At 36.7% G+C, this 72,089-nt stretch overlaps 2 long non-coding RNA genes across 2 annotated transcripts; both read right to left on the bottom strand.

Annotated features, from left to right (window-relative positions):
* Positions 1-36,307: 36,307 nt before the first annotated feature.
* LOC131423115 (uncharacterized) lies at positions 36,308-38,535 on the bottom strand. The gene is made up of 2 exons (XR_009224245.1): positions 38,276-38,535; positions 36,308-37,871 (listed from the first exon to the last, which is right to left on the bottom strand). It is a non-coding gene; the product is annotated as an uncharacterized LOC131423115 (long non-coding RNA).
* Positions 38,536-49,063: 10,528 nt separating this feature from the next.
* Positions 49,064-64,227, bottom strand: LOC131423114 (uncharacterized). The gene is made up of 3 exons (XR_009224244.1): positions 63,962-64,227; positions 52,580-52,652; positions 49,064-51,452 (listed from the first exon to the last, which is right to left on the bottom strand). It is a non-coding gene; the product is annotated as an uncharacterized LOC131423114 (long non-coding RNA).
* Between the last annotated feature and the right edge of the window lie 7,862 nt (positions 64,228-72,089).

Below are 72,089 nucleotides of genomic sequence, written 5' to 3'. Positions count from 1 at the left end.
CTAAACTTATAAAGACCAGACAGTGTCTTAAGATTTCCCTTTACAACAAATAGTAATTTATTTCATAATATTCTGAGCATGGTTGTTCAAGAAAAGTATGCAGTGAAATTTTGAATTTTGCATCACTCTAGCTTTCAGACTAACAAGCTATTGGAATGTGGGCTAGTCACTAAACTTTTTCAAACTTTGGTTTTCTCATAGGTAATGATGGAATGTTTAACTGTAGGATTTCCTAAGGTTATTTTTGTTTATTAAATCCATGAGACAATCTTCCTTTCCACAAATGCCTTAAATTCTACTGAATTAAATAAGGATACAATGTTTTTCAGTCTCCATATATTCAAAACTGTCATTGCTACAAGAGAATTATACACATGAGGATGTACTCAAACTTACTGTAAATGAATAAGATAATCAGGATTTCTTTAAAAAGACCTTAGTAACTCCTTTCCTTTAAAGCTACAGGTATATGTGATATATTTCAGATGCACATCCTGGAATACATTATAGTAGTTTTAAGACCAAAATTGATTCTGGGCCACAAAATTAGTTTTTAGCCAATACCTTCCTGAAAGCAATTCCTGGAAGTTCTTCTGATAGTATAACCAAGAAAGCATAATATCTGTTTTTCCTTATACATTGTAAGAAGTTCACAGAATAAAAATCATACAAAGGAATAATCCTCTTTCACTTCATTCTCCAACCTCATGCTTGTCAAATGAGTTAGGAAGCAGATAAATCTCCCCAGACATGAAATAGAGAGATGCCTGCCTGGTTTTCTGGTTGATACAGACTGCAAATGTCTGATGTAGAAGTTAGCTAAGGGAGAAAGGATGCATCATTTTTGTATTTTCTCCTGTACTGCTGGAGAACTGTAGTTTTACTAATGATTGCTTTGCTCAGTTTAGTTCCATCTTCACAATTGTTAGTGAAATTTCTCTAGAATTTAGACGATTCAATACTCTCGTAAGCCTTTATCCTTCTCCTAGAAATTAGGGAGAGATACTTATTGACAGATAGTATTTTAGCCAGAAATCAACTATATTTGAATTTCGTGTTGCAATTCACCAGAATTGATGAATAGATTTGAAGATTATTTAGTTAAGGCACTTAAGAGTTCAGTTTTACTCTATTCTGAATAAAAGTTGTGAAGATCTAGTAAGATAAATAGAGGTAAAAATTATTGACACTTTAATGACAGTAAGGATATCCTTGTCAACTAAGTCCTTAGTTTTATTCTATAAAATCAACTGTTCTTTCATTCAACACATTAAGTGCATGATCTGCATGCCAACTAGGAATGGATATTGCTTCTGCTTAGTAAGTAATTGTTATCTCACTGTCATCTGGATTTTCTTTCTCTCAGTCTCTCTCCCTCTTTATATATATATACCTATATCTATAGATATAGATATATAGATATATATATACTCCAAATCTGAGTTGGTTACTAACCTACTAGCAGATGCTCAGATGACAACAACTTATTGTGATTCTGAAAAGTAAACTTTTGGACAATAAGTCAAATTATTTGAGATCACTTTGGTCACTAGCCCTCACTCTTCCTTCAGTAAAATAGTCCGCTGTCATTCGTATTTGGATTTGAATTGTGTATATCTCATATTAATTTGGGAGAGAGCGAATATTCTCTGTATTTATAGATGTTGGAACTAGTTATCCACTCTTCCCACACTCTTATTTTTGTAAATTCTATAACTTCTTACTGGTTGAAGTTCATACCTTTAATGTGTTTGTTGGGTACCGATTAAGGAAGAAATAAGATGAAATAGATCTAGCTTCTTCCCAAATTTGAACACATTCAATAGAGCCAATGCTTGCCTGTTTTTCAATTGCACAAATCCTATGAATCTTATTTTGCAAAAATATTATATGAGGGCTGAATCCTCCACAAATCTTCTTTCCTAGTGGCCATGCTTTACCATCTTAATATTCAGGCAATTAGTAGCAAATCATCACAAATTTTGAAATGTTTTCTTGTCTTTATTATTTTAAATTTTCAGATATCCGGCAAGTGTGCATATGCCTTTGTGAAGATTTTAAGGCAAATTAGGAGATGGTATATCAAAGATAACTAGCATGCCATTTACTTTGCCCATCTTCTTGGAAGATTTTCAATACCTACTTAGTGTGCAGACTGAACTTTGCTAAACAGACTCACTGAACATAGGAATGACAAGAAATTTAGTTTTAAAAGTCCAGTCTGCCTATTCAGAATAAACAAAATCTGTTAAAGCCCTTGGTATAAATATTTTTAAAAAAGAATTGTTTCTGAAACCTTGCTTTGTACAGGAAAACCCTAGTAGATTAGGGATAGAGGGGGAAAAATTTCTTTCTTCTCATAAACATTTAGAAATGATTTTGGCACTAACAAGCAAGTCATATTTTGTGTACGGTATAAATAATAATGCAATATTATATCTACATAGAACTTTCGTCTAGGGGATGGCAAAGCAATCTAAGGCTTGGATGTATAAATCTGAAACACTGGGGAGGGGAGCTGCCCACTTTTCTTCCATTAGCATTTATATTGAGAACCCAGCAGAGGTTGGTGAACACAAGGGTTGAACACCAATTACAAGTTTGTTGGTTTCCACAGTCACATGAGTGCATATCATGTTGTCTTGGAAACTAAAGCCTATAAACACAATTGTCCCTCATTTAGATTGTGAGAGCAGCTATGGACACTTTCGGGGATTCCAAACTTGCAAATTGTGTGTTCATATTTATATTACCATGGTAACAAGAACAGATGTCCAATAAATAAGATGAAAAATATAAAGAATTTGATTCTTTGAAAGTAGACTCATACCTAACTGTAAATATGTTTCCTGTTTCTGTTCTTTCTACGGCCATGACATCAATATAAATAACATAAATGTCCATAGAGTACATATTCCATATATTTCACTTATTTTCAGGGCACTTCATGAAATTTTCAGATATTTGGTGATTCAGTAAATTACCTGTAAATTCATTGATTAATATTTACTCGATCATGATTCTGGCTTAATTTAATTGTCTCTGTACTATTAAGATTCATTAAAATAAACTAGCAAAAACAGAAAGATAAATTACATGAACTAGTTGATGATACTCCTCTTTGAATTGAAGTTGATATAAACTTAGTGGCATTTTACCTGTATATTTCTTTCACTCCCCTCCCTGCATTTATTATAGTTAAATCCAAATTATTAGTGTTTTTGTTAAGATAAATGAGTTTTCTTGTTAAAGAAACTTGGTTTTCATAATGGTTGTATTAAAAGTAATAAGTTGTTAAAAACTGAAAAATTTAGATTTGTATGTCCTTTGTACATAGTTAACAGTTTATATGTTTTTTTCTATAGCAAACAAATTTTAAAAATCACGCATGCTGCCTCTAAAAATATTACATGTAACAAAGTCAATTAGTAGACAATTTCAAACAATATATTTTAGAAAAATAAGTAATCTTATTATGCTCTTTCTTTATTGATTCTTTCCCTTAATATAAGAAGATGCATATAAGTATATGCACATATGAACATATCTGTTTTTTTAAACATTTGTATATTTTGTTGTTTCTATATATCATCATTCATGTAGCTAATCCCCTATTAATGGAAATTTAGGTTGTTTACAATTATCCTATTACTAATTATATACAATGAGTATCTTTACATATGTTTTTTGCTTACATCTGTATATTTTTCTGTAGGATGGATTCCACGAAAAGATTTTGTTTCTCATATAAAAACTTGATAGGGACAACATTGTAAATTATCTTTGACAATATTCACTGATAATAATTATGTAAATAGTATATATTTTTCTCCTACTTTTGCCAAAATGCAATATGCTTGTATAAAATTTTATCATATATGTTCTAATGCATACCGAAGTGGGATACATTTTAAAAATTAAGTATCTTACCTATGTATTACACACACAAAGGTGGTTTTATTTATATATGTCTCTCAGAAAATTGGCAGTCATTTTTTAATTGTTCAATTCAAAGAACTTAAACTTGGAATTAACCATAAAAATTCCAACAATAAATGCAATAAATATATTAGTCTTTACAAAAAAGAAACATAAAACCATCAACAATGATGAAATCCATGAGTTCAAGAGACAAACATTAAGCAGAGTCTGAATGTTGGATCACCACTGTCACTGAGTACAGGGTTGAGACCCACTTCAGATTACAGAGTGTGGTGGAGAGGTGCTAATGTTATTCAGGAAGCACAAAGTAGAGGTTAGAGAGCCTTTGGCGATAGAGGGATAATTGCAGGGGATTATAAAGAAGTACTTTACATTACTTAATATTGAACGATAGCTCAGATAAATAAATCTGAGTTATCTTGCATGTATATGAGTAATCTCAAAATTTCATGTCAAGCCTTCCTTCCACCGTATTGCAGTTGAGATGAATTCAGGTTTCCCCACGACACTTTCTCTTTCCTGTATTGCGGTGCTCTTCCTCTCTCAGTGGTCAGGTTCACTGAAAGCAATCCTCCTCGTGCTTCATGTTACTTTGGATTAGGTGATGTCAACTCACAGAGTAGTGAAAAGCTGGTTCTTTCATGCTCTGACCACTGTCCCCTGTCCAGTATGGGGACTTCCATGAGTGCTGCTCAGTCTATGACTATCTCAGGCACATACTGGACCCTCATCCCTGAGTAAAGCTCTGTAGTATCTTCAGTGTCTGGTTAGGATAATGCTGTCAGGCACAGTTGTCCTCAACTCTATTCCATAATGGAAGTGTCAAAATGTCTAAATGAATACTTGATTTTTTGATTTATTGTTATTATTGCTGCTGCTGTTACAATTATCATTATTTGTTAGTGGACCATTTTAAACAGTTTACTGGTGAGTTCCATGTATCATTTTTTTGCAAGGCAAAACGGGAAACAGGTGTTTCAAGATTATACAATTTTACCTGACTATTGAGGATTTTAAAAAATTATTTTAAAACTCGAGGGGCATGACTGGGGAAAAAATGACATTAACTCCAACTTCCCGTTCATCTCAATTTGTGTGATGCTGTGAAAACAACTGTTGCCATACATATTTATACACTCTAGGGACCCTACCAATACCAGGGCACCCTACAGAATCAAGAAAAACAGCAACAAACAACAACAAAACCCACTAGGATTCAATTGCCTCCAAAATATGCAGTTTATGATCATTAAGGTTTTCTGCCACTGCTGACTCCCTGTTCCTATGCATATTTTTTTCTGAGAATAATCAGCCACTTAGAACCTCTATATAAAAAGTGTCATAAAGTCTTGGCAGATTTCCAGATTTCTAGGTTATAACAATTTCTTTTGCTATTAGAATACATTAAAAAATGGAAGACTGGGATATGTTCTCCAATTTGTGAAAGACAAAAATAAAGACAAGTGGACGATGAATATTTGATGTAAAAGAAACACCTGAATGTGTAAGATATGTAGAGATTTAAAAGGTAAACTCTTGTTATTTAGTCTGGTAAAGATTCAGATTATGTAGGTTAACAATCTGGAAAAGAAATGAATTCATTTCTTTTAGGTTTATAATGGTTAGGTACCTCTCCACAAATGCAAGATTCACTGTGACTTTGCCAACTCAAATAAATCTTAAAAGATGGTATGAGAGCAATTTTAAATTTAAAAATCTATTGTAATTTAAGAATTGTATGAATTGTAACTATTTTACGCTAATTACAAGGTACTTTGGAGGAAACTGATCCATTATTTATTATATTATGGATCAATTAAATATACAAAAATTGACACATAAATTATGTCCCTCCTTCATCAACTCGGAAACAGTAAACCGAATGAATTATTTGATATTTTTTATTTTTAAAGATATTTCTAGTATAGAATGGAACTCTTGAAAATTTTCTAATGTTCTCCCTAAATAGCTTATTTTAACAAACTGCACAAACATTATAGAAGTATTACACATATATATTATTTGTGTATGAGAGAGAGGGAGCAGAGGAGGGGGAAGAAAGACAAAGGGAGGGAGAGAGACAGAGAGAGAGAGAGAGAGAGCTACACGCTTCTTTCTTCATTTGCTTTAGGAGTCCATGTTCTCAGCACCGGCATGTCCTTCTGTGTCTACAGGCTTAACTCTTTTTATTTTTTTATTTTTTTATTTTATGATTTTGCCTTTTTTTGTGTGTGTATGAGGAGATCAGCCCTGTGCTAACATCCGCCAATCCTCCTCTTTTTTTGCTGAGGAAGACGGCCCTGGGCTAACATCTGTGCCCATCTTCCTCCACTTTATATGGGATGCCGCCACAGCATGGCTTGCCAAGCAGTGCATCGGTGCACGCCCGGGATCCGAACCAGCGAACCCCGGGCCGCCGCAGCGGAGCGTGCGCACTTAACCGCTTGCGCCACCGGGCCGGCCCCCAGGCTTAACTCTTGAATCAAAAAATTTAGTTCTAAATCCATCTGTATTAATTACCAGCTGTTTCTTTTTGTAAAAAATTAACCTTTTTGTTTGTACCCATTTGAAGTGTGAAGTTCAATAGTCTTGGCAAATGTATATACCAATGCAACTACGATCTTCATAGTCATTCTACCCATTCCCCACCCCCCCTGGGTCCAGGAACATCTGTTTATGTCACTAAAGATTACATTTGCTTTTCCTAGAATTTCACGTAAGCTAAATCACACAATATGTGCTCTTTCATGTTTACTATTTTTTTATTTAGGAAAATGCTTTTGAGATTAATCCTTGTTTTGGGGTATATGAGTGGTGTGTACCTTTTCATTGCTGAGTAGTATTCCTTTGCATGGACATAGTATAATTTGTTTATTCATTCACATGTTAAGGAATATTTGAATTGTTTCTGGTTTTGGAGTTGTTTCCAAGTTTTTAGCTTGATTCACAGCTTGGAGTGGTTTCCAGTTTTAAATAAAGCTGGTATAAACATTCACACACAAATTATTTGTGTGGATGTGTATGTTTATTTCCCTTGCATAAATACCTGGGGGTGGAATTGTTGGGTTATAGGAGAAAGGTATGTGTAGCTCTATAAGAAAATATCAAATCAATTCCCAATATTATCTTGTTTGTACCGTTTTACATTCCCACAAGAATATGTGAGAGTTACAATTGTTCCACATCCTCAGCAATCAATTTGTGTTTACAATTAGCAATTTTAGTGACTCTGTAAGGGTATGTCACTATGGTTTTATTTGCATTTCACTGATAACTTTTGATGTTGATCATCAGCTGATATATTCATTGTCACATGTTTATGTAATTTGGTGAAGTATCTATTAAAATGTTTTGTCCATTGATTATTTGTCTTTTATAATTGAGTTGTAATATTTGTATACATATGCTGGACAAAAGTCATTCTTATACATGGGTTTTGTGAATATTCTAGTCCAGTATAGAGTTTTTTTATTGTAATCATGTGTATTGAAGAGTAGAAGTTTTTAATTTGATGAAGTACAATTTAGCATTTTTTTCTTTTATATTGTGTTTTTGTTTTTCACTAAGAAAATGTTGCCTATTCCAAGGTTTGCAAAGATTATGTCTATGTTTTCTTCTACATCTTTTATAATTTACTTATTACATTTAGTATGTGATGCATTTCAAGTAAAATTGTGTTGGTATGAGGTAAAGTCAAAGTTATTTGCCATATTTATATGTAATTTTTCTAGCACCACTTGTTTAAAAGACATTTACTTTATTGATGAAAAGATCATATATGTGTGAACCTATTTCTTGCCTCTATTGTCTTCCACTGAGCTATGTGATCATCCTTGTGCTGATACCACACTGTCTTTATTACTGTAGCTTTATTATAAGTCTTGATGTCATATAGTGAAATCCTCCAAATGTGCACTTCTCGTTCCATATGGCTTTTCAACTTCCTCTGTGTTTCAGCTTGGCAATTTCTACACCAAAATTTACAAAAATAAAGCCTTCTGGAAGCCAGCCCTGATGGCCTTGCAGTTAAAGTTTGGCGTGCTCTGCTTTGGTGGCCTGAGTTCGGTTCCCAGGCACAGAACCACACCACTTGCCTGCCAGTAGCCACGCTGTGGTAGCAGCTCACATAGAAGCAGCAGAAGAACTTACAACTATACACAGCTATGAACTGGGGCCGTGTGTGTGTGGGGTGGGAGAGGTGGAAGAAAGAAAAAATGAGGAAGATTGACAACAGATGTTAGTTTAGGGTGAATCTTCTCCAGGAAAAAATAAAAAAGCCTTCTGGGATTTCGATTTGGATTTCATAAATCTGGAAATCAATTTGCGTAGAATTGCAATCTTAACAATACTGTTTTTTCTTATCTAAGAATATGGTATATCTCTTCATTTATTTAGATATTCTATAATTTTCTCACCCATGATGTGAAGTTTTCAAGGGAAAAGGCTTTCACATGTCTTATTTAATTTATTCCTAGTATTTTATTTTTGTTTGCCATTTGTATTGCATGTTTAAATTATATTTTCTAATTTATCATTGCTAGTTATGTAGAAATTCAGTTTACTTTTGTGTGTTGAGCTTTGTCATTTGCCATGTATACTCATTAGTTCTAGGAGCTTGTTTTGTAGATTTTAAAGTATTTTCTATGAGTGCAATCAGGGCTTCTGTGATTAAAGGCATTTTTACTCCTTCATAAATCATATGCCTTATATTTGTTTTTATTGCTTCATTGCATTGACTAGGTTTTCCAGCACAATGGGGAACAGAAGTGGTAAGAGCAAACATCCGTGATCAGTTTTCCAACTGAGGGATAAATCATTCAGTCTTTCATCATTTAGTCATGATGCTAGATTTAGGTTTTATGTTGATTATTCTTATTAAGTTGAAGAAGTTCTCTAATTCCTAGTGTGCTTCAAATATTTATCAACAATGGGTGTTGAATTTTGTTTTTTCTGCATCTAATGAGATGATCCTGTGTTTTATTCCATTTTCAAATGGAATTCCACTTTCAAATGTGAAGGTCAAACCTGTATTACTGGAAGAATCCCCACCTGATCGTGATGTCTTATCAGTTATGCATATTACTGGATTTAATTTACCAAAATTTTGTTGGATCTTTCCATCTATGTTCATAGGGGATATTGGGTTTTAAGGGTTTTTTTTGGGGGGGAGTAATTTTCCTGTAATGTCCTTTGCTGATGATGATATTAGGTTAATGCTGGCCTCAGAAAATGAGGTAGAAAGTGTTTTCCCTTCTTTTATTTAGTGGAAGATTTTATGTACAATTGGTTATTTCTTCTTTAAATGTTTTGGAGAATGACATTTTGAAGTCATTTGATCCTGGGTTTTCTTGTGGAAGGTTTTTAGCTATGATTTCAATTTTTAGGAGATAAAGGACTATACAGATTACTTGGTTCTTCATGAGTAGGCTTTGATATTTATGTCTTTATCTTTAAAGACATTTTAATTATATTTCTTAATTATCCTTTTCATATCTCTAGGTTCTATAATTATGTCCACTATTTAATATTTGATAAATTTCATTTGATAACCTATTTACCTATCACATCTCCTGGATGTCTAATAGGCATTTCAAATATAATATGATTCAAATAGAGTTCTTAATACACAACCCTCTTTCAAAAACTATTTCATTCCTTGAATATTTGTAACATTATCTAACTAGTTTCTCAAACCAGTTTGATGTGCCATGTTTTATTTTTCCCTTTCTCATTATTATCCAATTATTCAATAGATATTACTATTTTTCAATCAATAAATATTTCTAACATCTTCTCTCCAACATTATTGTCACCACATAAATTTTTCCATTCTCGCTGGAGAAACAAGAACTATTCACAGACTCTAGTTCTTTTTCTTCTTTTGGTTTATAGGTTTTTCAATAATTTTCCCCTGGCTTAACTGACTGTACACTATGCACACATGGATCGGTGTTCAGCCAATATTCAACCAAATATTCTATTGGACTCATCTGCAGATGTCTGGTGTGTTCTGTCTGTCTCTCCAGCTCCCTCTTTGGTTCTAGGCTGTGCTACTTCTAGCCACTTCAATCTCCTGTACTCCTATCTCTGTCCGCCCAATTCAGTGGATTCCTAGACTCTGTTTGAGCTCTCCCTCCCTGTGCTACAGACTAACAACTATTTCTGAGCAGTTAGCTGAGCAATTATAGAGCTCACCTCTATTAGTTCTAGTTTCCTAGAGATTGCAAACTTGTGCTGCCTTGGTCCAATGCTTGAGAAGAGTGGTTTTATATATTTTGTCCAATTTTCTAGTTGTTTATGGCAAGAGAACAATTGCCATAGAAATTAATTCTTCATGGGTAGAAGCAAACATCTCACATTATTTTTGAAATATATTTTTACTGGCTATAGAAGTCTGGATAGGCAGCCCTTCCCCCCAATGCTTTACAGATCCTTCTACTTTCTTCTGGCTTGAATTTTCTCTGATGATAAGACTACAGTTCTTCTTCTTCTTGTTCTTTTGTCCATAATGTGTCTTTTTTCTCTTGTTCCTTTTGAGGTTTCTACATATCCCTGGTTTTCAGCAATTTAATTATTATATGCCTTGGTGTGATTTTCTTGGTTTCATCCTGTTCAAGGTTTATTGAGCTTCTTAAATCTGTGTGCTTATAGTTTTCATATAATTTGGAAAATGTTCATGATTATTTCTTTAGATTTATTTTCTATCTTCTCCTTTCCCCTTCCTCTCTCCATTTTTTGGACTTGACAAACATATCTTAGATCTTTTCATGTTACTCCATAGGTTTCTTTGATTCTTCTTTTTTTTTGAGCCTCTGCTGTGCTTGTGTGTGTGTTTGTCATTTTGATTACTGTCCATTCCGGTTCACTTACCTATGCTTCTGAAGTTTCTTCTGTCCTATTAATCTGACCCAGTGAAATTTTTATGTCACACATTTTCATTTCATTACTAAATGTTCCACTTGATTCTAATTTTTATCCTCTGTTTCTCTCCTCCTTGTTTGCGTTCTCTTTTAAATTCTTGAGAATATTTATTGTATTTATAACAACTGTTTTTAAGTCCTCGTTAGCCTATTTTATCATTGCTCTCTTTTTAGAGTCTCTCTATCTTGACTAATTGTTCTACTATTTATTGACTATATTTTACTGGTTTTTTTACAGTGAGTCTTAATTGGTTTGCTGCATATTTCATATTGTTAAATACTGGATTTATTGTATTTCTTTAAAAAATGGAGGTCTTGGTTAGGCTCGCAGAGCAGATATATACCAATAATCTAGAGCTTCTCATATGTAGTTTTAAGTAAGTTGTTTAAATTCTGTAGCCATTATTGTATTGCCGCTATAACCCACTAGTAAGATACGACTTCTATGGGGGTCGCCACTGAAGCACAGTAGGTTCAACAAGGTCTCACCATTACACGGGTCAGTACTCAAGCATCTCCTAACCCTGTGTGAGCTCTGGGAACTTTTCATTTTACTGCATTAGGGTCAGATTTTGCCCAGCCTCCTGGGATTTCATGTTATACATATGTAGAATAGTTGTCAATCACAAACTCTAGGAAAGTTGTCAGTCACAAACTCAAAGAAAGCTTCATCACATTCCTGGAGCTGTTTCTCAATGCAACACTCTCTTCTCTAAATCTCTGCACAAGTTCCAGACACCTCAGCCCTTTTGAACCCTGATATATGTCTTCTCAACTCAGCGTGAAAGCTGTGCTCTGTTTGGGTTCCATCTCAAGGGAATATAATCTGGAGAGTGTTTTCGGGCAGAGGGCCTGGGCAATTGAAGAGGTCACCTGCTGTGTGTTTGTTTTCTCAGGGATCACAGTCCTGTGCTGCCTATTCTCCCATGTCCAAAGACAGCTTCCTCTTACGTTTTTTCCAGGCTTCTAATTGTTTTTGAGAGAGCGATCTTCCAGTCCCAGCTACTGTAACATGCCCAGAGCATAAACGCTACTAGCTATTTTTCATTGAAGAAAGCATTTAACCTCACTGTGATTTAGTTTCCTTATCTTTAGAGTTTAGGTAATAATATATACTGTACAAAGGGTTATTGCCTTTATCTCAAGCTACACTACAAATAAGATACTCTGAACTTTTATTGTTTTGTCTTCCCATAAAAGTGCTCTTTTCTCCACACCCGTTGGAAGACAGTCACGTAAGGCCATCTCAATCGTACCATGAAGCTAAGGGTACGGGTTTGTTTGAATCATCTGCCAACACTCGTTCATTAGACTATCAGATGTAATCACATCATGTCTGACACGCCGGTTTACCTGTGTCACCACAGTAGCCACCTCATCCATCATTACCAAGGCTTTTACTCTCATATTGGCTTGTACATTTCCATCAATCCCAATCCTCTTTTTGCTTGTCCTCTTAAGTCCTTTCATTGGAACCATAAACCTGCATTTACCAAATTTTCAGTTTTTCTCAATCTCTTCTCTGAAAAATCTCTTCTACCTTCTAGTGTTAACTGACCCTTAGATATATTCTGAGATTTCTCCCTAACCTGCAGACTCCTCAGTTGGAAGATGCTTTTTTTCATCATCTCTACTTGCCTTAGTTGTGAAGAGTGTGATAAGTATCCTTCCTGTTTTCCATCTCTGCTAGCCAACCTTTTTTTCCCTTCTTCTTAACATACCCCACTACTCTCTTTTAAAATCATGGTATCTATTTAGGTCATCCACAACATTTCTTCCTGCTATCACCTACCTAAATCTTGGGTACTACTCATAATTACATAAAATTTTAGTCCAAGCCTGCTCTAGCCCACTGACTTTGCCCAAATTTCATAAAATTTGGATTATTAATATGACCCCCCCCTTCAATGTGACGGATTATCTCCCTAGAGCTAACAACACCTCCATTCATGCTGAATCCAATTGCCTTCCCCCTTCCTGTTATTATATTCATAGTTTTAGTGACATTACACTTTTATGGTTTTCCCTAATAATCTCCTTTCTGGTTCATACTTCTCTTCTATAAAATTAAATATGCCCCAGAGTTCTCTTTATTTTCTTCACTCTCTGTTGAGTTCACTCAGTCCCCTGACTTTACATACCACCTATAAGCTTATTCCCACTTACCTCTCCAGTCTCATTATCTCTCCTGAGCTTAAATTTTATATGATAAGCTACTGGATAAAGACTAGATGTCTAATAGGCATCTCATATTCAATATGACAAAAATAGAATTCTTTATATTCAATATTCTATCAAAAATTGTCCTCTCCAGTCTTTCTCACCCTTAATTTATTTGTAACATTATCTGCCCAGTTGTTAAAACCAAAGATCCAAGTGCCATTCTCATTATCCCTTTTCTCCTTATTATCCACATCCAATTACTCAACAAACACTGTCAGTTTCCCGTAAATTTACATTTCTATCTTTTCCTTCTATCACTAATGCCACCACATACACTGTAGTAATCTGAACTACTGAAACTATTTCTCCAGTTACTTTCTTTGTTTCTCATTTTCCTTCCCCACAATTCAATCTCCATTGTATAACCAGAAGGACTTTCATTACCCTCCATGGTGAACATTTTCCTATAGACACATTCTCTTTTAGAACATCTAAGTTCTTTCCCATTTCTGAATTTCTGTGCTTGCTTTCCCTCGGCCTGCAGCACACTTTTCTTGACTCTAAGTATAATAAACCACAGTTGTCTGAGGCATAATGACATTGTGGTCAACAACGGATCGCATAGACGACAGTGGTCCCATAAGATTAGTACCATACAGCCTAAGTGTGTAGTAGGCTATACCTACTGTCTAGGTTTGTGTAAGTATACTCTGTGATGTTCACACAATGATGAAATCTTCTAATGATGCATTTCTCAGAAAGTATCCCTGTTGTTAGGTGATGTATAACTATATTTTCATATTCTTTTTAATTTTCACCTCTCAACTGAAATTTCAGACACTCTGAGAAGTCTTCCTTTACTAGTCCATGAAATAACAATCACTTCTCCAACATTTTTTAACATATTTTCTGTATTTGATTCAAAATACTTATCATAATCTGATTTTATGTAATTTATTTATTTCACTTTTTTTCTTTCTCATATTGCTTGTAAGCTTCTCCTAGAAATGGTACTTTGTCTCTCATTCTTACCAAAGTGTTCCCAGCACTAGAAGATTGCCTATAAACAAATACTTAATACTTGTTGAATAAATGAGTAATAAGACATCAATATTGAAGAGGACAACACGTTTCTAAATTACCTGGTAGAATGTCTCGATAATTGATATTATATCTGCTCTGGAACATTTCGAAATACCTGTGTAGCTTCAAATTACCAGCTTTGCTAGTTCTATCAGAAAAGTCTGCATTTTAGATTTGATTTTTCTTTAGGTAGACTCTCCAAATACTTCCCTAGACTCATCTAAAATCTGAGATTAGAGCTCTTCTCTGAACCCCCACTAATGGCTGTATTGCAGCATCCAACTCTCAGCAGGCTTCCTTCTCCAGTTCCATGTAGGTATTGCTATTCATGCTCCATCTTTACCATCTGGACACCTCTCTCCCTGGATAAATCTTCCATTATTGATCACTTCTTCAACTTCTGAATTAATCATTTGGCATAGCCTTCCTAAATTAGAACATCTAGTATGATCACCAAAATCAGGGACTTGCCTATGTTTGGGGTACTTGGCCTATGAATTTCTCACTACCTTTGTTGAGTCTATGAATATATACGTGGATTAGTTTTCTGTGCCCATCTTGATACCTTTTCCTTCATCTGCCCTCCAGTCACGTGTTCCCAAGTCTTAGTTCACTTTTTGTGCTTAAGCCCACCAGAATTATGAGTCAACACATATATATTCACTCTGTTGGTTTATTAAAATGTCTTTTAATACTAATATCTTTTTCACACACAGGAGACCTAGTTAGGGGTTGTTTTTAGTTTAAATTGAATAAGCAGCCACCTACACCGTATAGTTTCAGGGGTATGGAAAAGTGCTTCTACTTCAAAGGCGTTTTTCTGTAATGTTCAAAATACTCGTGAGGCACTGTTTTTGATAAAGGTGCAGAAGGAGTGATATGATAAAATATAAAAATGCTACCTGAGAGGGTAAAGTGATAAACCACCTCCAGCCATTAATCCCAAATGCTTGGGGGCCAAATGAGACCTAAAGCCCTCTCACAAGTATTTAGCATTCCTAATAAGTGGAACCAAAGACTTACCCTAATTCTAGTTCCAATTAACCTAAAATTCTTTTTCATTCACTTTTATGAACAGCAAAATATGAGCAATGGACCATCATCTACATTACATATCTAGTATCTACATTAAATATCTGTTTTATTGTTCTAGTTTAAATTAAATCCTTCTTGTAGCAGAAATTTAGCAAATTATGCTTTCTTGTTTTCTTAATTTTTAATAAAACACTAATAATTATAAAACTTGAATTAATGAAGAGATATACATTTATACCTTTTTTTCAAAAAAAAAAAAAACAACATAGTTTCCCCTGTGCATTTCAGATTCCAAAATACCAGCTGGTGCTGCCATGTGTTAAGAGAGTCTGGCTATAGGCCTCAGACAAAACAGTTTTTTCATGACTTTTTTTTGTTAGTCACAACAAAGTGAACTTGTAACAGTGCACTGGCATGGCGAGACACTAAAGGAGAAGAAACACTTGGAACCAAACCAACCAATTAAAATTAAGTAAAGAGCTTTTAGTTTCAAAAAATCTACTCAAGGGAAAACTATAGTGTGCGCTAAAAGCACAAAGTGAAATCACATGCCTCTCTCTCTCAAACTCACATAGCAAAGATGTTGTTATTGTGTTAGATTGTCATAATATGAGGTATACTTGTGTGTGTGTATGATTTCAAAAATAATTGCTTATTAAAAATTCATACTGACTCCATAATCTGTAGATGGAGAGCAAGTATCTGTAGGGACCCATAAATTAGCCATTTTCCCTTGTGTAGATCAAATCCTCTATTCATTTCTTTTTGATGTTATAATTGGAATACATTAAAATAAAAGCAATTTGATAATTTTTAGCCATTTGCCATTGCTTCTTTTGTTGCCTATCAATATAGACAAATGGATAACTGGTTATATAATTTTATTTTTCTAATTTTTCTGAATTCCTAGATACTCGAGGATTTTAAAATAGTGGAAAATCTCGAAAAGTAGAATTCTCTAGGAGGTTTTCCTAACTTGCATTCAAACAATTAAAAATACCATGTTCCCAAATTAATAATCAAGTTATTATAAGTTTGAGACTGCCTTCAACTGGAGTTTAACTGAAAGATAAAACATCATGAGAAGGATTTGGCAAAACTGAATTCGACTTAGATATCATCCCAAGAGATTTCTGGAAAAAAATGTTTGCTCGAAAATCTCTGTTTGAATCTTTTATTAGTTACGCCATTCTATTTGTTAATTTTATGTTTTTTTAGAAGCAATTGACTAGTTGTGATCAGGGTTGTTCTAGTAAATAAAGGCAACAAGATAAATCTTATGCTCAATTTTTGATTCAGTTTTTCATTCTGATATAGATTGGTTCCTAGTGTAAGTTTTTAATTTGTGCAAATATTGTAATTTTTGTGTATTTCACGTGACATTATTTCAATGACTTAATAATCTTAGGAGTGCCATAAAAAAGATGAAATCTTGCCATTTTTGACAACATGGAAGGACCTCGAGGGTATTATGCTAAGTGAAATAAGTAAGATGAAGAAAGTCAAATACCATATGACTTCACTCATATGTGGAAGATAAAAACAATAAAAACAACAACAAACAAACACATAGATATAGGAATTAGATTGGTGGTTACCAGAGGGGAAGGGGGAGGGTTGGAGGAGGGCAAAAGGAGTAAAGGTGTGTATGCCTATGGTGAGAGATGACAATTAGGCTTTGGGTGGTGAACATGATGTAATCTACACAGAAATTGAAATATAATGATATATAATGATATACACTTGAAACATATAATATTATAAACCACTGTTACCTCAGTAATATAATAAAAATAATAAATAAATAAAAATAAACTCCCTCTCTCCAAAAAAGACTGTGTGTATGTGTATATTCCTTGCAATATACCAGTTCTATATTTCCCACTTTTGTCTTCATGGATTAATCAAAATTCCTACTCCTTCCATTACTTTTTGGAAATCTTATATATCTTTAAATACTATGGTAAGTTTAGTCCGTGATTAACAACACACTCTTATCAAGTATATAGGGCATACTGCATAACGTGCATTTTCTTATTTTGACTATTTCCTTCTTCAGTAAGGAACTGTAGATATTTTGGGGGGGGAGTTGATTTTTTTTTTTTTTTTTTTTGTGAGGAGATCAGCCCTGAGCTAACATCCGCCAATCCTCCTCCTTTTTTGCTGAGGAAGACGGCCCTGGGCTAACATCGGTGCCCATCCTCCTCCACTTTATATGGGACGCCGCCACAGCGTGGCTTACCAAGCAGTGCGTCGGTGCGCGCCCGGGATCCGAACCAGCAAACCCCGGGCCGCCGCAGCGGAGCGCGTGCACCCAACCGCTTGCGCCACCGGGCCGGCCCCGGGGGGGGGGGGGGAGTTGATCTTTTTTAGTTGTTATTTATTTAATTTTAAATTAGCTGCAGAAATCTTTGGGATGCAAGTAGCAAGGGTCAGGCTCAAACTAGATTAGAGAAAGGGGATATTATTGCATGTTTTATATCGAAATCCACGTATTTCAGAAAAGGATAAATCCATCAGCTCAGAAGTTAATACTGGGCTCTTTATCTGCTTTCTCTAGTGTCCTCTGTCTGTTTGTATCTTTCTTTCTCATACAAGGATTGGTTTACTTCGGGCCACCAAGAAAAGCTTACTACCAGTACTCCCAGATTCACATTATCCCAACTTGTAAACCAAGAAAGGAAAACAACTTCTTTCTTTATTTCCTTCTCCTTCTACCCATTTATCAACTCCAGGGTAGTTTCTTTGTTATTTTTTTCATATGGTCTTGAGGGTATGCCCACTTCTGGAGCAGGAAAATAATAATTAAAAAAAAAAATCAGCAAGTTTGTAACCTATTCCTTCTCTTAACTTGGACATGTGAAGAAAGAATGGCCTGGTCAAACTTCCATGTCTATGTCTGATCTTAAAAAACATCAATTTGCTTTCAACCTCATTTACTTTTTTTTTTTTTTTTTGGTGAGGAAGATTAGCCCTGAGCTAACATCTATGGCCAATCTTCCTCTTCTCACTGAGGAAGATTGGCCCTGTGCTGACATCAGTGCCCATTTTCTTCTGCTTTATATGTAGGATGCCTGCCACAGCATGGCTTGATAAGCTGTGCTAAGGTCTTCACCCGGGATCCGAACCTGTGAACCCTGGACCGCCAAAGCGGAGCGCGCAAACTTGACCACTATGCCACCAGGCCGACCCCTCAACCTCATTTACTTTTAATGAAATAATTCAAGTACTACACCAAGAATAATAACAGCTAACATTTATTGAGTGCCCGCTACATTCCAGAGAATGCTAATGATGTTTATGTGCACTGCTTTATGGAACTCTTGTGACACATTTGTGTGTGTGTGTCTGTGTAGACTATTTATTTAAGTTTAAATAAGTATAAAATATCCTATTTGTCCTGATAATAATTTTAGAACAAAATGCATTTATTATATGACAATTATTTATTTTGTGATGGAACTTTTAATCTTCAATAATCTTTAAGGATTAAACACTAAAATATGTGTGTAAAGTTATACTTTTAAAAACAAATCTGGGGCGGAGTCAAGATGGCGGCGTGGGCAGACTCTGAACTCACCTCCTCCCGTGGACACAGCCAATTTACAACTACTCGTGGAAAAATTACCCCTGAGACAGAACTGAAAACTGGATAAGAGGAAATCCTGCAACAACGGACAATCCTCACTGAGGTGGAAGAGGCAGAGACACCCTTCTGGAGAGAAAAATGCCGCCTTCACAAGCCACCAGCGTCACGGCCGCCGGGAGCAGCACACAGGTACGCAGCCCTCCCTGGAGGCGCGGGGCCCTGAGCCGGGAGCGCCCCCTCTGGGGGCATTTTGTGGACCCAGCACAATCGAGACAAGTGGCATAATATCTGACTGTGCCTGCTACTAAAACACTGGGGAGCACCCCCAGAAAACCCGGTTCACAAAGAAACTAAAACTGGCTCTTAAAGGGCCCGCGCACAAACTCACCCGTTCCAGAAAGCATCCTAAAATCACCAGAAAGAAAGGTGCACAGTGCTTCGGTGACAAGAGACTCACCTAATAGGCCCTGAGTGCATCTCGGTGAGGGGTGAGACCTCTCCAGGGACTGGGACATTGGCGGCGGCCATTGTTGTGGCCTGGTGTGGGCGTGCTGACACAGACAGACACCATTGGAGTTCTCCCTGAGGCCTGCTAGCCCAGGGTCTGCTCCACCCGCTAGAGCACCGATTTAATCCAGCTCAGCCAGGGCAGGCAGCCCACCCTAGAGACTGGCCCCACCCAACAACAAGCCCTCAGGCAACGTGTGGGCCTGCATAGATTGGTGACTGGATTCTCTGCAGCCTGGCAACTGAGCTGACTTGAGCGGGGCAGGGTGTGCACAAGGAGCCGGTGGAGAGTGTGGGGTGGTGGCAGAGTGTGTGGGGCTCCCGCCGTGGAGAGACTGGGTCCGCTTGGGGAGGTCGGGGTGCTCACACGGGGCAGGACTGTGTTGACTGTGTGTGTGGACCTGTGGGCAACAGGGCTTGTCAGCTGCAGAAGACTTGTGCTTCTCAAAGACCCACATAGGAGGTTTGCCCCACCTTCCAAAGCCTGAAACAATTGGGTGCTCCTGTGCCTGAGGCCAGCCCCACCCAGCTGCAATCCTCAGAGAGCTGACAAGAGACCTAATAGGCTAGAGGTTTACAGCAATTGTAAGGCCCTGAGCCTAACAACCTGCCACACTGGGGGCCTACTCACTTAAAAGAAATACTGCAACACAAATGTGGTATTAGAACTTGCAGCCAACTGTGCTGGGGCTCCCCACACCTGATAAAGAGACTGAAGGGCCCACAACAACTACAAGCAGCTGAGCATTACAACAGCTGGCCAGGAGCATAACTCAGCCTCCCTGGGTGCCTATAGGGAGAGCTAACAGGCCACAATAGAAGGACACACGTAGCCCACATAGTGGCCACCCCTGGAACATTGAGAACTGAGGGAAGCACACTGGAAGCCTCCTAAGGCATCACTTACATAAGGTCACCTATCCAAGAGCAGGAGACGTAGCTGACCTACCTAATACATAGACACAAGCACAGGGAAAGAGGCAAAATGAGGAGGCAAAAGAATACATTCCAAGTAAGGGAACAGGACAAAACCCCAGAAAAGGAACTAAGTGAAACAGAAATGAGCAACCTACCTGACAGAGAGTTCAAACTAAGAGTGTTAAGGATGCTCACTGATCTGGGGAGAAGAATAGATGAACTCAGTGAGAATGTCAACAAAGAAATGGAAGATATAAAAAAGAACCAATCAGAAATGAAGAATACAATACTGGAAATGAAAAATTCATTAGAGGGACTCAAAAGCAGAGTAGAGGATACAGAAGAACGGATCTGTGAGCTGGAAGAAAGACTAGAAGAAATTACCCAAGGTGAACAGGTAAAAGAGAAAAGAATTAAAAAGAGTGAGGACAGTCTAAGGGACCTCTGGGACAACATCAAGCACACTAACATCCGTGTTATAGGTGTCCTGGAAGGAGAAGAGCGAGACAAGGGGGCAGAGAATCTATTTCAAGAAATAATAGATGAAAACTTCCCTAACCTAAGGAAGGAAACAGACATCCAGGTACAGGAAGCACAGAGAGCCCCAAACAAGATAAACCCAAAGAGGCCCACACCAAGACACATCATAATCAAAATGTCCAGAATTAAAGATAAAGAGAGAATCCTAAAAGCCGCAAGAGAATGTCAAGTTACATACAAAGGAAACCCCATAAGGCTATCAGCTGACTTCTCAGCAGAAACCTTACAGGCTAGAAGAGACTGGCACGATATATTTAAAGTGCTAAAAAGAAAAAACTTACAGCCAAGAATACTCTACCCAGCAAGGTTATCATTCAAAATGGAAGGAGAGATCAAAATTTTCCCAGATAAGCAAAAATTAAAGGAGTTTGTCACCAAGAAACCAGTGCTACAAGAAATGTTAAAGGGACTGATTTAAGGGGAAAACAGAAGACCACAAATAGGAAAAATTATCTATTTCCACGATTAGAACGTAATGGATACAAATGCACAAAAAAGAGGTTGGATATGATATCAAAAACATAAAAGGAGGGAGGAGGGTAGTTAAAGAGTACAGCTTTCAGACAGAGGTCAAACTAAAGTGACCATCAATTCTGTATAGAAGAAGTAAGGAACAGAGAAGGACTACTAAAACACTGAGGAAAAAAAAAAAAAGTTAAAAAATGGCAGTAAGTACATACTTATCAATAGCTACTTTAAACGTCAATGGACTAAATGCTCCAATTAAAAGGCATAGGGTGGCTGACTGGATAAAAAAACAAGACCCATATATATGCTGCATACAAGAGACACACTTCAGACCTAAAGACACTCACAAACTGAAAGTGAAGGGATGGAAAAAGATACTCCACGCAAATGGCAATGAAAAGAAAGCTGGGGTAGCAGTACTCATATCAGACAAAATAGACTTTAAAACAAAAACTGTAAAACGAGACAAAGATGGGCATTACATAATGATCAAGGGAACAATCCAACAAGAGGATATACAACTTGTAAATATCTACGCACCCAATGTAGGTGCACCTAAATATATAAAGCAATTATTAACAGACATAAAAACAGAAATAGATAGTAACACAATAATAGTAGGGGACTTGAACACTCCACTTACACCAACGGATAGATCATCTAAACAGAAGATCAATAAGGAAACATTGGCCTTAAACGACACACTAGAACAGATGGACCTAGTAGATATATACAGAGCATTCCATCCAAAAACCGAAGAATACACGTTCTTTTCAAATGCACATGGAACATTCTCCAGGATTGATCACATATTAGGCCACAAAACAAGTCTCCATAAATTTAAGAAGATTGAAATAATACCAAGCATCTTTTCTGACCACAACGGTATGAAACTAGAAATCAACTATAGGAAGAAAATCAGAAAAGCCACAAATACATGGAGATTAAACAAAATGCTACTGAACAACGATTGGGTTAATGAAGAAATCAAAGAAGAAATCAAAAAATACCTGGAGACAAATGAAAATAAAAACAAATCTGATTTTAAAAATCTAAAATAATGATCCTTCCACAAGAGTATGTGCTTGTATTAGCTTTGGAGGAAAGCAGTCAAAAGTCAGAAAAGAAAAGGAAGAAGAAGCAAAATAAGGAAGAGAAAAGACAGGTTAAAGAAATAATTATATCAGAAAATGCTTGAATGCACATGTAATATATCAAAATTCTTAAACAATGTGTTACATCACGTGCAGATTTCATTCTACTGAAAGAAAATCAGCAGTTTAAAAAAACATATAAAAATGATGTTCTTGGAGAGCTCTCAGAATAAACAAGAAGCAATAAAAAACTTACAGTTTTTCGTTAAAATATGGAGATGCTCCTAATTTAATAAGTATTTGATTGAGTTATGATAAGGGCAATTTAAATGTCTGGTTTAGTATTTCAAATAATATATCCATAGTGTTAATTAAACCAGAAAGAAAAGACTAAATACAGCAATCTTTTCTAGTTAACTTAGTGACTTTTTTGCAGAAACGTTCATTTTCTCATGATCAAATATCAAGTGCATACATCAGATTAGAGCTGTGTTATTTACCACGTAAAAGTCAAAGCCTGGCCTAAAAGGATATGTAAAATTAAGGGTGACATATAGATTGCATTTACAGCAGGGATGAGAATATAATGCTTCAGATGTTGCATTAGGGAGAGAAAAAGGAATCCTTCTGAAGACTTCTGTGGTTCCAGGTAGCCAAATAAAACAGGATTGTGTGTTTACTAAACTGAATTGTATACATATCATGGAATAAATTTGGAATGTCAGCTACGGTAACGAGTGTACCCAAACAACACCAGCATTTCAACTACTAACAGTAATGGATAGCGCAAGACAGGTCGTAACGAGTTTGCAGAAGCATTCAGGCAAGGAATTCAGTCATGTAGTCTTATTTTGCAGAGCAGAGTACACTGATTATGCTCTGAGATTGTGTATCATCTCTGTTTGAGCCTATAAATCTATATAGAAAAATTGCAGGCCGGATTTTGATAATTATTGGAATTAATAGAGGTTCAAAATATATAGCCTACATACATTCCTTGGAAAATAAAATCTATTTTTCCCCACCTAAAAGGGAAGTGATCTTTTCTTTAGTATGTTGTGGGTCTTATTTTAAAAACATCATTTTAAATAATATGAAATATATTTTTAAAATCAATATGCCTTTAGGAAATTTATGAAAAAGATATTTTAAATAAAACTCATTTATTTAGAAATTATACCACATAATGAGTTAGGTTATTCTTAATGTGACGGTAGATATTCCTCTCCCCATTTTGGAAATTGGGGCTAACAAAGTGGTACACCTCACTCAACATGATAGAGGTATGAATGTTCAAGAAACAGAATTTTCATCAATTCTGCAGAAACAGAATTAGGTTCGATAACTGTAAGACTAGTGAATTTCATTCTGTGGCATATCTTATCTTCCTTTAATGCTAGGTGTCAGCATACTATTTGACATTATAAAATTAAGCTAGGGTAGCCCAACCTTAAGCAGTGCATTCTTTATCTCATTTGAAAAATAAAGATGTTGGAATAAGTCATCTTCAAGTTTTTTACAGTTATAAATGCTATGACTTTGTTAACGCAGCTGTGGGAAAACTGGCTCTCACATGTTTCTGGTGCAAATTTCAATCAGTTGAACCCTTAGGGAGAAGAGTTTGATAATATCTAACACAACAACATATGTGTTTATGTTATGACTTAAAAATTACCCTTGTAAGAGTTTATGCTGAAGATACACCTCCAATAATATGAAAATACATATACATAAAGTTATTAATTGCAACAGTGTTTGTATTTACAAGATACTGGAAAGCGTCTAAATTCCCATGCACAGAAGAGTGGTTAATAAACTGACATAGCCACAAAATGGTCATGCAGCTGTGACATAAAATGAAAAAGATGTATAAGAACTGATATAGAATGATTTTCAAGAAAATGGAAAATAGTATCTATCTGTAGCCAGCCCTGGTGGTCTAGTGGTTAAGGTTCAGCGTTCTCATCTCTGCGACCCAGTTTCCTTTTCTGGTCAGGGACCCGCACCACTCATCTGTCAGTTGTCATACCATGACAACTGTGTGATGCCATGATGCTATGCCACTGGTGTTTCAAATACCAGAGGGTCACCCATAGTGGACAGGTTTCAGTGGAGCTTCCAGACTAAGACAGACTAGGAAGAAGGACCTGGCCACCTACTTCCAAAAAAATTGTCCATGAAAACCCTATGAATAGCAGCAGAGCATTGTGTGATACAGCACCTGAAGGTGAGAGGATGGGGCAAAAAGACGGGGCAGGGTTCCGCTCTGCTGTACACAGGGTCTATAGGAGTTGGAACTGATTCAACAGCACTAACAACAAATCTGTACATACCAAGAAATAAAGTGGAAAAAAAAGAAGAGGAAATAAAATACATATGTACTTACTTATTTATGCATAAAGAGGTAAAGAAATACAGGCAGGGTAAACTAGAAATCAATGATATTGATTACTTACATTGGGATGAATGCATACAAGACAGAAAGAATAGAAACAATAGAGATCGAGAATGACACTACTGTGAATATACCTTTTTACACAATTCTTTCGAAATTATGTTAATGCTTCACATACTCAAAAAATAATAAATTCAGAAATCAAAAGGGATAGAGAAAACAGTAGTATAAAAATGAACAGAAACACGTGAATTCAAGTGGATTTCAAAATAATAGTATATTTATAGTAGAGGAGAAAAAACCTAACAGTATTTGGACTACATGCTCTTAGGTTAAACACAAATACTGTACTTTAGTTGCTGCTTCAATTTCCTATCTTTATGTGTTAGTAATTCTGAAAGTACTTTCTGTGTATTGTGTGAGTGAGTAGTAGGCTGATAGGCTAATAGCTTGTGGATAATGAGATCCAGATTTGTCACTGTCAGAGGAAGGAGTGAAAAATACAGAAATAGGGAAGACTAGAATGAACTGTGTTCATGTGTGGTGTTGAAGTGGAATAGGCATATAGATGACAGAGAGACAATGAGATAGAGATACAGACGGATATTGAAATAGAAGAGATGTTTATAGCTATGTGTGAATGTATGCATGTACATTCCTTTATTTCCTAGCTCTGTCTTCTGATATATCCAAGAAGTCATGACCTTCAGTAGCACTGAGGAAAATTAGTGTCCAGATTTTGGCTGCTATGCACAAGTCCCTTCTAAAAGGAACTAGACATCCTTCATAAAATGGTTGATGCCAGGACTGGATAAACAGATTCTAGATGAACCTAGAACACCTCACCGTTTGGTGCCAACAAGTCGGGAAGTGCTTCAAGAATGATGGAGATATTTCAAAAGGACTTACGGGTCAACATGAAAGAGTCCCTATGGGGAAATTTGGGACAATTTGAGTACCAAACAAATAAGTTAATAATTATAATACAGTGAACACAATAACATTCCATGAACACATATTGATATAAATAAATTTAAAAATGCAAACAAATAAATTAGAAGGGAAAGTTCTTCCTTACAGTAGAAAGACAACTAAAATATGTAGAAGGAATAACAGAATTATAAAAATTGACATTTAACAACTGTAAAAATAATAATAATTGACATAGGCAAGGATTGTCAATGAATTCTATGATTAGCATTTGAAAGTTTTATGACTAATAGCTTATTTGCAATAATCTCGCAGTATATCACCACAGATACTTACTGATTACGATGGTGAAAATAATAATTTTACAGTGCAGAAATCTGGCAGTCATTACTTTAACTGAGTGATTAAAATTAAGATCTACAATAGTGGGACAAATAGGCCTCATGAGTCCCTTGGTTAAGATGCACTGAGAGAAACATCACACCTCTTCCGGGCTATTCAATCCATAAATGCAATCCTTGACTCTAATCATGAAGGATAATCAAACAAACCAAGATTGAGGGATGTTTTATGAAATATCTGACCCAAAATGTCAATGTCATAAAAGACAAAGAGAGATCAAGGAACTGCTTAAGATTAAGGACAAGTAAAGAGCAATGACGGGTGAATAGAACACCTGATTTGGATTTCTTTTTTATATAGGGGAAATATGGGGGACACTTCTAAAATCAGAATAAGGTCTGCAGATTAAAGTATCACCTCAATGTTAATTTCCTGGTTTTGATAATTTTATGGTTATACACGTGAATGTCCTGATTTTCTAGAAAGTGCAAACTAGTAACATGTTAACGTTTTGGAAGTCTACCCTTTACATAGATTAGTAGAACAGTACTATTCTTGTAGCTTTTTATTAAATCTGAGATTATTTTAAGTAAAACATTAAAAACACATTTTCCATTGCAACATTTTCAACTCTGCCTATCAGAGTTCTTTCATTTTTAACTGAGTCAACTCATCCTATTTTACGTGTTGAATAACTTTACCAAGTCACTTCTTAATAGAAAATGCATATTCTTATAAATGTATGTAGCACTGCATTTTCCATCTGCTGGTTCCACAGTAACAACTGGTTAATAGTTAAATAGGTAATTGCTTGATATCACAGAAGCTAATGGTTTGAGTCTAGGTTCAGAGAACTGAGTTCAAATCCCTACTATACCACTTCCTACCTGTGTATCCATAGACAAATTATTAAACCTATTACATTTCATTCTTAATTTTTAAAATGTGGATCTTAATATTATCTAACTCATTGAACCCCATAACATCATAACCATTACAAATTAAAAAGGGACACTCTACAAAGTGAACATAGCCTTAAGACTGGCACAGTAAGCAGTAAATACATGTGTGGCAGGCAGAATTTTAAGATGGCCCTAAGTTTCTCACTCTCTGGTATACAAGTCTTCTATAATCCCCTCCCATTGAGTGTTCAGAGGACCTGTGAATGTGATCAGATGTCACTCCCATGATTGGGTTACAGTGTATGGCAAGAATAATGAGATTTTACAAATGTAATTAAGGTCACATATCAATGGATCTTGAGTTAATCTAAAAAATAGATTACCCTGAGTGGGCCTGGTTTAGTCAGATGAACTCTTAAAGAGAGACTGAGCCATTCACGAAGAGAAAAATTCTTCTAATGGCTTTGAAGAAGTAAGATGCCACATTGTACAATAATTTGTGAGACGGCCAAGTGGCAAGAAACGCAGGGCCTCTAGGAGCTGAAAGAGGCCCCCTGCAGACAGTCAACAAGAAAATGCGGAACTCACTCCTACAACTGCAAAGAAGTAAATTCTTCTGGCAACCACATGAGCTTGGAAGAGGAGCCCAAGTCCCAGAAAGAAACAAGCCTAGCCAATAACGTGACTGCATCATTGGGAGGTACTGAGCAGAGGCCTCTGCCCAGGCTTCTGACCCTCAGAAGCTGTGAGATAATAAATGTATTATCTTTCAAACTGCAAAGTTTGTAATAATTTGTTACACAGCATGGACAATTAAAGCATGCATGTTATTATCATAATTATATCAGCTTTACATCAGGATACTCAAACATTTGACCAACACTATAATGTTGTTCTCGATCATACTGAAAGGATATCTGGCGTTTAGTTTAAATGTTTTACACAGTGTAAAAATATATTCTTTTTACATATTTAAATTTTTGATTTCCAAGTTCTTCCATTCTACTATTAATTAGATTTTTTTTACAACTGTTAAATATAAAACCTACCATAGAGACAAATTTTAGCTGTCAACGATTTACTACTGAGAATGGTTAAAAAAGTATATTTTTCCTGGAACAATATCATATATGACACTGTCTAAATAGCTAATAACTCTTCTTTCTTTATTTACTTGTTATCATGTGCCACAATTGAATTATTGATATCTGTATGTGTAAACATACTCTGAAGCATATTAAAAATCCTTTAAAAAAATCTTTTTATCAAACTTTACTTTTTAGAACAGTTTAGATTTACTAAAAAAATGGAGAAGAAAATGCAGAGTTCCCAGTTTCCCCTATTACTAACATCTTACATTAGTATTATGCATTTGTTACAATAAATGACCCAATATTGATACATTATAATTAAAGTCCACAGTTTGTTTAGATTTCAATAGTTTTAATATCACTTTCTGGTTGCAGGATCCCATCCAGAGGACCACCTTACACTTAGTGGTCACACCTCTTTAGGCTCCTCTTGGTTACGGCACTTTCTCACTTCCCTTGCTTTGTCATAACTTTGAATGCTTTGAACAGTACTCAGGTACTTTGTAGAAGGTTCCTCAACTGGGGTTTGTCTGATGTTTTTTCGTGATAACACTAGTGCTATGGGTTACTGCATGGAAGACCACAGAGGTAAAATGCCATTGTCATTACATCACATCAAGTGTACATATTAGCAACATGATTTATGCCTCTTGATGTTGCTATACATATATACATACAATAAGTAAATAGATGACAGATGGTGGAAGCCAGGTTTCCCACTGGTGGAGTGGGAGTTTACAGACAAACAAGAGGAAAAATCTAGAATTATGTATATGGCAATGGATTGGAGACAAAATAAACTCGTTTAGTTTAATATAGGTACAGATGGTTACATATAGAAATATTTATAGGTATGTGTATATATGCAGGTTTGTATAAACATGTATAATTTTGCTCTGTTAGCTGAGAAGGCAAAAAAACCCACAAAGAAACAAAAACAAAACAAAAAAACCAAAACACCACAGTAGCCAGGAGCCCATCTAGCGCCCAGATCTTGCTTTCTGATACCATTCTCTGGTAAAAGGAACCAGGCTCCCTGTAGAAATGGCTGACTCTAGGACAAGGGCAGGATATACACAAGATGAGCCTTTAGCACCTTATAATTCCAGAAAGTAAGAAAGTGCCCAAACACACACATACACATCTACAGTGATAGGGAGGTACGTCAAAGGAATATAGGAATCGAGTGAACACATCCCCACTGTTCAGCCAAAGCTGAAACACTTTGAGCGATCCTAAAATACTATAACATAACATACAAAATAAAGATCCATAAAGGCATAAGAATATGTTATTGAATAAGTTGATAAATCAGTTAATAAATGGGGAAGAAGAGAGAAATCTCTCATGCAGAAGTATTCCAAATAATTTATATAGATACTCTGCCCTCAAGGTGGGAGGGTATAAGTCCCCACTCTCTAGACGCAGACTGGGCACAGTGCCTTCCAAGGTGTACAGTGTGGATAGGTGGGGAGAGAGTAAGGTGGCCGAGCGTAACTTCACACTGGAGAAATTTCCCTAAGTGATTAAGGCCAACAAGTCACAAATCCTTTGTTATTTTGAATTGCTTACTCCACAAACCCATAACAGTATTTGAAATTTATTCTGAGTGTGGTGTCAAACTTGTTGGCATGCTCAGTCACAGGACAAACCAGGGCATTGGAACTGAGAACTGAGAATGGGTGCCTAAAAAGGACTTAGAAACTGAGACTATATTTTAAGATTCTATCTTGCTGGACACATTGCCCCATTTTTTTTGAAAAATAAAACAAAATTTATGGATTTAGAAATATGTAATTTGAAAATAGTAATGTAGACTTACTTAAATTTATACAAATTTCTAAAAATAATTCTGAACTTGTTTTCTAGTATTGTGTACATTTACCTTATCATTTTAATGCTATTTAAGTTCAGTGGTTAATAAATTGCCTTACATCTATAGATGTTTAATAAATAATTTTTATTTGATTTGATTATGAGTTCATAGAACAGAAAGAGTGATTCTTCATTTTGGCATATTATTTTCTGCCCTTTAAAAATGGAGATTAATGTATATGACAATTGTATAATTTTAAACGATACTTCTGTTGATGAAAACCCACTTGGTATTTCAGAAAAAAAATGGAAAAACTATCTTCTTTACCAATTAAAAATCAAGAGAATAAGGATTTTAATAAGCCTCCTGGGAGACTTGTCTTTTGTATCTTTGATAAATACATGATTATAAGGACAAATTATATGAGTAGCAATAATTTCCCAGTAATGTGATCATTAAAAGACCTTCCAACTGCAATATATCAGTATTAATTGGGGACAGATGATCATTTTAATGACATGCTCAAGTCATTATCCATATTTCAATACTTCATGAATACCTGAATATTCTTAATGAAGTGATTATTTTTTAAAAAATTTTCATTGCAATGATCTTAATAAGGTTGTTTATTTTAAAACTAGGAAAAAGTAAAAAAAAAAAAAATAGAATTAAGCATTGTTAATTGAGACAATTTGGGGAAAGTGAACCAAATATTAACTTGTAGTTATTTGTGGATGTAGAAAGGCTTTAGCATTCACTATAATTATGCTGTGCAATATCAGTTTTTTTATGTAAGTAAAATCAAACAACATTGATGTGTGTGTTCTGAATCATTGATCCAAATTATATTCAAAATACCAATTAATGTATGCCCCAAAATCCCTGCAAAAGTTCTGTATTTCCTAGTGATTATTACGTTTTCTGGTATAACTTAATACCTGTGTGTTTCCGTCTCCACCTATGAAATGCAAGCTACAATGTCTCTAGTATTTGAAGGAATTCCAAAGCAAATCAAGTTTGTTCACATCTTCTTTCTTACTATAAGTGATTGTATGTTTCCTAATTTTGAATATATCACCATCATGTCCTGTTGTTAAACTTACCAATATGTATCAAAAGAAGTTTTTACTACAGACTTAGTTCCCAAGTTTCAGCTTGTGCTCTTTTTACTAATACATTATTCAATATTGCACATTTTTAGTATAAATCCAAATTTTTGACACAAGGTATTATGCTCCTTTCCTCTCACAAAACCAATTTTTTTCTGCATTTTCCAAGGTCCATCTCCTCTCCATTGGCTTCTTTTGCACCTCTCTATTCTGGTTCTCTTTCTCCTTCTCTGACTACCTTTTCTTTGCTAATTTGATATATTTTTCTTCCTTATTTGAAATTCTTAAATATCAAGATTCTACAAGTTGTTATTCATTTCTCTTCTAATTTCCCATCCTACTACTAGTAATCTTATTTCCACATTCATTAATTCATGAATCTCAAAAGGATATTTCCCCTGTCTTGAGCTTCTGTCACTGTTTTAAATGTTACAAATCTATTATCTCATTTAATCTTTACAAAAACTTTGACTAGCACTATTATTACTCTCTAATTTCAGATGAGCAGAGACACAGGTGGTTATATAACTTGCTCAAGACCACAAAAGAAGCTGATGGAGCCAGAGTTTAACCAAAGCAGTAGGACTCCAGTTACTATTTCCTGAATATTTTCTTCCTGCTAAATTGAACAAATCTGTTATTTTCCAAGAAAATATGTTTTTTACTAGTCACTACCCATTCCCTCAAACTAGAAGGATTGTTATTCTCTTCTTTCATAATCCAAATTCATTAAATTCTATCACTTCTCATTCACACATGACTTTCATATCTAAAATATTCTCCATTCTCATTTCCACTGCTGTAATTTTGGACGTTCATCCTTTATTTGGGCAATTACAAGAGTATCCCATCCCCGTTGTCAATCTCTTTCCCTAGTCCATTTCCAATTAAGAGATCATCATACTACCTGCATTGTCTTCCCAAAAGATAAAAATTGGCCATGTCACTATGTCCCTAACTGTTCAAACCATGTTGTATTTAACTGATAGCATTTTTTTTTGTAAGGAAGATTAGCCCTGAGCTAACATCTGTTGCCAATCCTCTTCTTTTTGCTGAGGAAGATTGGCCCTGGGCTAACATCCATGCCCACCTTCCTCTACTTTATGCGTGGGACACCTGCCACAGGATGGCTTGATAAGCAGTGCGTAGGTCCACGCCTGTGATCCGAACTCATGAACCCTGGGCCCCTGAAGCAGAGCATGTGAACTTTACCACTACGCCACCAGGCCGGCCCCTAACTGATAGCATTTTAAATAATATTTGTATGCCTTAAATTGACATCATGGCCAGTGGGAGAGTATGGCCAGGCCTACCATATAAATCCCAATGATACATTAAGAAGCAAAACTAAAACAAATTTAACTGCAGTCTGATGAGCAAAATTTCCTATGGTAATTGGATAGACCCTTTATTGCTGACAGGGCCAAACCTCCAACTTAATAGTGTTCTGGGTTCCTTTAACAGGACGTATTTCTCATTCTCTCTAGACTTCATTGGTCATTTCCATTGGTAGCCTTCTTGAGAAACGAAGGAGAGCATAACAGCTGCCTTAACAACTCACTTGCACCCTTGTCCTTGTGAATATGCTTTGTGTGACTTGTTTATTAATATTTTATTAAACAAATTGAGAGCAACTAAAACCACTCCTGAGCCTCCATTCCCCATTCTTAATCTGTCTCTGAAACTGGATCAGTTTTCCTGGTGGTCTGCTCACGGGCTTTCAAACCCTACCCCAGCTTAACTGTCGGTGTGATCTCCGCTGTGCACTACCGGGTCCTATGTGAATTTCTCCACACTCTGGAGGATCATGGATGCTTTTCGTTGCTCCACCTGCCATAGTTAATTCTTCGACAAACTCTAGCTCATCCTGCAGAACCTGCCAAAAACATTGTCTCCTGAGCCAAGCCTGCTCTCCTGCTTTCCCAAGCACTCTGTTGCTCTCTACTCTGCGTGTTGTTTCTTCGGGCTTCTCAGGCTTCATTGCGATTTGTTTGCCGCCGCCTCCTATTTCTTTTCTTGATAATTAGAACCTTAAGGGCAAGAATTTTTTTTCATTGATGCACTCTCTATATCCTGCCCTCTTCTGCTGCTGCTGTCTTTATGTCATTCCATAACTGACATCACCTGGTCGGTGGAGACCTCCTGCTCTTTTCTCCTCTAGGTGCCTCTTATTTTATGACACTTATGATGGTAACTTTATTTTATAGTCATGTTTTTGTCTTATTTTCATCTCTTCACTACCTCCTGCCCTCATTATTAAACTACAAAGTGCTGTCAAGGTAAGGATTTTATCTCATTGACTTTCATTCCCTCTGAAACCCCTAGCACATTGTTAGGTATTTAATAGGCTCGGAATAATTGTCTCTAAAATCATGTTTCTAAAACCAGGCAAAAGCTGGCTTAATAGATTGTTGATGATCATTATGTTTTAGGCTCTTATCTTTATTCCAAACCATTCTATCACCAAAGAGAATTCTAATTATTTTCTCTGATGAATCCTGTATTTCAATCAAACTGCATTTATATAAACAATTTAATTTCTAATTAAACAAATACATATAAAACTGACCATCAGAATTTGTCATTAATAAAATAACCAGCATTACTGTATTGAACCCAAGCAATTCCTACTAAAAAAAAGAAAAGAATGAAGCATTTAGTTGGTTTATGTTACCTTTTTAAAGGTAAATACATAGTTTTCATTAAATACCATTTTTCTTTAAATAGCACCTCCCAATAACGTCCCAGATTCTAATGGTGCTGAGATTAGGACAAGGCACCATGGAATATGCTGGTCAATGGTCTTATTCAAAAATTTTAATATTTCCTCAGGAATAGTTACAGATTGTTACTGTTCTATTTCTACTCTCTTTTGATTCTTTAGACTAAAATGTACGTAACCTTAGCCTAAATATGTGTGTGTGTTTGTTTACTACAAAAGATTTTGTGGGAACGTTTAATACAAAAGAGACTATTCAAAACTTTTTATTTTTATGAAGATTGTGATTAACTAGGGAGCGATAGAAGGATGACCAAAAGGGGATGGAAAAATCCTAAACAGAAGTGCAAAGGCTGTGACTTAGGGTTACAGAAATGGAACACTGGGGGTCTGAAAACTAATACCGTGGTGCTGGTGTGACATTGAAAATCCTGCTGCAATTTTTTAAAATAAAATATATATTCTAGAAAAGTTCTTGATCTTTCAATTACTGAAAGAGGGATGTTGAAGTTTCCAACTATATTTGTGGATTTGCCTATTTTTTCCTCTCAGTTTTTGCCTCATGTGTTTTAATGCTCTATTATTAAGCACATACATGTTTAGAATTGCTACATATAAGGGGAGAATCAACACCTTAAGCATTATGTAATATTCCTCTTTATCCCTGAATAATTTTTCTATCTGAAGAACTTTTTAAAAACATTTCTTTTAAGGCAGGACTGCTGGTGAGGAAGACCCTTAGTTTTTGTTTGTTTGACAAAAATCTTTACATTTCTTCCACTTTGAAGGTCAGTTCTTCTTATATAAAGTTTAGGCTGGTGCTTCTCTTTAATATTTTGCATATTTTTTCCTACTCCCTTCTGTCTTACATAATTTCCACTGTAAATCTTCCTCTGTTGGTAAGTGTCCTCCCCCTTGCCTCTTTGGCCTTTCAAGATTTTTCTCTTTGTGTTTAGTTTATTTCAGATTTAATATGGTATGCCTTTGTGTTCATATTTTGTATTTATCCTGCTTGGTTTCCTCTGAGCGCCTTAGATCTCTGATATGGTGTCTTTCATTAATTTGGAAAATTATCAGCCTCAAATATTTCTTCTGCTTCATTCTCTTTCTTTTTCCTCTACTGTTCCAATTACACGTAAGTTATACCTTTGGAGGTTGTCGTCCCATAGTTCCTGGGTGTTCTGTGTTGATTTTTTCACTTTTTGCATTTCATTTTGGGAGAATACTATTGACCTATCTTCAAGCTTACTGATTCTTTCCCTGGTCATGTCCAGTCTAGCAATGCCTTCTAGAAATGAAGGCATTCTTTATATCTGTTACTATGTTTTTGATTTCTAGCATTTTGTTTTGATCTTCTCTTAGTTTCAATTTCTCTACTTGTATTGCTATATTTTCTTGCATGTTTTCTGCTTTTCCATTAGAGTTCTTAGCATATTAATAATAATTATTTTAAATTCCTTGTCTGATTATTTCCATATATATGTCATCTCTGCGTTTGATTGTGATACTTGTTTTGTCTTTACAGACTGTTTTTTTCATGCCTTTGTATGCCTTGCATTTGTTTGTTGAAAGCTGGACATGATGTATAGGGTAATAAGAATTGAGGTTATTAGGTTTTTATTTGAGATTTTATGTTAATCTGTCTAGAAGAGGGGCTGTGTTTGATTATTGCTTAGCTGTAGATGCTGGAGACTTAGAATATCTCTAGTGTTCTTTTTTTGTCTATCCCATTTACTTTGGGCTTCCCCAAGCATTCCTTCTAAAGAGAGTACATGACAGGGAACACTTTTGGCTATAATCCACTGTTATTTTACATGAGTTTTGTTGGAATAGTGGTAAGATGTGGAGGAGGGGACATATCTATAATCTTATAATTAAATCTCAGTTTTTTTAGTGAGTCTGTGTGTTTGGGCTGCAATCTTCACAAGTGTTTCTTTTTCCCCCCTTGTTAGTTGAGAGAGGAAGGCTACAGGAGGCTGGAGTGGGAGAAATGCCCTTTCCCAGGTGGTATAAAGCTCTGATGTCTTTTCCCTCACAGAGTAGGTCTTTATTAACGAGAATACTGTGAGCGGATTTCACGATGGTTTTGAGGTGGTGGTTTGTCCTATAATCTCAATTCTTCAATGGTTCAAAAGTTATGTTGGTTTTTAGTTTGTTCACTTTTTCTTGTTGTAAGGATGGAGGTGATAACTATTGAGCTCTTTATATGTGGGAGCTGAAACCCGAAGTCCTAAATTTTTTAGATAAGAAAAATATCTCAAAATGAAATCTGCTTCCTCAGCTTTTAATTTGTTTATTCGCTTTTGTCTTTCCTTTTAGTGATGTAATTATCAAGTGACAAATGGCTTCTAGGCATTTCTCCCATTCCTTTTGGAGCAGTCCCAGCTTAACATCACCCAAAATCATGAAAATTTGAAACTCTGCTAGTTTAGCTACTGGGTGGTTTGACAGATCAGATACTCTCTACAGAGAAGCGTTACTAAACAGTGTTAGAGGTTTTAGAGGAATACACCTCCTCTGAAAAAATAGTTTTGTTTCACTTTTCATTATTGATAATACATTTTGCTTCTCATAGAAGCCATTCATTAGAGCAGTCACTGGTAAGATTTATTTTTAAAATATGGAAATTCAGGATTTCACGTTTTATGTCTGATTTTGTGTAACCAACACACTATGCATACATATAAATAAAAGCGGAGTAATAGTTTCCAAGCAATGGTGCTGAGAGAACTATAAACATGACATCAACAATCACATTTGCTTTATTTAAAGATAAAATCTGCATGTACGTGATACTCAAAACTAACTAGGATTCATGTAGGATAATAAAAAGCTCATTAACCACTTGCATACATTTTTTAAGTCTTACCAACAAAAAAATTCTCAAAGAATTACTGAAAGTTAAAGGTAAGCAATATTTTAAGAATATGGATAAAAGCCTATTTCCATTTTCAATAGTGTATTAGTTTTTCTGTTGCTATGTAATGAATTACCACAAACTTAGCAGCTTAAACTATGCACATTTATTATCTCACAGTGTCCGTGTATCAGAATTCTGAGCATGGGTTACCTGGTGTCTTACCAGGTCCCACAAGGCTGCAATCTAGATGTCAGTTGGCTGCATTCATTTCTGAAAACCAAGGTCCTCTTTAAAAATCAGATGGTTGTTATTTCTATTCCTTGTGAACTGAGGCCCCCATTCTCTTGCTCATTGGTACTCTCAGGTCCGGGAGGCCACCCACAGCTCCTTGCCACATGCCCTTCTGTAGGCTTTTTAACACTTTGAATCTCTTCTTTAGGAACAGTCCGGACTTTTTTAAGGACACACTTGATAAGGTCATTCCCGCCTAGGAAAATCCCTTTATATTAACTCAAAATCAACCCATTTGGGATCTTAACTAAATCTACAAAATCTCTTCTGCTGTATGATATAGCATTGTTATGGGATAGAGATCCAATCATAGTCACAAATTCTGCCCTCAGTCATGGGAAGGGCTTATACAAGGTGTATATCCTAGGAGGCCAGAATCTTAGGGGTCATTTTAAAATTCTGTTTCCATAAATGGATTAGCATTATACTTTCTGTTTTGTTTTCTTTTAATTATTTTTCTCTATTTAGAGCAAACACACAATAATAAATACAGAATAGCTTCTTCTCATATTCTCATTTTCATTATGGTATGTGTTTTCTTAAACAAAGTTGGGGAGGAGTGTATGATATGTTGTTGATTTGTTGTTTTCAAGTTCAGAGTATAAGCAGCATCTTGCACTTAGACAAACAAGATACTATATATAAAACAATTAAACACTATCTGGCACAAAGAAATTACTCCTCTTTCTTCCACTGAAACTGCCCAATCTCCATCCCTATTGTCAACTGCAGTGAAGAGATTGGTGCTCGATAAATCTTGAATGAGAAAGAATCTACTCCTTATATTCATACTCTTTCAGGAATGTTGTAATGGGTTCATTTTCTAATAGGTACCTCTTCCTGATGTGGTTCTAGAAATCTCCTCAATCATTTAAATTTCTCTAACAATAAGAAATTTTACCACATGCATATGTAAAGTCATTGATAAAGTGAGATGTAAACCAAAGTCACAGATTCTGAATTTGATATATAATAAAGAGCTAATCAAAAGGTTGCATCAAATTTGTCATCACTAATTTACTGTGAATAAAATATCCATTTTCAATTCTCACAGAAGCCATATTGCTCTACTTTAAGCTGCTTTGGCTGTTATTTACATACCGTTTAAGAATGAAATAAAAACTTTATTGTTTAGAGCAGGGATCAGCAAATTCTTTCTGTAAAAGATCAATATTAAATATTTTTAGCTTTGTGGCCACATATGGTCTATTTTGAATAACCTTCTTTGTTTTTATTTTCTTATTTTAATGAATCTTGAAAGATGCAAAAAATCATTGCTAGCTCTCAGGCTGTACAAAAGCAGATTCCAGTCTGCATTTGAGTTCCTGGCAGTAGTTCCTGAACCCTGGTTTAGAGGAATAAGATTACAAAATAAACTATCTCCTTGCCACCACCTTCTGCCCCCTACAGTCTATGAGGACTTTGCGTATGGGGATTTTTATTGCTAAAAGGAAATACAACAGTGATTTCTAAACTTTTTTTTCCTTTCTTTAAAAATTAATTAATTATTTATTAGTTTTTGTTTAGACTCTGATTCTGCATTGGAATTAGTATAACTTACTATATGGGACCTGAAACTCCGCTCCTCTCGCATTCAAAACAATACGTCTGAAAGGCTTGCTTTGGGGGCTGGCCCCGTGGCTTAGCTGTTAAGTGCTCATGCTCTGCTGCTGGCGGCCCGGGTTTGGATCCCGGGCATGCACCGAGGCACTGTGTGTCAGGCCATGCTGTGGCAGCATCCCATAAAAAGTGGAGGAAGATAGGCACAGATGTTAGCCCAGGGCCAGTCTTCCTCTGCAAAAAAAAAGAGAAGGATTGGCATGGATGCTAGCTCAGGGCTGATCTTCCTCACACACACACACACACAAAAATACATAAAAGGCTTGCTTTGGATCATGAATAAGGATAACATTACATTAAGGATAGTCTTGAAACTTATTTACTATATATGCATAATCTTATAGATTATTGTCATAGGCAGAATTTTAAGATGCCCTCATGACCTACACCCCTGACTAATATGCCTTGGACTGTGTTACATTCGAGGCACATGGAGATCATCCGGGTGGGCCTAATCTAAGCGTGAGCCCTTTACAGGCAGCAAGTTTCCTTTCTCTCGCGGCAGAGGAGAAATTGAGAGAGATTTGATGCAAGAGAGATACTCCGTTTCTGGATCTGAATATGAAAAGGATGTGAGGGCAGCCTGTAAGTGCTGAGAGTGACCCTTGCCTGGAAGGCAGCAAGAAAATAGACTTCAGTCCTACACCTGCAAGGAACTGAATTCTCCCACAACTTGAATGATCTTGGAAGCCATTCTTCCTCAGAGCTTCCAAATAAGTACCCACCCAGATAACACCTTGATTTCAGTCTTGTGAGAAGAACCCAGTCAAGCCCTCTCAGACGTCTGACTTACTAAACCGTGAGTTAATAACTGGGTGCTGTTTTTAGCCCCAAAGTTGTGGTAATTTGTTATGCAGCAATAGAAAACTGATATAGTTATTACCAACAAATTTTCTGCAATACACTCCAACTGTGCCATTACCCAGACCCAACAATCATCAACCCAAGGCCCCTTCTAATCCATCACACATTATTTTAAAGCAAATACCATGTAGTATATCACTTCATCCTTAAATATTTCAGCATTTCAGTCTGTGGTGGTTAATTTTATGTCTGGGTCATGAGGTACCCAGATATTTGGTTAAACTTTATTTCAGGGTGTATTTGTGAGTGTGTTTCTGGACGAGACTAGCATTTCAATTGGTAGACTGTGTAAAGCAGACTGCCCTCCTCAATGTACGTGGGCATCCTCCAATGCCTTGAGGGCTTGAACTGAAAAAAAGGCAGAATGTATTAGTCAGGGTTCTCCAGAGACAGAACCAATAAATTTCAGAAGTAGTAAAATTTTTTGAAGACCCCCTTGATCATCATTTACTAAAATGAAAGCAAAATAGATGACAAGCTTTTTTTTGAAAATCGTTAATGGGTAATTCCAAGTCTCTCTTTCGACCCACATCATTTTTGGTTTATTGACATATCAGTTCCACAAAATGAAAGCATAGCTCCTAGTTGAATCCCTGTTTGTAGGTTTTCTTTTTAAAAATATTTCTCTGTTCTATTTGAGGGATGGCATTTTTTAATCCCCACTTCTACTATTTTAGTACTTTAAATTGATACAGTTCATGATATACTAAAATGTGGTAATCATTTTGCAATATATTCACATATAAAATCATTATGTTGTACACTTGAAACTTATACAATGTTACATGTCAATTATATCTCAATAAAACTGGGGAAGAAAGAAAATAAAAGAAAAGCATGTACTTTTACAGGATAAAATTTTGCTGGTCCAAACAATGTGTGTAATATTTTAGGAGTACCAAAAGCAATTCTTTACCTACCAACTCCCTGTTCAGTTATCTCCTGAAATTTGCAGTCTCCATCTAGATGTAGAAGACAGAGATCCAGAACAGGGAAGTGAATGAGTGGACCTCTACCCTGCCCATCTCATTTTTTATTCATTAAGTGTATTGAGACTTTTTTTAAAGACTTGCAGACAGAGAACAAGACAAAAACCTTATTGCTCTTAAAGTAATATCCATGAGAGGACATTGTGTGAATGAGAGATTTATCAAACTAAACATATAAATCAACTCATAAAAGTCCAGTTGTGATAGATGCTCTCAAGTAAAAGAAAAACAACCTAGTGAAGGGCCCAAGATAACTTCTCTGATGATGTAACTAATGAGGTATGACCTGCAATATTAGACAGATTAGAGTCAGTCATGAGGTTGCTATTCCAGGTACAGAGAATCACAAGTGAAAAATCCCTGAAGCAGGAATGAGCTTAAAATATTTGAAAAACAGAGAAGACTACATGTAGCTCAGACACAGTGAATGAGATGAGAGCTGCTATGAAGAAAATTCCAATAGTAATTTCACAGGAACAGATTAGATAGACCCCTGGGGTAGGATATAGTAGGACTGTGGACTTGATTCTCAGCCTCACAGATAGACACTAAAGGATGCTAGCAAGAGAAGGACATTGATGCAGTGGCTTTAAATATTTATACATTCTATGAACTACCACATTCTTACCTCTAGCCCATCTGCTTTCCTGAATTTTCATCAGAAGGAATTGCATACCTTTCCTTCCTCCAAGTGGCTTACCAGATTATTTTAATCTCATCCAGCTACCCCCATAATCACTATTTTATTATTATTTTGTTAAATTAGATTGAATATAGCAGTTTGTCCTGAAAGAGGTCTGGCCATCTATACTTAACCTGATTTTTATGAATGAAGAAACTGAGATTCAGAGAGAAGATACATAACTTACTCAAAGTTGACCATTCACACATTACTACTGGATTCGAAAACTTATTTTAGATCTACCACACATTGTGGTTCTTTATTTAATGTTTTCTTGACCGTTTTCCTGCTGATAAACTCATTTATCCATTGAAGTCAATATCAGCTGTAGATTAAGCCTTACTCCTGGTCTAAGTCATCAATTTGGATTTCTCTCACTGGGAGTAAAGCATCTGGAGCACTGTAATGTACTGAATCAACATTAAACTAGCTTTGGGTCAGGTTCTGTCCTGACCTTGGTAACCAAGTTCCAGTAACTGGAAAACCTGCACCAAATCCGTGGCTTCCTGTGCCATCCACTTTCAGAGATTGAGTCTCAAGCCTTTGTCCTGGGTTTCTTTAAAATGCCTGATTCCTGCTCCTGAATGCCAATCTTCAGTAAGTCCCTCTTCTCTTTCTCTATACTCCTTTCTCTGCTATGAGATACTGGAGATGCAAGACTGAAAAGGCACAGTTCCAGTCTCCGGCATGCACATCCCCTGTTAACCGTTATGGGGACACCCAAACTGTCTGTCTCCTTAACACTCACATATCCATCCCACATTTAATGAATTTATAAGTCTTCTATTAATTGCCATCAGAAATAAAGGCACATTCTGGTATGAACTATTCTAAGATGTATCAATTCTCTGGCTCTCCTCAACTTCAGATTAGGCAATATTAACTTCCCTAAATTCTGTATGCTGGTCTTGCCTTATTTATCTAGTTTTTGCTAACTGAGTACCACTTATTATTTAATATTCTTTATAACAATGCTCTTACTATGCAGTATAATGATGTACTACTGTAATATAAAATTGAATATTGAATTGAATATGTAATATAAAATCACTGCATTGCCCCAGCCTCAAGCTATCTCTAGCTATTAGCATTCACTCCATCATATATTTAACTATAATAATAATGAGCATATTTAAATGTGAAAAGATATAAAAATATTGATATTCTTTAAAAATGAATGTATTTCTAAAATGCATTTATGTGATATTTAATAAGTTAATTAAAGAAAAATAAGATTTTTCTACTTTATCATTACTATTCTCCATAGGAAAACTCAAGCATTATTATGCCAATTGAAATTAATGACCAATAATTCCTTTACTCTTAAGGAAACTTCTTAGCATATTTTTAATTTTCCCTGGTATTTTAGGGATTATCAGTTGTATCAGTGGGGTTCCAGCATAGGTATATAAATCCATTTTTCAACTCCAGATGTTAAAAAAAGAGTAATAAAAGCTGTCAGGTATCATGTAGAAAGCAATTTTTGAGAAAGTCAAATTTTATTTGCTGTTGCATCTGCTGAGATGGTTGTCTTCATTACTTAAGAAGTCAGTTCCATAAATTTTTAATGGAACAATTTCTCAAACTTGGTATAACATCTGGGAAGAAATTATTCAAATAATGCTTTCAAGTATGTGAATTTATCACTGTGAGCTAAAGTTTAATCATGGATTTCTGTTTGTTGAAGAAAAAAGAATATGACACTTTACATTGGTACATTTTAGATTATGTGATCAAGGCATTTAAAACTAAACCATGTGTTCAAATGTTTAAGAAAATACTACTCCAGACAATACATCTACACATATTATGACGGCAGATTGACTGAGAAAAGGCATTAGATAGAAATATATTTTTATTTGATTATTTCTTAACGTTTTTCTAACTTGTTTATTTGATTTTTTGCATTTTTTATTTTCATGGAATATAGAAAAAACAGTCCTGGGGCTTATAAACCTATCTGGGATGAAAATATTCTAAGATATTTTCTCAAATTTAAGATAATATACTTTCTGTTCACTCAAAGATATATAGTTAGTAGAAGATTCTGATTTAAAAAGTGATAAAAGTCTGTCACCTGATCTTGGCAAAAATAGAGGCCAATAATATTGATTTTGAAAAATGAATTTAAAAGAAAGTGAATCTTTTTTTTTAAAGATGAAACTGGAACTATGCTTTAAGTTTAATTCACTTTTATTTCTTTCCACAGGTGTAACCACAGACATAAAAGTGAAAAACAGATTCATATGTTATTGAAGTAAAAAGCATGAACTTATAGCTATATTGAAGATATATGAAAGGTCTAGTCATTTTGAACATTATATTAAATTATTTTCAAACAACACATCTACCACCAAGATGAAGGAAGTCTAGAAAATGACACAGATGAATAAGCTACATAATATTTATATAAGCCTGTATGCTTAATATATCCTTTCTGTGAAACCAAAAAAAATAGTTAAAATGATGAAAGGTATAATAAACTAAGTATTTTTTTCTCACACTTTATTATATAGAAACAGGAGGATACTTGATAAAGTTGAAATCCAATTTTCTTGGGAAAAAGAAAACACATAGATTCTCCTTAAACTGTTTGCTTTTTTTGGCAGAGGAATAAAACAAATCAATTTGAAGCAACAAACACACACTATAATAGCCAGAATTTTTCTTATATAGAGCTGATGTCTTAGAGGAAGAAAAAGACAAGGAAGAAACAATGGAGAGGGAAGAAAGAAAGAGAGAGAAACAGAGACAGAAAGAGACAGAAAGATGGAAAGAAGACTCTAGGTGAGGTTAGCCCTGGCATGCAAACAAATTTATTAAAAAAAAAAAATGATTCAATCCAGCAGTTTGGAGCCTGGGAAAATTCCCAGACGTAGATGAAGACTGACTTTGTTAATGATTCACATGTTTGGTGATCACAGGTTGTTAATCCATTATCTGATTAAAAATAGTAGTAAAGTAGAAGCCATAATCTTGATTCTTAAGAGGCTTACAGCCTGGTTGCTGAGGAAAAAAAATGATTAAAACATATGTAACACCTAGATCATAAATGATCAAAGTATATAATCACATGCAATTTTCTGAGGTTTAGACCAGAGTGCTTAAGGAACTTAGATACGAGCAGGACCACCATAGTTTGGCATGTGTGATAGGCTCAATAATGGTCCCCAAAGGTACCCAGGTCCTACTCCTTGGAACCTGTGAATGTTACCTTATATGACAAAAGGGACTTTGCAGATGTGATTAAATTAAGGATGTTGGAATGGATAGATTATTCTGGATTATCTGGATTAGCTCTAAATGCACAAGTATATCGTAAGTATATTTTTAAGAGGGAGGTGGAAGGAGATTTGACTGTGGAAGACAAGAGCAGGAGGGAAAAAGACAATGTGTTGAGGTACCATAACCAAGGCATGAGGACAGCCTCTAGAAACTTGATGAAGCAAGGAAACTGATTCTTCCTGAGAGCCTTGGGAGAGAGTGTGGCCTTGCTATCAGCTGGATTTTGACCCAGTGAAACTGATTTTGGACTTATGACCTCAAGAACCCTAAGAGAATATGTGCTGTTTTAAGCTACCAAGTCTGTGGTAATTTGTCACAGCAGTCACGTGAAATTAACACGATGCATTCCTGAATTCATTTTTCACGTGTTTGTTAACTACTGTATTGCTAATAATTCTAGCACTGTTCCATCACTGTAGAGATAAGCAAGGTATCTGCAAGCATGAAGCTTAAATGTTTTGTGGAGTATAGACTGTAAATAAGTAACTCCATAAATAAATAAGACAACTTCAGAAAGTAAGTATTACGCAAAAAAAGGGTAGAATAATATAAGAGAGAATAACTTTTAAGGCTACATACTGGAAGAAAATATGTTCAAATCACATATTCAACAAAGGACTTATTTAGAATATATAAGAACTTATCTCAGAACATAAGAAAACAAGCAGCCCAATTTAAAAAATGTACGAAACACACTAACAGACTCCTTACCAAAGAAGATGTCGTATGGCAAATGATCACATGGAAGATGTTCAACATTATCAGCATTTAAGGAAATGCAAGTTATAACCACAATGAGATACCACTAGACACATATCAGAGTAGCTACAATAAAAACAAACTGACAATATCAAATACTGGTAAGAATGTGAAACAACTTGAGCTCTCATACATTATTGGTGGGAATGTAAAATGATACAGTTACTCTGAAAAAAATGGCAGTTTATTATAAATTTAAACATAAGGTTAATATATGATCCAACTACTCTACATTTGGATATTTATGCTAGAAAAATGAAAACTTTTGTGTACACAAAAACATGTACACAAATGTTTATAGTGGTTCTATTCAAATTTACAAAAAATTGGACATAAATCAAATGTCTTTGAAAAGATAAATAATATCCAAACAGTGGTACATCCATGCAATACTACTCATGAATAAAAATGAGTGTGTTGATACAAATAAGAACTTGAATGAGGAGGCATTATGCTGAGCAAAAGAAACTAGTCTCAAAGTGTTACACACTATTTGATTCCATTTATATTAATTCTTATGGATATCGAACTATAGTGATGGAGAACAGATCGGTGAATGCTGGTGGTTTGGAGTGGGTGGAGAGTGTGACTATAAATGGATAGCATGAGGGAGTATTTTTGGGATTTTGGAACAATTTAGTATCTTGATTATAGCTGTGGATACACAAATCTAAACATGTAATAAAATCCATAGAATGCACATTAAAAGAAAAAAGTCCATTTTACTATAAGTCAATTTTAATTTATTTAAAAAATAAAATGAAAAAATACTACTGTGGCTTTTCTTTTGTTCATTCAAAAAATAATAAAATAATAATGGTGGTAGAAATAAGGCAGAAAAAATTAGAGTGGTCAGGGAAAGGATTCTGAGATGAAATCTGAGCAGAAATTTGGATGACAAGCCGGATCAACTATATGAGGATCTAGAACAGATGGATTCTAGACCTGGGTGAGGCCATATGCAGAGTTAAGGCAGGGAGTAATTTTGTGTGTCTAAATGAGAGAAAAGGCTAATGTGAGTGGCACACAGTGGGGATAGGCAGGAAGGTGGCACTAGAATGAGGTCAGAGAGAGATTAGTTTAGAGAAGCTCCACAGAACAGATGGATCTTGAGTAATCAGTAGTTGAATAAAAAATCTTAAAAAAAAAAAAATGGGGGGGACCAAAGACCAATCTGAAAAGGTTACATGCCGTATGATTCCATCTCTATGACATCTGGAAACAGCAAACCACGAGACGGTAAAAAGATGAGTGCTTGCCGGGGACTGAGGTGCAGAGGAGGGTTGAATCGGTAGAGTAAAGGGGACTTTTTAGGGCAGTGCAAACACTCTGTATGATTCCATGATGGATGCATGTCATTACGTGTGTCCAAACTCAAAGAACGTGCGCCAAAAGTGAACTCTATTATAAACTCTGGACTTTGAATGATTATGATGTGTCAATGCAGGTTCATCAATTGTAACAAGTGTACCACTGGGCTGGGCGATGTTGACCACGGGAGAGGCTATGCATGTTGGGGCAGGAAGCATATGGGAAATCTCTGTACTTCGTCCTCAATTTTCCTGTGAACTTAAAACTGCCTCCCCCAAAATAAAGTCTTAAAAATAAGCAAATAAATCTAAAACAAGACCAATCAACAAAAAACCTTTTAATACTCTTACTATATGAAAATTCTTTACTCTGCACTATTTTAGCTCCTGTGCCAAGGTCACTGATTTGGCAATAAATCTACACTGCCATGATAGCTTCTTTTCACCCCTCTCTCCTTCCCTCCCTCTCTCTTTCCTTTCAATTCTTTCTATCTTTGAATGCTATTTTTATATTTTTAATTATCTTTTTATTTCCATGTCATCATAATCAAAATACAAATACTTCGAAAGCCAGACGGCATCTAAAACTTACTTGCAGTCTCATGACGCAGGATAGTGTCTTCAGCATAGTAGATATTGGTCCGATTTTTGTTTGCTTCTAAAAATTTTCTTAAAATGTATATATAATAGGGGCTGGTCCAGTGGGGCAGCAGTTAAGTGCGCAAGCTCCGCTGTGGCGGCCCAGGGTTCGCAGGTTTGGATCCCGGGTGCGCTCCACCGCACCGCTTGTCAAGCCATGCTGTGGCAGCATCCCATATAAAGTAGATGAAGATGGGCACGGATGTTAGCCCAAGGCCAATCTTCCTCAGCAAAAAAAAAAAAAAAAAAAAAGAGGAGGATTGGCATCGAATGTTAGCTCAGGGCTGATCTTCCTCACCAAAAAAAAAAAAAAAAGTATATATTATAGAAACAAATGTAACATAAAGTTTCCTTTAAATAAGTTTTATGTTAGAAAAAACAACTTTCTAATATATTCTGTATTTATCTCAATAATGCTTTCTCCACTTCAACATGAGTAAGAAAGTTATTAAGATATTTAAAAGAAAAAAAAAAGGTCCTATGGAAAAATGTAGAACAGTGGTAAATATATATTTAGATTAGGAAATAGAAGGTTAAGGGGATAATTGATACCTGTTTTCAAGTGTACTAAGCTTGATTATAAGAATCATATTGACCATATTTTTCTAAATTTATAAAGGTCATGACAAAGATAAAATCATAAGTTGCTGCAATACTGCTAATTAGACATAAGGAAGAAAAAAAGTGTTTAACCATGATGGTAATTAATTCCTCAAGCAAGTTATCATGGGGATTGTAGAATTCTAATCCTGGAAAAAAAAAAATGTATATTTCTAGATTATTTCTTTCTTAAAACAAAAGTCTAGTACAAATTAACTCACCAGGATTATAGTTCCTCTATCAGAGAAAAATAAAACTCTCTTTAAATTAGAAATCCTTTGTGAAATTAATAAGGTTACTTAATTTAAAAAACTCTGTCTTAATTTGTAAAATTAAATACAAATGATTTTTATTAGGGTAGTTTTTTTAGTTATATGCAATAACATTTCTGAGAGTGTTTTCTAAGTAAATTGAAAGTACTAAAAAATAAAATGACTTTATGTTAGTCTCCATTTATTTCTCTTCTATATTTTTAACCTTTCCAATGAAACGTATTTTCTATAAGCAAAGGGAGCATATTTTACGTGTCTTGACTTGTCTCAGGGTTTAGCACCTACAAATAAAGAGAGGATCATTGTATTAGAGAGGATCATTGGATTGGATTGCATGTCTGAAAGCCATATCCATATTCTAAACATTGATCAATAGTAATTTATCAAAAACATTCAATCATTGTGGTAGGTGACAAAGGGTATACAAAAGAAGTATAAAACAATGTCCTCTACCAAAATAGAAAGACAAAAGTTACAGGATATGATTACTGACATGAAAGACTCATTTTGTAAGAATTTGTCATTAGATGTAAAATTATATTTTAGTTCTTTAAGGATAGGAAAGTCCACAGCTAGTGAGCAGCTGTGGAAGCCTTCATTTACTTATTTATCAAGTATCACTCAGGTTTTAACTGTTTCGGTTTTTTCCTGGGTTGAGAGTTAACAACATAGAACTCCAACCTCTATAAAGAAGGTAAAACAGAGCAGTGATGAACATTGCAGAGTGAAAAAACAAGAAGGCATAGAGTGGACATGAACATGGTGTGATTTCAGGATGCTCTGGTAAGTGCTGGAGGTCACAAGGAAATACAAGTGGCTGGGCATAATGATGCCAGATTTTAGAAGAGTTCAAGAGCCAGACAATGCAGTAAGAAATAGAATAAGAAATGTTACCTTAGACAAGGAAAAACTATTTTGGATCAATTCTTATTACATTATTAAAGGTAATGAATGACTCTAATGTTTAGGTACTTGAAATCCAGTTCACAGTGATCAGGACTTTTTTTTTTTTGGCTGTGGAAGATTTGCCCTGGGTTAACATCTGCCACCAATCTTCCTCTTTTTGTATGTGAGGCCGCTGCCACAGCATGGCCACTGACAGATGAGTGGTGTAGGTCTGTGCCCAGAAACCGACCCTTGCCTGCCAAAGTGGAGCATACCGAATGTAACCACTAGGCCACTGGGGCTGGCCCTGAGACTTTTATTTCAACAGCATTGGTTGAATAATTTTTTGTTTTGAGAAACATGAAAAAGGGGTACATAATTTTATGATAATCTAAAAAGATTTAGCATATGCAGGACAACAGCTTAAAAAGACTTGAGGCAATTTCTATTTTCCAGCAACTGAATATTTTTATTAAAGATTGTAACCAGTAGTACAGAACTACTGTTACACTCCAAGTTCTTATTTATGGATTTACTTTTCCCCCAAAGGAAACTCTCATAAATGAAATAAATCACACAACAGTTATTGACAATATTTCAGAGATTTTCTCTTTCTAGGTACCAATTTTAGTCTCTTGCTGCAAACTTTTCTATATAACCTATGGAGGTATCCTTAAAGAAGTCTGACACTGCCCTATTCCATCTCTAACAACCACAACATTCACCCTTCTAGTTTAAGCCTAAAATGTGCAAATAAAATCTATGGATAAAAGAGAAAATTTCCCCCTGCCTAAAAATCACAACCTATTTGGCTAGAAATCTAGTGCCTTGACTTAATCCATTAAAATCTATGTTTCCTTTGAAAATGCAAATATTTCCTGGATTGGTCATACTCTGAGGCATCATTAATTTCTATCTGAATTACCAGTTAAGATCTCAGCAGGTATTAATTAGCAACCAAAAACAAAAACAGGTCTCAAAATAAGTGCTGGGGTTGTGAGAAGGTTCTTAGAGAAGAGGAGGGCATTCTACAAAAAATAAAATAGTTTATTGAAAGAGTGAGAATTATCGCATAGTGCACATTTCATAAATTTGATGAGGCATGCTACAGACTCTAACCCAAATATGTTGTCCTTCAGATCTCTACAAGAAATTATTTTCCTCATTCTCTTATTCAGGTGATTCTTAATCTAATAGTCACCATTATTATAAAGTTCTGCTTTAAAATGTTCTGGACGGTCATAGATTTTCCATTTCTGAGGAAGGGGCCAAGTGAGGTAGGAAGAGGGGGGCAATGGACGACATTGGCTAGGACGGTGATAAGTCAATTATAAATTGGGCTGAATCAGACTACGGGTCATCTGAGTAGCAAGAAGCAAACACCTACTGGAAGGCAGCATAGATAAATACTAAACTTTTCAAGATGTGGTAACTGGAAAACGTTCGTCTTCACATTCATAGTGGTATAAATAAGGCAGTAGTTAGATGAGGCTAAATGAAGATCTGAGGAGATGAAGAACTGATTTGAAATAAGGCAAACCAGGACCAGGCTATCATTCCCAGAAGTAGTTTCTGAATAACTGGAGGTCCCAGGGACCTGCCCAGGGCAGTAGGTGTTGGCTGAACAGGGAGGGGAAGGGCAAATTGGGTTAAAGACATGACATAAGATCAGCAGAAAGAATATCACACTAAGAGAAAGGAGACAAAAAGCCTGGTTTTCTCTTTCTTTTTTTTTCTGATCAGCCTCATGACCTTAGGCAAGTTATTGAATAGTCACACAGACCCCAGTTGACATTCCACACTTATGGGGCCGGGAATATTTTGGGCACTGGGGATGCAAAAATAAATAAGGCATAAACATACTAATATGGCACACGCCTGAAGGAAGAGGATATTGTGAATTCCCTTTATGTAATTTTGTTAGAGGTGCGATAAAAGAATTCTTTACTACTGGTTTCTATATCTTTGGTTTGTTTTATTTGTGTGGAAAAACCACCTCAATAAATTGGGAAAGTTTTTATTTGCTTGCAGAGAATCTAAAGAAAGTGTACGTATGTGTATACCATTGGAATTTTTTTCTATAGTTCTTATTTTTCAAAAACTAGTGTATTCAACTTCATGACTGAGCAACATATCCAGATCATTTCCTAACAGGAACTACGGTACATTATAGGGACTGAGAACCACATCCTAATTTCCATTTTGAGGTTTACTTGATTTGGTATTTTTGTCAAAGTGAGAATATGCCTTATGTTAGGCAAAATTTACAATGGAACTTTTTTCCCCTAGATTATATTACAAAAACTCCATTCTTTATTTGATTTATGAACAAAATCCTTGACACTGGCCTCCCTCTGTCTCCTATATGCAATCATCATCAAAGTCTACCATTTTTATTTTCTAAATGTATTCAAATCCATCCACTTCTCTTCAGGCTAAGTGACCATCAACCACAGCTTTGGCTTGCTTTCTCATTTCCTCACATTTGCTCTAAGCCCTCCTAATCCATTCCCCAAATAGCAAGCAGATCTGCTAACAATGCGATGTGATCATCTCATGCTAGTGCTTAAAATCTTTCTGTAGCTTCCTTTTCCTATTTTTAAATATACATAAATGTATATACACACATCCATCCCTCCACACACACATTCACGTGTGTGTATAATGGCCTGTCATCTGCCGATTCCTCTAACCCTTTCTCCTTCCATCGGTGTGGTCTTCTATCAGTTCCCCCAGAGCCCAATATTCCGTTTGACTCTAGATCTTCTCTTAGGCGAATTTCTTCTTGATATGTCTTCCCTCCCATTTGTCACTAAACGAATTCCTCTTCATCCTGCAAGATTTAGAATAAATATCACTTCCTCAAGAACCTTTCCTATCATGCCAAAGTGTATTAGGTTTCTCTCTCTTTATATAGCATAATCCTTCTCTATACATTTACTATATGGAGCTATCAAAATTGACAATTATGATTCATTACTAAGCGAATTAATACACTATTTCTGTAGAAAGACAACTTCAAAAAAAATTATACAAAACAAACCATTGGAGCTACACTTTAATGTTTTGAGGGTCTGGGTTCCCTTGGACAAGGGAAGATTTAACATCATTTTATGTGTCACAAATGCCTAACCTTTAAAACATCTCCATGCTGGCCTTGGTTCCTGAGACCTGTGCCTTTTGTAGGCATTTCAATGGATCTGTTCACTGGAGAAGGAAACGGAGCTTTCATGCTTCAATTATGACACCAGGGAGTGGCCAGATGCCTAAAATATTTTTTGTATTAAGTCTTTTCCATTGGATCTTATGCTCTGTGAGGGTAAGAATTATGCCTGATTATATTCCTAGTCGCAGGTACTATGCCTCATGTACACTAAGAATTCAACAAATGTTATAAGTGGATAAACAGAACTTATTATTCTAATATTGTTTCTGCCTAAACTTTTTATCCTATTTCCATCCCTGGATTTACCTTAGTTAATCCTTGAAGTATTTAGACACATATTTACCATTCTTATAATGACTATATTTGCTTCAGTGAATAACATATGCATGTACAGATTAGAAGTCAGAAAGTTTATGTATCCAACAGTGTTTTAAATTCCACCGTTCTAATATACTTTGAAACCACTAACATTTTTTAACTCAATAACTTCTAATTAGTTTTTTGAAAGACAAAAGAGAAATTGAGGGGTAATTGAATTTATCCAATTTAAGTATTCACATCTCGAGAGAGAGAGAGAGCAGGAGCAAGTATGAGAAAGAAAATCAGAATCAAAACATTAAGAGCGAGAAGGATGACACTACCAATTTTTTCATACAAAACATTTTATGGCATAAATCTATTTTCACACAATATGTTCAATAGTTCTCATTCCAAACTAAAGCACATTAACTTTTAATCATACATAAAATGTCAGTTCTTAGCCAGAGAACGGAGAAATTCTTTACAAAACTTACCCTGATAAATTAAAGCCTGATGTTAGCTCTGCCAAATTCTCTAGTAGAATTACTTTAATGAATTTCAGCATAACTGAAAAAAAAGAAATTGCAGTTCAAAAAATTGGTAAAAGAAGTTTCAGTTTGAGTTTTTTCTTCTGTGACTTACTTTTAAAAAGAAAGAAGTGGGAGAGGGAGTCTATAAAATGCACTGCTTTGCAAACTGAAGCTTGTACACACATTCAAATATACCTGTATTCAAAAATGTACTTGTATTCAAATATATATGATAGATGAAGGTAAAATGGATTTTAAGATACATTGTAAAATGTTATTTTTTTCTCTCCTATGATGTCTTCTATTTTAAACAAGAATATTATTAAAAATTAAAAATGTTATATGCAACAAAATTAAAAGTGTACAATTTCTGAAAAGAGGCAATACAATGCTGTCTTTACTAAGAAGCTGACAAGAAAGTAGAGAGTAAGACATTTGCCTTGTATTTAGCAAGAGTTTACTACTAATTCTTTTTAAAAGGCTATTTATGCAAATAGATTTGAAGAATTAAAAATTGATCAAGAAAAATAATTAGAATCGTAAAATAGTGTTCATGGAAAATAACCATTAAAACCAGAACTGTTGCTGTTGTATAGTAAATAGAACAGTTTGCAAATTGGTAATTTAATTTTTTAACAATCTTAATTTGTGTGAGATGCAAATACCACCACAACCATTTTATCATTGTGGGTTTAACACCAACACGTGAGGGAACACTTGGCCCTCTTTGACCAAATTGTTCTTCTCTTTCTTGTCTTCTTTAAAATTACAGTGCTTCATTATAGTCCAGGTAGCCCTTTCTCTGAAGCTTTTCTTTCTGAACACCTCACCTAAACCCCAGGCCTCAAATCCCAGGCCCACTTATGCATAATGAGCTGCCTTCCCCCCTGAGCGCCCACGACACTGTGCTATCACAGCCCTCGCTCGTATTATGTTTGCATGAGCCCTTTTCTTCTATAGCCCCACAAGCCATCAGTCAGGAATTTGTTTTATGTTACCTATGTATTAGCATCTAGCCTAGCACCTATTCCAAAGGAAGCTCTTCAGAAATGTTAAGCACTTTAATTTCTTGTGTAAAATCTAGGCCAAGGAACAGTTTATACATTTACAGTTAAGAAAATCTAAATTTGTGTCCTATAGACTATTGCTTTTAAAGTATTTCATTATGCAAGTTCCGTTTTGAATATATGGTATAGATTATGTCACTTTGATACCAGGGTGATTTTTAAAATCCACAAGGATGACTCTATATGAGGGACAGCAAAGTCATGTACTAAAAGGAACAAGAAAATCAGTATAATTGAGAGAAAATAAGATAACTGAATTTAACAAGCATGGTATGCAATAAACAGTAGTGGAGACTATGGCCAAATAACATTTGTTTTTGCTATTTTGAAGGAGGTGGCTACTATGCACTTCCAGACCACTGTTGTACAGAAAGAGTGCACTTTTGGATATGCTAATTTTTCATGAGAAACTAGATCTTACAACAACTAGTTTGTATCTCACTCATAACATATTTATAACAAGTCTTCATTTATATTTCTTATGCAACTTCTCAAATTTAGACCAATACTAACGTATCTAAATTGAATGACCCTCTTAAGTGTTCATGCTAAGATATGAAAGATGTGAATATATCCAACATCATACTTCCGTTGAACATTCTCTGACTTTCTACTGCCTATGAGAGAAATCCAGTGTGTCTTATCCTGGGGTTCTCAAGTCTAATGTTGTTCACCTAATTTATGTTTATACATTTCGTTCTACTTCATAATTTGGAGCAATCAGTCAATCAATCAATAACAGAATTGTGCTGTCTTTGTGTTTGAATCTGTAAGCACTCTTAAATGCAATCTGCAAGGGGACTTAAAGAATCTGAGTTTCTTAATGAATTTAAGATTCTACATACTGGATTATGCAACAGTCTGATTTAACACATTCACTGTGTGATTCACAAATTACCTTACCCCAGTCAAACACATTCATTCTGTAGACTAAAAGAGTAAACATACCTTTTACATGTTTCTAGATTGGCTTAGATTCTGAGATCACATGGGTATTTTTGTTTAATAATTGAAAAATCATTCCAAGTAATAATTTTCATTGAATAATTTAGGAAGGACCTTAGGAAGAAGAGAGCCTATTGCTTTTTGTTAATAAAGAGAATAGGAATCAGAATCTTATACATTTAAAGTGAGATGTTTCATCCATATTCAGTCCTTTTTCCTTGGCTTTCATAATCTTTGGAATATAAAGGTTCTACAATTCCCTCTACATGATCTTACTGATAACTCCCAGTGCTCCGATAATTCACAGCATTTGATTTTATAAGATCCTGGTCTTGAAGTCTTAGCATGACCAATAATTTCTACTAATTTTATCCAAAGCCAAATCATATTTTATTCTTAAATTTTCTTTTTATAAGAATGAAAAGCTTTCTCACCATCCTTCAAACATGCCTTGCAGGTACTCATATCCTCATGCTTCTTATTCCTAACTCTAACCTTTCCTTAATTTATACTTGTGAAACACGGAAACTTGTAACATTTTTTAAACGTCTTCCAGGTCATAGTTATCCATTTTCCTGACTTATGCATCATGTTGTATTCCCCTGCTTAGAATTTTTAGCCATTTTTTTCCCACACTTGCTGTCAGTAAGTAGCACAAGAACAAAAGATTTTTCTCTTATATGTGCTATAATTAGCATAGTGCCTTGAATATTGTAATTGGTCAATAATCTTATAGAAAGAAGTACCAATAAAATCTAGGCTAGCAGTATAACTTAGAACACAAAATTTGACTAAGGCTTCCTGTAAATCAAAACACAAATGGAGAATAAATAGTCAGTTATAATGCTTCATTATCTAATAAAAGGAAGTAAATAAATCCATGGGGGGAGGGAAAAGAAACTTTTCCTGGCTCTAAATGTAAAGAGAAATTCATTACGTGAATGTTTTTTGAACAACATAATGGACGTACCTTCAATAGCAGTGTCAGAAGATATTAGACTAACTTTTAAGCTAGTTGTTTCTTATGTCTATCCACAATAAAAACAAGAAGCAAAATGCAGAATCAAATTCTATGAGGGAATCTCAGTGGGATTAAAATTATATTACAGCATAGGTTTGAAGAGTTCTTGTTGTGAGAAACAACCAGTAAACATTTTTTATTTCCCAAAGGGTAAATCTACAGATAGACCAGGAGATGGAAATGCTGGAGAGATAGGTTGGAGGTAGATGATGAAGAAGTAAAGGTATTTTGATTTCACTATGGGGAAAAAAATTAGGATTGTAATGTGGGAGACACATGATTGGGCTTGTATTTTAGAATGACAATTCAGATTGTTTGCACCACGACCTCAAGTTCTTTATATTTATCCTACTGGAATAACCACAGAGATAGATTTCTAAAGGCTTCTATAGAAACAATGCTTGATTGAAAAACAGAATAATTTGTGACCCTCAATTAGTAATTGGTTACATAATGTACTATAAATCCATATTAAGAAATACTCTACAGCACTGCAAAAATAAAGTAGGTTTATGTTTACAGGTAGAGAAATATCTACAAAATATGCTAATAAAAGAAAGAGATTCAGTCTCAGAGTTTTGCCCCAGGATGTAGATTGCTGGAAGCAGAGTCTTTCCCACATTGACAAGAAAGAGCAAGAATAACTTCAAATTCACTTTTTTCCAACCTTCTGGTGACCTGAACTTACAGAATAACCAACTGGCATGACATATAAAGTGAGACAATGGCTGCAGAGAGAGAGAACACGTGTAAGAGTTGAGCTAGAAAATCTGACACACTGGTGAAGACTGAATGTGTGCTGGCAGAGCAGTGTAAAACGCTGGATGTTGCTATATCCTCTTGATGGCTCTTTCTCTATGAACCCTCTGGAGACACAGAAAAGCTTGGAAAGGGCTCAACATCACTCGCTGTGGTGCAGGCTGGGAAAGGAGAGCAGCAGCCATTGGGGACGGACAAGAAACTATGGAGAACTTTCTCCTCTGTCTTCACTACAGAACAGAAGCCATAATATGTGGGGAGAGGGTAACCAGTGCTACTGCCCTTAGGGCTAGGGCATTGGTGAAAACTCATTGCAGAGAGGTGAAGGGAACAGGAGAAAACAAAAAAGAAAAGCAAACAAACACACTAAAAAAGCAACTCACTCCCGGAGGAGGAGCATGATTATACACTGAGCCCACAACCAGTGAGACTAAGTGATAGAGCCATTCTGGAAAATAGTTCGTCAGTGTTTTTTGGGAAGATTTTAAATAATAAATTCAATTTCATCACTAGATTTAGGGCTATTCTGGTTATCCATTTCATCTTGAGTGAGTTGTGGTTTTTTGTGTTTTTTAAGAATTAGTTAATTTATCTTAGTAGACTTTTAATGTCTACTGAGTCTGTAGTAATATCCTATATTTCATTCCTCTATTGATACCGAACCAAGTGGGCTTGCCTCCTGGTGAGTTAAATAAGACTCTACACCAGTGAAAATTGTCTCACAAAGTAAGGTGTATTTGCAGCAAATAGGAGGCCATGAAGAATTGTTTCCAAAGTCATGGCGTTCCCAAACAAAGGAAAGCAGGAACTTTTATTTGGTTGGGGAATGAATATTCAAAAGGGATAGGCAGGTATTCACTTGCACAGGCTCAGTTGGAGAACTTGCTTCCACATAAAGAGGTCTAAGCTCCTCCTGGAGAGATCTTTGCATTAAAAATAAGGCAAAGGTCATGGGCATAGCTCTTGTGGTGAGGCTTGGTCAGTTTCAGGATGGCTGGTGGTTACATCTCCCTTGAGTGCCTCCCTAGGTCAGTTTCAGGATGGCTGGTGGTTACAACCTCCTTAACACACAAAAGGAAAAAAAAAACTTGGAAAAACAGTTAATTGCTTCCAAACCCACCTTTGAGTTTCTCGAGGCACCTAATTGGTGACAAATCCCCCCTCTAGTTTTGTCCTGCTCCTCATTCTTGAGGGGCACAGGTCAAAAGTCCTTCTTCTGTAACTGCTTCCTGCTGAGCATGGGTGTTGTCATAGGGACCAGCAGAGGAGCAGAATTTCCAGCTAATCTCAAATAGGTTTGTGGGTCACCAGAAGCATAGCCCCAAGTTGTTTGTAACAACCACCTGTAATTTCATAGCCTCAATGTTTTTAGGATCTGTGCACACTTGCCCTTCCCCCTGTAGATTCCATCACCTTTTATAGTCTAGATACTGGGTTGCCCACTTCTCTGATGGACCTAGTCCTGCTGCCCAGGAACATGCAACCTCCTTGGAAGCATGCTGTGCCTAAACAGTATGGGGTTGGTTAGGATCCAGGGCAGAGCCTGGGGTGGATAGCCGGTCATTACTTCTCTGAACAAGTAGTCAGGCAGAAAACTCACAGGACTTATATCTGCATAGTTTATAGAGTGATTTTCTTTTCAGGTGAATGGCTTAGATTTAGAAAGCAGAGGAGAAACAACCCAAAAGTTTTAACAACCACCAAGCACACAGTTTGCTTTTAAACTATTACAAAAACAAATTTTAGTGACAGTGAGGTAGCTACAGGTCACCTGCTTACATTTCTTCTTCAAAGTATTTTTCTTAGTACAACTGGCTTGCGTAACACTTGAATGTAGTTGCAAAAAAATAGATTTCTATTTTATAATCTGTAATAACTTAAGAACATTTTATGGAAGCATTTGTCGGGGGAAGAGGGAGAATCTCCCTCCGCCCTTTCCCTTAAGGTTCTTCTGGCTGGCCAAATAATCAACAAGACAGGTTAGCAGGAGAAAATAATACCAAGTTTAATAACATGTATACATGGGAGAAACTCAGAAATGAGCAACTCGTCCCTCTGTCTAAGCTGCTTGCTTAAGTATTGCAGCTAAAGGCGAAGGAACGTGTTGGGGGTGGGTAGTGGCCTGGGACTTCAGAGGGCAGAAGGACAATTCTTTTCAGGGTCATCTATTGATAACTTGGTCAGGGAGAGATAGAGTTTTTTTGATAAAAGGGGCTTGGTGCCCCTCCCATTGTAACATCTATTTTACATTATCTTTATAGCCATCATGATAGAAGATCTGTTCCAGGAATGAGCCACCATGTCAGATCCTTTAGGCAGTTAGTGGGGGAGGTCAAATGTCCTTATTGTCTTCAGCTCGAAATAATCCGCAAACCAGAGTGGTGCTTCCTGGGGCAGCTTGCCCTGAGCACCATCACATTTATAATATTCCTAAGGTTATCTTGTATCATGAGATCTTAGATGTTTGATGAGGTCTAAATTCTGAAGCTTAACCCACATTCTTTACATGCATAAGGTTTCTCACCAGTGTCAATTTTATGGACTACAGAAGTTATTATTGATATAAAAGCTGGCCCATTGTCACTCTGAACTGATCTAGGCAACCCAAAATGGGGTAACAACACTTTTTTACTTTATTAGCCCCTTTCAACCTACAAGGAAAGGCTTCAGTCCTCCCATAAATGTATCCACAAATACCGTACCCTCTAGGGTCCGCGGGCATAATAGTAAAATCAACTTGCCAGTTTTCTGCGGGCAAAGTCCACAAATTTGTGTTGTTTTGGCCAGGGGAGGTACAGGAGGTCTGGTTTGTACATTATTCTTCTGGCAACAAACGCATTGTGCAGTTATTCCCCGGGGTGCTTATGACCTTCGTCAGCCATGGGTATAAGGCTTCTTCTTCATAATGGATAGAATCATGAGCACTCTTGAGGAGCCCCCAAGCTGTTTGTTTGGGGACCCAAATCCTGCCTCGTGGGTTTATCATCCAGCCCTTAACTATTGGGGACCACTGAGAACTCTGTGTTGTGACTTCTCTTACTCCCTCAGTGGAATACACTGGTGTAAACTCATAGAAGGGTAGAATGGGAATTAATGGCAGTTAGAGAAGCTCTCCTGATATAGCCGCCCTTTTTGCAGCTGCCATCTGCCAAGTTATTCCCTTTGATAGCCTCTGATTCCCCCCTTTGATGGCCTCTACAATGGACCACAGCTACTGCCTTGGGGCCCTGTACTGCTTCCAGCAGTTTAAGGATCTCTGGCCCATGTTTAATTTCCTTACTGCTGATATTAAGGAGTCCTCTTTCTTTCCAAATGGCTCCATGAGGATTTATTACAGAGAAAGCATATTTAGAGTCTGCGTATATTGTTATTTTTTCTTTTCCCAATTCCAAAGCTCTCCTTAATACAATTATTTCTGTCTTTTGAGCCGAGGTGCCTGGTGTCAGCCCCTTGGCCTCTATGATTGCATGCAGAGACACTATTGCAGAACCTGCTCTTCTTTGTCCCTTATTCCTGAAACTGCCCCCATCTACAAACCGTATTTCCTCTGCGTTAGGCAATGGTTCACTCTGGAGATCTCTGGCTAGAGTAAACCTGATCAATCACCTCTGGGCGAGCATGGGTAATAGGCCCACTGGAATGAGGGAGTAGGGTAGCTGGGTTTAAGGTATGACAGGGCTTTAAGGAAATCTGATTCTACTCTGGGATAGCCATAGATGTCCTTTAGTCTCTAGCTGGCTAGATACTTGATGTGGGGGGGGGGTTTCCACACCGTCATAGGTTGGCCCATAGTCAGTGTTTTGCTTTCTTGATTAGGAAGCAGGTGGCGGCTACAGCTCTCAAGCATGGGGCCATCCTTTCTCCACGGTGTCTAGCTGCTTTGAGAAACGGGCACCATTCTTTTTAGGGGTCCCAACATTTGGGTTAGCACTCCTATAGTTATTCCCTGTCTTTCATGAGCCCCAAATACTTTGCAGTCTCTTTTTAGATATTTGTGCCTTTCCTTTAGACACTTTATATCTCTTACAGACTAGGTAGTTTAACATATTTAACTCAATTCTGACACTGTCTGCCTGGAGGCAGCATCAGATCCCACAGAGTAAGGATTCAGTCCCACAGGGTTACACTTTGCCTCCCATTTTAGATGACAATTGCAAGTCCAGATTGTCACCTGTGCTTCTGACCAATCAGCCACAGACCAGAGGTTTCCATAATCCTCGCCTTGGGTTTGATTCATTTGATAAAGCGGCTCACAGAACTCAGGAAAACATTTTACTTAGTAGCCAGACGGAAGTGATGCATAGAGCAAAATATGTAGAAAAAGGATGTGGAGCTCCCAGGCCCTCTCTGGATGCTACTCTCCCTGAATTTCCACATGTTCATTAACCCGGAAGCCCTCCAAACTTTACCCTTTTGGGCTTTAATGGGAACTTCATTACACAGGCATAGTTGATTACAGCATTGACTTTTGGTAATTGAACTTAATCTTCAACTCCTCTCCCCACCCTGGGGGTGTGGGGAGGGGGACAGGGCTTAAAGTTCCAACCCCCAAATCACACAATTGGTTTCCCTGACAACCAGCCTCCACCTTTAGGGGCTTTCCAAAGGTAGGACTAAAGTATTTATCATAACAAAGGATGCCCCTATGGCTCTTATGTGAGAAATTACAAAGTTTTTAGGAGCTCTGTGTTAGAAACAAAATGAAGATATCTACTATTATAAACCCAGCACTGTATAGCACTGACAGCAGTAAGCTCTTGAACAAAATTTATATTCCCCTGTTCCCAGCCTTTTACAAATCTATATTCCCCTGTTCCAAAAGCCCATTGATTACAGGAAAGATTTCTCTTTACAGCTTTTGGTTTCAAGGGGTACGGGTTTACCCAGAGCCGGTGATCCATCTCCTTCAATTTTACCTTTACTGGCATGGCACCTGTCCTTGTGCCCATAATTTCGAGTTAACTTGGCTTAAAATATTTAGGGGAATCTCTTCCTTCTTAGGTACCGATGAATCCTGTAATAGGGTCATAAACTTAACTTCCTGACTTTTGGGAACTTGGATCTCTATTTTATCTTGTTCCCAGCTTATGGAAGGCTCTAACTTTAGATAGCATCTCCCTCCCTAGAAGGGGAACAGGGCATTCTGGTACATACAGAAAAGAATGCTCCAGCATATTTTTATCCTATTTCACAGGTCAGGGGCTCCAGAAACCTTTTGGTCTCTCCTTTTCCTGATACCTCTTTTATGTCACACTTTCTTTTTGAAAGCTTTCTGTTTTGGGCATTCAACACTGAGAATATGGCTCCAATATTGAGCAAGAATTTTTAATATATTGTCTTCCTACTGCCAAGGTCACCCAAGGCTCCTAGAGTTAATTGGGGAGCCCCATGGCCCCATCACATCTCATCTGTAGTCAAGGGAAGTTGCCATGGCTCGCTCCTGTTCAATCCCTTCCCCCTATGGGGCTGGTTTGGACAATCCGCCACCAATGCCCTTCCTGTTTGTAGTACACGCACTGATTAGCCCCCAACTTTGTTGGTGGCTTTTTAGTCCTTCAGTGGGGCCCGGGTCTTCCTTCTCTCCTTTGGGTTACCTTGAGTGGACTGGAGGGCCACAGCTAATGGGGAGGCTTACCTTTTATCTCCTTGTCTTCCTTTTCATCCTTGGCTTCATCCCCGTGATTGAACACCCTAGATGCAGCCTCTACTAGTTGAGCAGGGTTAGTGTCAGGACCTATAGCCAACTTCTGGAGTTTTCTACAGATGTCTGGAACACTTTGAGATGTGAAAGAGGTATTGAGAACCACTGTACTGCCCTGGGTTGCAATTAGTATATCACTTGAGGCAGTCCTGCAGCCTCTGAAAAACAGGCAGGTTTTCCTCAGGGCCTTGTTGGACCTCTCTCCGTTTAGACCAGTCAAGGGGTGGCTGGCTTAGTGTTTTCACGGCTTTCTAAAGCAAACCCCAAAAATATCCTCGTTTTTTTATCTTTGGAATCATTGGGATTCTACTCAGGGTCAGTCCCTGGTACAGCCTGTTCACTAAACTTGCGAATGTCTGATCCTGGGTCTTATTCATTATGTTTGTTCCCTAGCCCTTAACAGAACAGATGACTTTTCCTCAGCCATGAGGAGTGTAGTTAACAGGCTTTGAATATCTGTGCAGGTTGGATTATGAGTGGAGAAGATTCCCTTTATCAGGTTTATGAATGCCTCTGGGTCAGCCCTCAATCCTTTAGTGTGTGTCTTCCCATTATACAGATCAGAGGTGGACAAAGGGACATACACATTAATTAATCTCCCCTCACCGTCAGGCACCTGTCTTAGGGGATATACCCCAGGTTCATAACTGGTTTCTAACCTAGTTGTACTATCTGGAAGAGGAGAGTGAAGTGTCTTTGGTTGTTGGAGAGTCCAATTCCCTGTGGAGGGATTGCTCGGGGGGCATAATAAAGGGTTTGGCCCTGTTACAGCCTCTGGAGTCTCTCGGGGCTCACCAGCTGGCCCGAAGCTGGAGTACCTGAGCGAGGTGGACTCTGAGGTGGGCTTCCCTCAGTCCCATGGTTCCTGATTTGGAGAAGCAAATCCTCCTCATTAGAGACATAGTGCCACGAAGCACTGGGCATAAGGGATTTCTTCCCATTTAACATTTAGGGTCCCCTTTTCGGCCCATTTTTCCCCATCTTCCCGTGAATATTACAGCCAGGCTGTCGTCTGTCCTTGGGTCAATGGTAAATACCCGAAGACATTCCAATTCTGGAAGATTCAGCCCAGTGGGCTCTGCTCCAGGATGGAGCCTGTTGCCCCCATTTCCAGCACCTTCTCTTATGATCTGTTTCCAACCTCCCTGGAGCAACCTGTAACTGTTAGTGGTGACGCAGATGCCACAAAGTTGTACCCAGAGGAGGTTTAGCACCCGAATGGCCTGAAACTAGACGCGGGCCATGTAACTATATCCTTAAAAGGAAAATCAAACTGGTGGACGCTGGGTTTCACCCCGCGACCACTGATAGGGAGGGCAAGGAAAAAGGAACCTAGGAGTCCTGAAAAGCCAGACTGTGGAAAACGTCAAGCGTCCTTGACAAAAACACACAGACACAGACAAACAAACAAACAAAAACCGGTTCAGCAACTCCAGAGGGGTTTAACCGCATCCAAGCGGACACCTACTCCCATCACAGGCACAACACAGAGATAGACTCAGGGGGCCTCAAACCCCCACCTCATCACTCCAGATGTGATTTAATCTCCAGAGGGGATTTCACCCCTAGACAGACAGACTTAGTGCACTCTAGGTGAGATTCAATCTCCAGATGGGTTTTGACCGCTGACTAGTCACCAGGGATTGCTCCCGTTTCGCCAGAACTGAGCATCGGCCCTTCTGGAGTGGCCGGGTCATGCAATCCTTCCAGACAGAGGGGACTCTCACTCTCTTGAGCCAGGCTACCTCTGGGTGGGGACTTAAACCCCGAAGCCAGGCCCCAACAGACAGGCTTTGTGAGACAACTTAAGAAACTAACTCTTATAGCCATGCCATGGGGTTGGCGCCACTCACCTCCATGGAGAGATCCTCTGAGCAAAGCGCTTAGTGTGGCGGCTGGGTCTCCTGAGGGGGCAGCAACGTCAAGCCGGCAGCACGGGGACCATGAAGCGGTATGTCCTGTCTGGGTCACCAATTTGATACCAAACCAAGTGGGCTCACGTCCTGATGAGTTAAATAAGACCCTACACCAGTGGAAGTTGTCTCACAAAGTAAAGTGTATTTGCAGCAAATGGGACGCCGCGAGGAATCATGTCCAAAGTCATGGCGTCCCCGAACAAAGGAAAGCAGGGACTTTTATTTGGTAGGGGAACGAATATTCAAAAGGGGGAGGTGGGTATTCGCTTGCACAGGCTCAGCTGGAGAACATACTTCCACATAATGAGGCCTAAGCTCCTCCTGGAGAGAGCTTTGCATTAAAAATAAGACAAAGGTCACGGGGATAGCTCTTGTGGTGAGGCTTGGTCAGTTTCAGGATGGCTGGTAGTTACATCTCCTTAACACACAAAAGGGAAAGAAACAACTAGGAAAAACAGTTAATTGCTTCCAAACCCATCTTTGAGTTTCTCGAGACACCTAATAGGTGACAATATTGTTAATTTATGTTTCCCCCTTTTCTTTTTCCATTTTGCTGGAAGTTCATCTGAAACCAGCAGTTAGCCTTTGATGCTTAGGTAGCTTGTAACTAAAGTTTTTTTTCCCTTTTTGCAAATTACTGATTGTAGCTTTTAGTTGCTTACCCGCCCATTGTTAACTGTGCTGTGTAGGCAATATGCTATCTGACTCCCATTAGTTCCTATAGATAACATCTCCCTGGTGCCTGGGCCACCACAGAAACGGATGTTTGAGCTGTTTTTCAGGAATTAGGACCCCCTTGTCCTGTTCAGGCCAGTTGAGACAACTAACCCAGTAACTGGACCTGCAGGGAAGCCTGATAAGTGACCTTTTGATGTCGAGGCTAAAAACACCCTCAGATCGTGTTAACACCACAATTTTGTGAACATACGTCCTGTGAAGAGGCATGAAGTCTGACTACACCTGTGCAGATCAATTACCTCACCTCTCCTCACCTCCAATCATCCATCTCTACACTTCAGACCACCTCGCCCTGTACTCCATAAATATCCCTGAGCCCCCATTTTTGGGGAGGTGGAGTTGAGACTCCTTCTCCTGTTTCTTCACTTGGCTGCCTTGTGATTAAAACTCTCTCCCTGCTGCAATCTCCTCTCAGTTTTTGGCTTTCTGGGCGATGGGCAAAAACGAACCTGGTTAGGCAACACATCCATTTAATTTATTTTTTTTAAAGAAAAACTTTGTGTCCTTGATTTTCTCTATTGTTTTCCTGTTTTAAATTTCTTTTATTTCTGCTCCCATTTTCATTATTTCCTTTATTCTGCATAGTTAGATTTGTTTTGTTCTTCTTTACTAGTTTTGTAAGGGGGGAGCTTAGATTATTGATTTGAGACCTTTCCTCTATTCTAATATAAGCATTTAATGATATCAAATTTCCTTTAAGTATTGCTTTAGCTGCATCCCATAAATTTTTTTTTTTTTAATGAGGAAGATCAGCCGTGAGCTAACATCCGATGCCAATCCTCCTCTTTTTTGCTGAGGAAGATTGGCCCTGGACTAACATCTGTGCCCATTTTCCTCTACTTTATATGGGACGCCGCTGCGGCATGGCTTGACAAACTGTGTGTTGGTGCGCGCTTGGGATCTGAACCTGTGAACCCTGGGTGGCTGAAGAGGAGCATGTGCACTTAACCGCTGCGCCACTGGGCCGGCCCCAGCATCCCATAAATTTTGATATGTTAAAGTTTTATTTCTTGTTCAGTTCAAAATATTTTCAAATTATCAACAGTGACCTATGAATTGTTTAGAAGAATGTTGTTTTATTTCAAAATGTTTGGAGATGTTCCTGTTATCTTTGTGTTAATTCCATTATGTAAGACAATATCTTTGTATGACTTCAATTTTTAAAAATTTTTAAGTTTGGATTATGATGCAAAAGATGGTCTATCTTGGTGAATATTTCCATATGCAATTGAAAAAAAGTGCATTTTGTTGTTGTTTTGTATTTTTTTAATATTGTATTTTGTATTGTGCTTTTTATATTATGTTATGAGATTCTGGTCCTGTTTAAATCCTGTGGAAGACAATGGTATTTTTGGTTTAGCAGACAATTGACCTAGTTACATTTTGGCCCCAAGTTTCTACCAGACTTCCAAGGGTTATGATTTCAATATTCATTCCATTTTTAAAGTCTTCGTAGTGCTATTCTGATCTGTCCTGCATTTGCCTACCCAATGGCCAGTTTGTAATCAAGGTGATGTTCTGTGACTAGTTCAGTTTTTGCAGTATGTTGTATGCTGTATAATATCAGACCCATTCATGCACGCCTCAGGGCTGAGCCCAGGAGTTTATTAAATAAAACCTTCACGCATCAGTGTCAGGAGCTTCTCCCTTTCCACTGTATCTCTAGTATTTTCTGGCTCCCTGGGGTTCTTCTTTTTCTTCCTTCAGAGAGAAGTAAGGAACTATATTTACCCTTCCCTTCCACGCACTCCTGCACCTGTACCTGCATTCAGGGCTAAGATTCAAGAAGTTAGAAAGGGAGAAAAACAACCAACACGGGTTGGCCCCACAATTTAAGGACCATAACTCGTTCAATCGGAGAAGAAAATACCCCTCCCACAGAGTCAAAGTAACCTGCATGACCTCTACAGCTACTGATCACTGCCAAGAAATCCCTTTCCTGCTCCTGGAAACAGAATTAAAGTAATTACCCTGGAGTTCTCTCTGCCTCTGATGATGGCTGCTACTGGAAGGAAGAAAACCCATTAACTCAATTCCTGTTCAGTGATGCTTTGAATTCTGTTCTTTCTCAATCTGCCTGCTAGTATTTACTTTTCAAGATCCTTAAATGTTGCCTCTTGTGTCTTGTCCAGGTTTTCACCAGTGTTCAGTGGGAAGGAAAAAGGGCAGAGTATATTTACTCTATCTTACCCAGAATTCACCCAAGAAAAATAAAAATTTATGTTCACTGAAATACATATATACACACAGGATACATATACATATATATCTGTCTTAGTCTGCTTGATCTGCTGTAACAAAATACCATAACTAGATGGCTTAAACAAGAGGAATTTATTTTCTCACATTTCTGGATGCTAGGAAGTCCCAGGTCACGGTTCTGGAAGGTTTCAGTTTCTGGTGCGATCTTTCTTCCTAGCTTACAGATGGCTGCCTTCTTGCTGTGTCCTCATGTGGTGGAGAGAGAGAGAGAGAGAAAAAGAGAGAGAGAGATCAATCTTCTTCCTCTTCTAATAAATCCACAGTCCTATTAGATTAGAGCCCTACCCTTATGATTTCACTTAACCTTAATTACCTCCTAAAGCTCTATCTCCATATACTGTCACACTAGGGTTTAGGGCTTCAATATACAAATTTTGGGGAGACATAATTTAGTCTATAGTACACGCATACAAAATACACATATAGATCTATAGATACCTACGTATATATGTTTTATATTATATAAATATATATGTGTGTGTGTCTGTGTATATATATATACAGACACACACACACATACACACCCCTCCTAAGAGTGATTAATATTGACCTTTCGTGGGTTTTTTTGGTTTCTTCACATTTAATATTTTCAGCAATTACTTGCTTGGCAGTTCTTTTATGATGATTTTCCCAAACCATTGGGCTAATATTTTTTTCATATCCTCCCCACTACATTCCTTTTTAAAAATCACAGAAGTTTCCATAAGTAACTGAGGTATGTCAGAATTACAATTGTTGGTTCTCCCTAGACAGGAGATAGACATTTAGAAAAGTTAGATGAAAAAACTCCAGCTTTCTGGTCGCAACTCTGACTAGTAAAGTCCAACAAGCAAATAGCTTAGAAGTCATCACTCCTGGCCTTACAACAAGAAAACGGAAAAGAAATGACTTTTCTTGGACCCTTCAAGAAACTGATGTCCTGGGGCAAACAGCTGCTGGAAACTCTGGGAGACAGGCCTATCAAGAGAGATATAGGCACTGAGTTCTGGTTACCCAAAGCAGAAGTCACTGGAGCCATAAGCTGTAGGAACATACAAACAGTAATTTTGATGAAATGTTGAATGTAGGATAGGATCAGAATATCTCCAGGATCTCCACCAGGTTCCTGTGGCAGGAATCTGAGAAAGATCGCTTCCTGGCTCTCATAAGAGAATGGCAAGAGTAATCCTTGTGAAATACACTCAGAACCTTCTCAATGAAAAAGGCCTGTGTTCCGGGGCCAAAGTCACTGCCAGAGCTTGTCTATTCTGGGGAAGGGAATTGGAGCCACATTATAGTCTGGCTCCATCCAGCCTTTCTGTCTTAACTAAGGGAAGAAAAATACACTATCAGTAGGCATCAGGGCTTCAAGGAAGTAGACTGGAGGCCCTGCATCCAGGGATGGTAGAGGGGGGAAACAAAACTATAGCACTGGAGACACACCTGTGAATGTTAGAGATACTAGACACAGCCCCACACCTTACCAGCTCACCAGTGGGGGTCTAGTAGAATAGTCACAGGGTTACAGCTGAAGAGGCTGCATGACAAAGACTCTCCTGGAGGAAAAAAACACGAGAAGGCCTCAATCAGAAGGGGATAAAAACAAGAGTACTTGAGGAATTTGGAACTTCTGGTGCCTATAGCTACCTAGTAAGTTTTTCATGTGTCTGATGAATGGAATAGAAATAAAAAACCATCCTGGAAAGGAATAATATCCTTATGTAGTTCTTAGTACATTCAGAGTTACAATCTGAAGACGATTTCAATCTTGTTCAACCAATAATTTGTTTATATTACCTATCTCCCTCTCTCTAAACTTAGCGTATTTCAGTTGGCATTTGAGACAGGGTGATTCTTAGTTGTGAGGGACTTTCCAGCACAGTGCAGACGCTTAGCTGACAGGGCCACCTGGACGCTCAGTTCCAACTAGACTCACACATTGTGACAACCCAAATTGCCCCCTTCTATTTTTTAAATACTCTTTAGAAGGAAACTCTCTTTGGGTTGAGAAACACTAATGGGTAATCTGAGTGTTATCCTGCATTCTAAAATTAAGAGATTATAATAGTCCAAGTGATTTTTGCACTCTGAACAAAATCAAACCCCTGTAATTTCTTTACCAATACATTTTGTGGTTAACCCTCTAATTATCTGCAAGAGTGACAATCAATTATATTTCTCATTTTTTATGTTTATGAAAATATCTTTTCTTATATCATTCAGAGCCTGTTTTACTCAAATAGTGAGCTATTTGGAATAATCAGTAGCTGTGTTTCTTTCTGACTACCACTGATTAGTCTGCTCCTAACTATGTAGGCTATTTGGAAGATAAAGTCATTACAATGTAGATTAGTGATAACTGATATTGCAAATAAAGTAGTGGGAAAGAATGAGGTTACCAAGGTTAATTTGTACTAATTTGCACTTAATAAACCATCAAAGTACAAATTATATTATCATAATAAGCATAATATAATTGCCTTATCTCTACTAGTAATCCCTCAATAATAACTCTCTAAATTAGACATCTAGCCATGAGCCGCTTACTTTATTTTAACCACAAATCCTTAACAATTTTATATTATTTCTCTTAAATTAATACCACATTATAGTGATATATGAGTACATATATACTTATATATACAGTATTGTGACAGTATCCACTTCCTGAACCCTGTTTATCACATGAAATCCTTTTAGCTATGCCTCTTATAGCACTGGTGAGAACCAGCAATGGGGATTCTCTGAATATGTGCCAGAGCTTATATGTGGGTTCAAATGAGAGGAGCTACCATATAAAGCATATTATAATATATCTTTGGGCAATTAAAAAACCTTTTGATTACTTTTATTGGAACATCATAAAAATTTAGTGTTTATTCGTCATTCCACAAATTTGTATCCAGGGCTTATTATATAACAGGTATTCCGCTGTTGCTGAGAGAACACTGTGAGTCAAACACGCATGATGTGACCCTCACTGAGTGTGCAGTTCAGTGATGGAAAGAGATAACTAAATATACAGTTATGACATGTGAATATCATTATATTGTCAGGTTTTCAGGGTGCTATGGGAGCACACTAAAAGAGATCACACACAAAAAAACACAAAAGGAAGTGAAAAACCAGAAAGATGGAATATGAAAGAGACCGGACGCTGTTTCTACGGCTGCAGTGGGAGTGCAAGTGGCATGGTGGTGAAAGACGAGGCTGGAGAGAAGGTGAATTCCAAAGCGTGGAGTGTCCCTCAGTCTCCGGAGAGGAGTCAGGCCTTCACACTTTGAGAGAAGTGGGAAGTCACTGAAGGACTTTAATTAGAGAAGGAACACGACCTTTTGGATTTGGATTTCTAAGACTTCAGAAAGACCCCTCTGGTTATGGTGTAGAAAACAGCTTATAAGAAGAAAAATCAACTGCGTTCTTCTTGCCTCATTAGATTTTTAAATATGCTGTTACAACTTCACAGTTGTATTTAATCTAATAACATGTTATATACTATCAAAATCATAAAATGTTATACAATAGAGTATTTTAAATGCGATGTTTTCCTGGTAGGCTTTTCTATCACCCCTTCCCCTTCCTTTCATAAAAGCAATTATCTTTATCGTGTTTTCTAGTATATCTGTTGGACTGAGAAAATCTGATGAGGAAAGGTTTAATCATTTAACCTTCGGCATCTTAGTTTTCTTATGACCTGGTTAAATCATTGCCCTCATAGATCATTGGGAAATTCAAGTAAGGCTGATTGACCACGAATCCTTGACCACAATAATAGGAGCAGGGAAGGAAAGCTGACTCAGTGTGGGGGACTTGGAATCTCTCTCACACGGCATTTAAACTCCTAATCTTGGTGACTATGGTGGATACCCAAATGATACAAATGGTAGAGGTAGTGAATGTTCTTCGAAGGTCTTATCTTAAAGTTCTTGAAGCAGTATATGGTTATGATCTTCTTGGGACTGATTTGTCAATTCTTACTTGGATTAGATATAATACCATGTATTCTTAAAATAAATACATTTACCTGGAGCTATTTTGATTTGTTTTATGTTTCTTAAAAATAGGATTATATAACTTCTATATTATCAAGGTAGTCATTCGACAAACTAAAGAGTTGAAGGTCTGTTAGTATTAAAATATCTAGTGCATTGGCATCTGTTTGAGTAGAAATATTAATGTTTGTGTCCAGTCAACATTTTTAACATATATCTGTTAAGTTTTAATATCTGTTTGGATGATTCTATCTATATAAAACAGAAAATCCTAATTCACCAAATTTAAAATTCAGGAAAAAATTTTGTGCTATTACTAGAAACTCTGAGATAGGATGATAGTTAGTTTAGCAGCTCAATAACATTATTAAAAATAAGAATTTACATCTCTCATTCTATGCCCTCCATCTTCAACATGGCAACTATATTCATGCATTTTTCTGACAATGTTACAATAGCTGTGGTCATCTCATCCTCCCACAACAATATCATATTTCTGGAATACCTGGTGCCACTCAGAAATACTTGTATTTCGGGCCGGCCCAGTGGTGTAGCTGAAAGTTCATGTGGTCCACTTCAGCGGCCCATGATTTGCTGGTTTGGATCCTGGGAGCAGACCTACGCACCGCTCATCAAGCCACGCTAAGGTGGCATCTTACATAGAATAACTAGAAGGATGTACCACTATGACATACAACTGTCTACTGGGGCTTTGGGGAGAAAAACGGGGAAAAAAAGAGGAGGAAGATTGGCAACAGATGTTAGCTCAGGGCCAATCTTCCTCAAAAAATAAATAAATAAATAATAATTTTAAGAAAAGGGTCCAGAAGGGAGTCCACATGACATTTTAAAAAAAAAAGAAGAAGAAGAAATTCTTGTATTTAAAGGAATAAATTAGAACTTAAGACAAAATTAGAATCTTGGATAGAGAAGCATCTTTGAAATCATCAAATATAGCACTCTCATTTAAAGATTTGAAACAATATCTCTCAAATTTTTACTCAGTTAAATTAATGGTTCCCTGACCAATAAATTATTGTATATATACACAAAAAGTGTGAAAGAAAATCAGCTATAGATTAGTTCAAGGAATG

Source organism: Diceros bicornis, chromosome 27 (assembly GCF_020826845.1).
Source record: "Diceros bicornis minor isolate mBicDic1 chromosome 27, mDicBic1.mat.cur, whole genome shotgun sequence".
Lineage (NCBI taxonomy): Eukaryota > Metazoa > Chordata > Mammalia > Perissodactyla > Rhinocerotidae > Diceros > Diceros bicornis.
Note: the sequence above shows the minus strand (reverse complement) of the source record. Positions and strands in the feature narration are given on the sequence as shown.